Source organism: Magnolia sinica, chromosome 5 (genome assembly GCF_029962835.1).
Source record: "Magnolia sinica isolate HGM2019 chromosome 5, MsV1, whole genome shotgun sequence".
In the NCBI taxonomy this organism is placed as follows: Eukaryota; Viridiplantae; Streptophyta; class Magnoliopsida; order Magnoliales; family Magnoliaceae; genus Magnolia; species Magnolia sinica.
In genome coordinates, this window is record NC_080577.1 from 10,577,491 (window position 1) to 10,649,579 (window position 72,089).

Consider the following 72,089-nt stretch of genomic DNA (forward strand, 5'->3'; position numbering starts at 1 on the left):
GTTTGTTGTGAATGGGTATGGATTTCTTGAAGAGACACCTTAACATCTCTTCAGGAAGAAATTCATAACCTTTCAATTAATATAAATCCTGAATACTATAATCAAGAAAAATATACTCTTAATTCTTAAAATTATATCATCTGTGCAATTACTCTCGATCTGACTTCTTGCTAAAAAAAATTTCTAAACGTCTTAAAGACATATCGGTGTCAAAACTAGAGATCTATTCAATACTTAAATGTGCAAATTTTCGTGTTGAAATTTGGATTGTGAGTTCATTGTATCCTGAAGATAATTTGTAGATTACCTTCATTTGTACTTGCTGGAACTTGCAGAAAAAAAGGCAGCAAATCTATCTTGAGAAATTGACTATTCAAGTCAAGCCTTGAACCCGATAGATCTGATCATCTCGTTATTTTTTTTCTATCCTCCATTGTGTACAAGAATCACTTACATTTTTAATAAAAATATCCCTGCATTAATGGGCTCCAAATATATTTCATGCATAAGCAAACTACAATCACACATTTTTTTTGCAAACATTTTATCCTTGAAACTTTCCTGTAAATTTGTAAATAAAATAAAGAAAATTATTGAGGAACTTCCTGTTTGATACCTATCATTTACTTTTAGGCCAAGGCTGGTTTATCTAATCCATTGATCTGATGGCCCCCATGAAGGATGAACCACTCCCCAAAAATCTCTGAAATTGGAAGCCCAAAAATCTCCCATATTGTAAGATGAACTTTTCTCTTTTCTTTATTGAATTTTGCATAGTTGTTGCATTTATTTTTAACCATTTAATTGCATGCCAACAATGAAAAAGGTTAGAGTTAACCAATTAAAAAGATTTTGTTGGTAGGCTATCAAATCAATGGATTAGACAAAAATCCTCTAATCTGAGTGCTTTTTGGGGGGTGGCTGGCTCATCCATGGTCGCTTTTTCAGGAGTGGTCCATTCATGATCAGACAGCACATATCAACGGTCTGGATTACTAAATCATCTATAGTATTCACTTAATTTTCTGTTATTGCATGTAGGTGTGACCACACCTGCAAACTCGTGCATCTGTTGACCTATATAAACCATGCATCAGGTGGTGTAATTATGGCAGCTTGACAGAAAATAGACCAATCAAACTCATTGGCTAGGCCTTAGACAAATGAAAACAACGGATATATAGCTTATAACACTTGTCAATGGTTTAGGTCCTTTCACTTACTCCGGTGGTGGACTCCCGGGAGTTAGGGTTCGAGTACCCATAGGTAGTGAAATCCCACTATGTCATGAGTGTGTGGGGGTGTGTAAAAAATAATAACAATAATAACACTTGTCAATTGGTCAGTCCCCAGCTGCGATATAAATAAATTATTATAAACTCAAGTAAATTTTGAATTTGAATCAAATAAGAGAAAGATAAATGCAAATAAGCGCCACAGATAACACATGAATTTCTGTAGAAAATACTTGTAGAAAAAAAAAAAAAAAACATGGCACAAAAGATGTATACACTAACGCAAATGAGAACCCTTAAAAACCCTCTCCAAAATTCTAGCTTTTTCTTTAGAACACTTTAGAAATCTCTTCGAATACCCTCATCCCACATTCCACCCATATTTATAGTGTTGCACCCAGAATAGGAAACATCCTTGCAATTCCGCAAAATTATGTGCGCCGCCGATATAAGCATTAATCAATCGACAACGATCACCTTTAGTATTCAAGCAATCAAACATGCTCAAAACCGTTTGAAAAGTTTACATGAATTTTTCAAATTATGGTTGATCAATTGACTCGAAAGTTCGATTGATGGAGACTATCCAAAATTGTCGAGCAACCAATCTGTAAAATCTGAGGCTCACTTGATTAATCGATCAGGTTGGTCAATTGATTGAGCTCATGTTTCTTACATAGGTTGAAGACATCTAATAATAATCTCCACCTTGACTTCAATCTCAATTCATGAACCACAACTCCATCTATAATTACCTCCATCAACGCTTCTCCATCATTGTCATTTTTTGTACACACTCCGTCTTCATTAAACCTTTACCAAGCCTAGAGAAGTAGCATATAACTTGAACTTTTTTGTAGGAACTCCCTTTTAAACTTGTCCACCGGATTGAAGCTTGTGTGAATCTTTTATAAATTCACATTGCATTCCTCAAGCACATGTCAGATAAAATGATGACGACCATCAATATGCTTAATACGAGAGTAATAAACCAAGTTCTTTACTAAATTGATCACGCTTTTAGTGTCACAATTAATTGGCACGGCTTCTTGCTGAAGCCCAAGCTCGTTTATCATTTCTCTCAACCACACATCTTCCTTGAAAGCCTATGTCACTACCATATATTCAGCTTTAGTTGTGTAAAAAGCAATCATAGACTGAAGCTTCAACATCTAACTGATTGCTTCACCTGCTAGTATAAACGAGTAACTGGAAGTCGACTTTTGTTATCCATATTTACTGCGTAATTGACATCCACATAACCTACAAATTTATCGTCTGATTTCTCAAATGTCAAAACATAGTCCATTATACCTCGTATATACCGAAGTAGTCATTTCACTGCCTCCCAATGTTGCCTGTTAGGTTTTGACATGTATCTGCTTACGACACTGACTACATGTGAAATATTCAGTCTTGTAGAAACAATGACATGCATCAAACTGTCAACTATGCTCGAATATGGCACATGAGGCATAACCTACTTTTCTTCATCTGTAGTAGGACATTGCTTTGAAAAAATCCAAAAGTGAGCAGCAAGGAGTGTGCAAATCGGTTTCGCATTGTCCATCCGATCTAACATTAGATCAAGTATATTTTTAATTTTCTTAAATTTGATCCCTTAATTGGTTTATTAAACCTTCGATCAATGGTTGGATTGGACCCAATCGTCAATTTAACAGTTCATATCATTATTATGATCTTTTTCCTAATTTTAACAATCTGAATCTAGATTTTACCAGTTGTTAGTCTATCAAATGGTCTCAATTTGGACAATTTTGTAGTCCATTCAAATGGTACAGGTTTAGTCAAGTTTCAAGGCCATCTAAGGTCTTTAATTCCATTAGATTTGGTGGTTGTTACATGTTTTAGAATTAATCAAATTTGGAGTCAATAAAATGTCTAATAAATTGATAGATTTGAACATCCCCATGTTAGTACACATGTGCATAAGTTAGACCTCAAATCAATTATCTAGATTTGACCGATTGGAACGTCCAAACGGCCTATTCAAAAATCAAAACATGTGGACCTTGAAAAATACAATATAGATGTTACTTACTTGATGTACAGTGAAAATCAATGATTCTTTAACTTGTGTGTCCTGGATCGCGTACGTTACACTCTCTCTATGTTTAAAGCGTGAATGCTTATGAGTGGTTTGGCACGTCTTATATATGAAAGACAAACCCCTCTTACATAAATGTATATGCACATGTAACATGTGATAAACAAATGCTAAGTGCATATAACTCTATCTTTAGGATGAGAGGTTTTAGGGTGGATGAGGGTGCAGACGATATGTGCATTCGTGCCATTGAGATGTAGGTCTCACAAGTACAATTTTATTGATCTAAGCGCATGATTAGATTATTTATATCTTATGTCATCTTGTAAAAATGATTTCTTAATCAAAATGACGATGGTTAATTGTAGGAAAATCACAAGTGTTCGTAGAAGCGGCATTACACTAAAAATTGTACACATGTGTTCATGTGAAGTATAGTGTATAAATCAAGTGCACATGTCATGATCATATGGGTTATACTAAACATTTCTATGTACAATATATCATTATATCAAAATGAAAGTTTTATTATAAAGACTATAGAAAAAAATAAATTTCAAGGTTGAAAAATAAGTATATAATATTATAGGCTATTTTCAAATGTATGGTTATAATATATATAGATAATTTTTATGATTTTACATATGCTAAAATAATTTAAAATCATGGTTTTGAAGATCTACTGGAGTTATGAAATAAGAAGCCAGTATACCCTGCTATGATTCACAAAATACTAAAATTAATGGTTCAAGAATACTTGGCCTTAGATCTCAGCTTGTTATTCTTGTTCAAGTCAAGACTTTTATATTGCATTGTTGATATTATGTCAAAGAACATATTAAATGGTGTTTTATAGAAAGATCAAGTGGTCCAATAAAAAAAAATCTCAAGATCTTGATGATAAATCTATCATATGATAATTTTAACAATAGATTTGAAATTTAATCAGTTACTATTCAATTTACATGATTTAGATTAATGATTCATGGTTTGAATTGGTGATATAACAGACAATGTCACAGCTCTTGGTTTAAATTATTAAAATTACTCACTTGATGATCAATTATGATTAAATAATCAAAAGAAAATAAATTACTCCTTGAAATTGCTAGTATGTTACATAATCCCTGGTTCCAATTTTCATGTATAAAGTTTTTAGCCTCTCGCTCCAGTTGTCTAAGTTCCACAAGAGGCAGAACATTTCACGTCTCCTAAATTGGGACCAGTGTTGGATTCCTTTATAGAGGCGCCATGGATGGAAGGGGAATTGCATTGCCGATAAAACTTCCATTGGCATTGTATTACATTACTAATGGCGTTTGATCAACAATCATTGTCATTAGCCAATGCATGACCTCAATTTGGCTGGCCATGTATCGGTTAGTTTTCAGCTTGAATACAAAATTGCTCTCCTCGGGCCTTCCGTATTCTTATACAAGATAAATACTTAGTTATATATACATCTCAAAGTCTGAGAATAGTCCGAGAAGTCGATGCTCCTTCTTAATCTCTAGTATCAGATGTCAAACTATTGTTTAGATTCAACACTTCATGGGACACTTGAATCGGCACGTCATCAACTGGAGGTGCTGTGGTTGGCGTAAGGGATCGATCCAAGCAATCCGAATACTTCTTCTATTCATAGTTGACAATATTACATTGGCAAATTAGAAATAGGGTCCCACCGGGCTTGCTAAAAACTATTGGTGGTTGGTTTTCAACTGTACGTGTGCGAGCATGCCAGAATTGGAATTGTAACTCAATTCAAACCGAATAGCTATAACCCTAAGCACCGAGATAGGAAGATACGTAGTGTATGACCGATATCTAATGAGATTGGCCGCCTATTTAGTCACTCGCTCAATATGTAAACAAGATCAAGTGATATTTAGAGGGCGAGGTTTGTCCTCTGATGATGGGTCACACATTTGCCTTCCATATGAAAGGAATTTTCAATACGTATAAAGTGATATTAGAAATGGATTATTACCGTCGATCATGAAGAATAGCTCCAAAAACACATTTCCGAGTGAATAACTGAATCTAGCATGTAAGCGTAGACTCAAATTACATCTAATATTACCAGTTACTTGATTAACGCTACAGATTATACTATGCAATGTAAATAACACGCTAAAAGTAAAATATTACACTAAGAAATGTAATTCACTTGGCAAGAAAAGTAAAGAATTACACTATGGAATGTAAATTGACAGGAAATTGAAAGGATAATCAAAATGTAATGTTTGATTTGTTTGGGCTTGTATGAGACAAATTATTCATGCTGAATTCCTTTGCCATTTATAGCCTTGATCAAGTCAATTAGATTCTTTCCACCGACAATTGCTATAACCATTCACCACTACTTGGTTTCATCTGTTTCTTCTTCTGCCAACAGTCCTATAACTGCTCATTCACAATTGCTCATCTATCCGCTGTTTTTTTTTTTTTTTTTTTGTGGGGGGGGGGGGGTGGTTAGCTTGTTAGTACACACACTCCATTTTAGCCACCCCCGCTGCTTGAACAATGACGTAGAATTGTTTGATACGTTCCGGATGTTTTTACCAAGAAATCTTCTTGGTACATCTTCACAAATCTTCTAATACACCATGCGAATCCATATAGATCACATGTAAACCGGAATAATTTCACGAGGAATGACGATAATGGAGATGAATAAGCGGATTTTTATATTTTCCATTCATCCATGTCTGTGTGACTTATGAATAGTTTGTAGGGTAAATAAACATTGTTTTGCCTAAGAAGGCTTTAACGGTGAGCATCTTTGTCCCCATAGCTTTCTGTGATATGGACCACATGAGATTCGTTCGAATCGTAGCATTTATGCGGAGCGAATTAGGCAATGTTGGTTGGCAACGCCACCTGTTCCACGCACCTTAAATGCTACGATTCGAATTGGCATGTTGTAATTAGGCTTTAAAACAGCTGTTCAAATTAGCCTTTAAAATACCCAAGCTGTGTGTGGAGTGTGGGGCCACCATGTTGTATATGTAAAATCCATTCCATCCATCAAGTTAGAAACCTTATGTACGTCCTATACACAAGTGTTCAACCCATTAAAAAACTCATATGAGTCTCACCAACGTAATATAAAAAAAATGTAGCATTGTGCCTAAAACCTCTAATCTCACAGGCCGTGGCCTCCTAATCTTTATAAAAGGCTGAACTTTTTTTCTATCTTACCTCATCCTTACAAGGTACACATGATAAATGGGCTTCATGAAAGATATACATCATAGTGAACTCATACAAAAACCAACGGTTGGCATACCATCACCATTGTTGTTACCTTTGATGTGGCCCATCTAAGTTAATTTTTCCATTCAAGTGATTAATACTAAGAAGCGCACCTGATGGATAGAGTAGATGTGATAAAGAAAACATGGTGGACACAGAACTTGGGAGTGTTATACGCTGCAGGTCTAGCCCTCGTATCGTTTTCCCATCGAAACCCATCTACATGTTCCATGGGAGATTATCCAATCTCGATTTTACAGGGGCTTATGTGGCAGCTATATCAGGTGGTTAATTATCCAATCTCAGTTTTACCAGGGCTTATCTTCAACTGTAAATAAGAAAACAAATACCCCATTACATGAAATTGTAAATATTGCAATAAATGCACACGCAAGAGAGTAGTTGTAGATTGGGTTTATCCCATATTTTCTAATGATGTTTACAATATACACACACACACACACACACACACACACACACACACCTTTTTGTGAGTTTTGGGAATAGTCCCACATTGGAAAAAGAGAAGAAGTTTTTTTGGGTTTAAATGAAAGTGGTGCAGTATTATAATACTTACCCACATGGTCCTAAGGAGAATGAATCTTGCGTGTTGGAACACTCGTGAGCTCGGGCACGATCTTGGTCTCAGTCTCGGGCACGGGTTCGATGTGAGGGCATGGGCATGTGAGGTAGTGTGGCTGTAGAGGCGCTAGTGGCGCACTTCGCACTTAGCTAGTTTTTCAACAGCTAAAAATGGCTTAATGGAATTTATGTCTCTGGATCATAACCCCCAGCCACTATAACCTAATAATAGAGAGTCTGGATGGGTTTCCAAACCATCTCAACATAATCCAGCAATACCAATACGAATCAAAGCCTCTCCTCTCCTATAGACCAAAAATCAGTAATACAGCAAGGTTGATCAAAGTCATTGCTTGAAAAACATACCAGCGGTGTGGTCTAGAACGGTTCAACTAAACAAGTAGCTTAAGAATAGACCGGTGCAGTGGTCTAAATCACAAAACACAAACTTCTCTTCTCTTTTCTTTCTGGGATTTTTCTTTTACTGTATTTCTGCCAGACTATGTGTAATAGAGTTCTAATAGTGGGCCTTCGTATTTGCTGAACGCAGACCCACATCAGGCTCATCGTATCCTAGAAGCGGATTGCCTGTAACCTATCAACATACTCAAGTCACTTGAGTAGGGGCAAATAACGCTTTAAGAATAGCGTTTCAGACGTGCTTCAGCTTGTCCTTATTTCGTATCAATTTGCATTTTTTGGATTCCATATTTTACATACAAATATTATTCTGTAAATATATCAACATTCTTAAAGCTTTATTTAGATGGAAGCCGATAGTGTATCATCCATCAAGTTGATGAATCAGGACTTGATTCGTTTTGACCAATTCGATGGAACCAATTTTACGAGATGGCAAAACAAGTTGAAATTTCTTCTGACAGCGCTGAAGATTTACTATATTTTAGATCCTAGTCTTCAGCCATTGCCTGAAGCAACTAAAGTTGACACACCTGAACAAATAGTTGTCCGCACCAAACGAGCTGAAGATGAACTCTTTTGTCGATGACACATTCTGAACGCGCTCTCCGACCGCCTGTACGATCTGTACCAATAGACATCATCAGCAAAGGAGATCTAGGCCGCTTTGGAGTTCACATACAAGGCTGAAAAAGAAGGTACCAACAAATTTCTCATCGCCAGGTATTTTGACTTCAATATGGTAGATAACAAACCGCTGCTGTCCCAAATCCAAAAACCGCAGCTAATAGTAAACAAAATCAAAGCCATCAAAATAGATTTTCTTGAATCATTCCAAGTAGGGGTTATAATCGTTAAACTACCACCGATGAGGAAAGACTATAGAAAGAAGTTACTGCATAAGAATGAGGACTATACACTAGAACAAATCCAGAAACATTTCAGAATTGAGGAAGAATCCCACAATCGCGATAAAAAGAATGACAATGGGAATGCCTCGTCCAAGGGACATGCAGTAGAGAACACTAATAACAAGAATTCCGAGAAGGACGATTTCCTGAAACCCAATAAAGAAAATTTTAAGAAAAACACCCAAAAGAAGAACAAAAAGTTCAAAGGCCCACGCCATGTCTGTGGAAAAATCGGGCACTATGCTCGAGTATGCCGATATTGCAAATCTAAAAAAGAGGCAAGTGCAGTAGAAGAAAGTGATATTGTGGCTATGATCACTGAGGTGAATACCATCCAAGGAAATGTTACTGGTTGGTGGTATGATATTGCTGCAATCGTACATGTGTGCTACGACAGATCAGTCTTCAAAACCTATGAGGAATTGACCAATGGTCAAGAAGTCCAAATGGATAATGAAATCCGATCAAAGGTCGTTGGCAAAGGAACCGTAGAACTAATATTCACCTCTGGAAAGAAAGTAATTCTGACAAATGTTCTACATGTCCTAGACATGATGCGAAACTTAGTTTAACTTAGTTTCTGGTGACCTTCTGGGTAAACCAAGTATAAAGGTGGTGTACGAATCAAGAAAACTGATTCTATCAAAGAATGAAAATTTTGTCGGAAAAGGATCTTCTTGTAATGGGATGGTCAAGTTTTCTCTGAATGAAAGTAGCACTTCTGCGTATATGGTTGAATCCGTTGAACTGTGGCATGATAGACTAGCACATATAGGGTATAGTACCTTGAAGTTCATGGCTAAGAATAGTTTAATCTCATACATAGATAATAAAACTGATAAATATGAAGTGTTTATACGATCCAAAATGAAGAAAAAAAAACCTTTTTCAAGTGTTGAAAGATCGTCTCAAGTATTGGATCTTATGCACAGTGATATCTGTGAGTTAAACGGCATTTTTACTCGTGGAGGTAAACGGTACTTTGTAACCTTTATTGATGATTGTTCTAGATATGTGTATGTTTATCTGTTAAAGAGCAAAGATAAAGCATTGAACATGTTTAAAATATATAAAGCAGAAGTAAAGAATCAACTAAATAAGAAAATAAAAATTCTCCGTAGCGATAGAGGAGTATAATACTTCTCAAATGAATTCGATAACTTCTATGAAGAACATAGACTAATACATCAATGTACTGCATCATACACACCTCAACAAAACGGAATAGCTGAAAGAAAGAATGGAACATTAGTTGAGATGGTCAACTTAATGCTAATAAGAGCAAAATTACCACTAAGTTTATGGGGTGAGGCACTGCTTGCAGCATGTCATATACTAAACAGAATTTCGTCTAAAAAATATAAAATATCTCCATATGAAATATGGAAAGGTAGAAAACTTAACCTAGGATATTTTAAAGTGTGAGGGTGTCTTGCATATTGCAAAACCCTTGACCCAAAAAGAACTAAGTTAGGACCCAGAGCTATTAAGTGCGCCTTCGTAAGGTATACATAAAATAGTAAAACTTATAGACTTCTAAATCTACAGTCTAATACAATAATAGAATCAAGAGACGTTGAGTTCTTTGATAACTCACTATTCTTGTAGTCAAGGGATAATGAAGTCCAAACTCCTGATAGAGAACCAAATAGCACAGCTCCACAAATAGTAGAAACTCTTGTTGAACCTCGTAGGAGTCAAATGATAAGAATAGAGAAGAGTCGAGGAGATGACTATATAGACTCACAACGTGTCATTTTCCATCTTGTAGAAGGAGATAGAGAAAACGTTATAAGAAAATTACCTATAGTAATGACTATAGAAGATGATCCTAAAACATATAAAGAGGCTGTATCCTCTAGAGACTCAACTTTCTGGAAAGAAGCTATAAACAATGAAATGAAATCTATAATATCAAATCAAACATGGAAACTAGTAAACTTATCTTCAGGTTTTAGACCCATAGGTTGCAAGTGGGCATTTAGAAAGAAATATCACACTAATGGGACTATCCAAACCTATAAAGCTCGACTAGTAGCTAAAAGTTTTAGGCAAAAAGAAAGGATAGATTATTTTGACACATTCTCTTGTAGCTAGGATAACATCCATTAGGATACTATTTGCGCTAGCTTGCATATATCATCTTCACATCCACCAAATGGATGTAAAGATCACATTCCTGAATGGTGACATCAATGAGGAAATATACATAGAATACCCTGAAGGATTCGTTCTACCAGGAAATGAAAATAAAGTATGTAGATTAATCAAATCTCTGTATGTATTAAAATAAGCACTAAAACAATAGCATGAGAAGTTTGATTCCAAAATACTATCTCATGTTTCATTCATAATGTAGTTGATAAATGCATATATTCTAAAGTAGATGGTAGCTGCATGATTATTATTTGTCTGTATGTTGATGATATGTTAATATATAATAAGTAATAAAATGGAATGTGTGACTGAAACAAAGAGGTTTTTATCTTCCGTATTCAAAATGAAAGATCTTGGACAAGTTGATATCATCCTAGGTATCAAAGTTAAAAAACATTATGAGAATTATGCTTTATTTCAGTCTCATTATATTGAGAAAATACTTAACAAGTTTAACCATTTAAATGTAAAAAAAGCAAAAACCTCATTTGATCCAAGTATCAAGCTAAAAGAGAATACCGGAAGAACAGTTATACAATTAGAATATACGAGTGTTATACGGAATCTTATGTATGCTATGCAATGTACTAGACCTGATATAACATATGCTGTGAGTAAACTTAGTAGGTTTACTAGTAACCACAGTACTGAACACTGGAATGTAATCAGTAGAGTCATTGGTTACTTAAAAGCAACCAAAGACTTAGGACTATTTTATTCAGAGTTTCCTGCCATATTGAAAGGATATACCGATGTAAGCTAGATATCGAGTGCAAGGGACAACAAGTCTACTACAGGGTGGGTATTCACCCTAAGAGGTGTAGCTGTATCTTGGGGATACAAGAAACAGACTTACATAACGCACTTGATTATGGAGTCTGAATTTATAGCCCGGGCTGCAACAGGCAAAGAGGCTGAGTGGCTAAGGAATCTTTTATTAGAAATCTCTTTCTGTGTAAAGCTCATATCGGTTGTGTCACTAAATTGTGATAGTGAAACCACATTAGCTAGAGCCTATAGCGGCACATATAGTGGTAAGTGTAGACATATCAATCTTCGACATGATTATGTCAGACAATTGATTCAAGATGGAATCATTGCTATTTCCTATGTGAAATCGAGCAATAACTTGGCAGACCCTTTTACTAAACCTCTACCGAGAGAGGTAGTAAAGGCTACATCTAGAGGGATGGGGCTGAAACTCCTAAACCAAAGTTCCACCAGTGATGGAAACTCAACCTAAAGTCAGAAAATCCTTAATTTCTAGTTTAATAGGTAAGAACAAGTCAATGATATGGGAAAAGTTTTCAGTACTAAATTATAAAACCTCATCCATAATAGATAAATGTTGAGCGTTACGAAAGAGGGTTGAGTCTTAGAAATCTTAATAAAATTCAGTTTAAAGGACAAGTGTCTTATAGTAACAAAAACATTGGAAGGATTTCACCTATATGAACGTAAAAATGGTGTCGTCTCTCATGAAAATTAGGAGTTTTCTCTCGGGATCGTTCACGAATTAGGATAAGCACATGACCATTAATTGTGTTGAGCAAGATTGTGGAAACTCTAAATAACACAGAGCGAATATGTATATGGTTTCTCTGACTATATTATCTAGGAATAACTGGTTCAACGCTTTGGCTACTAGTCATTTCAATAGAGTTTTGAGATACTTATACTAAGGGAAGATTAAAATCGAAAGATATTTTTCTTTATGCATATAAGCTGATTATTCTGGTAGAAATATTTTTTCGAGATATATATTTTTAAAAAATCAAGTGGGGGATTGTTGTAAAATATTAATTTTTTAATATATATTTTAATAAAATAGTTCAGCTCAAGCCCGGTCTAAAATGCTTATGTTAGAGCTGAGCCCAAGCCTGAAGGTTGGTCCTCTTTAAAACCAATGGTCCTATATATACATGACTCAAAGTCATTTTAATTGAGAAATGGGCCTAAATTTTAAGCACGAGCTTAACTATCAAACCTGATACTCCAGCCCAAGCCTAAGTTAATCCAGTCTCAAAAGTCCCAATGGGCAAGATCGGTCTGTGAACCATAGATCAGATGCGTAGGCACTCAGATTGATCATAGCTTCAACAACAGAATGGTTGAGCAAGCTGTGTTAACAACCGTTTGTTGAAAAAAGAACCACTGGATTCTTTGAACTGTTCATTGACTGCCCACCAATCTACTAATATGATTATCAAATAACCTAAAGCAGGAAGGACATGATGAGGTCAATCACCATCTTCCTTGGAAACACCAAATCCATGGAGCGTCTCTGGAAAATAAAAATAAATTCTAATAAATTTGAAATAAGTTGATTGATGATATAAATAATTTTAAAAAAAAAAAAAACAAAAAAAAATTACAATCCTTTAAATAATGAACTCAAACCTAGGACAGAGTTTTAGACTCAAACTCCCTAAAGTCATGATTCCTACTCCGCTTTATGGTTTCCGACCAAAAATAGTAAGACTTTTGACCGTCGATCTGATATAATCTCGCAAATCCAACTTCGGTAACCTGGTAAAGCAAGGTTGGTTAGCTAAAATAGTTTCTCCTACTCCAAAATCATATATGATATGTCGAAAAACTCATTCTAATTTACAAGATATGATTATTTTAATATTCTGACCGTCCCGTTCATTTCTGCGTCTTATCAGGCCTTCTCTGATCCATTTTTGTCACGCCCTAAATTCGATTTCCGACACTCATTTGCCGTAAACCGAATCTGGTGCTAATAGCCTCCGTGGCACCCCCAACAAGGATGACAAGGCGACTGGTCAAAGAGTCCATAGTCAGTGGCGTGGCTCACTCGAACTACTATTTCGTCTCATTTTGGGTCCAAGCTCTAAAATGAGCTGACAAAATAAATAGGCACCTTACATATTCAATACATTCATTAAAGTGCCACACATTAGCCCACACCCACCAGATGGTATGGCTAAGCACATACAGAGCAACATGCCCTATGAATAAGTTGAGTAGATGGATGGTGTATATAAAACCCATGTGTCACAATGGACTATAATAAGGTCCTCAATAGTGAGAGATATTGTCACCACTTACAGTTGCTAAAGTAAGGTCCACCACTAGATTGATTAAGCCGATGTATGTGATTTCCTTTCTTCCAGTCTCTCTGATCTTATCGACAGGTTTGATGGAAAATAAACACTAAGGTGGCCCCAAAGAAGGTTTCAATGGTTGGCAATATTGACACCACTGTTTCCCATCGCATGACCCACCTCAACGATGAGTAAGCCTAATTTGTGGGTCCATGGCCTAAAATGATCAAACCAAGTACATGAATGGTGTGGATTAAATAGATACATTATGGTGGGTCCAGCTGCGGAATGTACAACATAGATAAAGTACAATATGACGGTCAGGCAGGAAAGTTTCTGACAGTGGTTAACCCCAATTCCTCCCTACTTGTGGTGGGACCGACTGTACTTTGGATCTATGGTCCCTTAACTCAGGTCGGTGTGACCTTATCAACAAGTTGGTGGTAAATAAGCATCATGTTGGGACCTCACATGCTACAACTACGGTGCGCCCAACTGATTCCAATGGTAGCCGTTCAATCTCTGTTGTTTTGTGGTGGTGGTGGTCCACCTAAGATTGGGATCTACCTCGATCTGGTGATTGAGACCATGCCTAGAAATGACTTGGCAGAATGGATGAATGGCTGGATGAGACACATGTAGGAAACTGGTTCTTGAAAAGATTTCGACAGTGGACGTCACTATCCCCACTGTTTTCGTTGCTGGGGTCCACTTGTGATCTGGATTTTCTTCATTTTTAGGTCGTAGCCCTAAAATTATCTGGAGAAATGGAGGGACGGTGTGGATCTGATACATCGGTCACGGTGGGGTCCACCACTGCTCCTGGCGGTGGGGCTCATGAGGTTTGGACGCTAACAAGCTCCAGAAAGTTACAACGGTAAGTGGTCCATCACCACCATTGTTGCCTATGGTACAGCTCATCTAAGGTTAGATCTGGATGGAAAGATAGGTGAAATGTGTAGAGTTCACACACGTGGGATGGGCCCCACTAATCACCTCAAACAAGCTCGAAAGATAGATGGATAGAGCGGGTAAAACACCTGCAGGTTTTACGTACGGTGGCTCATGCAACTCCACCATTTTCAAAGCTAAGGCCCTCAAGCTTGAAAAATAAGCTCATATCGGTGGTTTACCTTCAGCCAGGTCAGCGTGACCTTATGCATAGATTGGATGGAATAAACATCATGGGCGGGCCTAGGGAGTATTTAACAGTGGATATCTTGTCCCAACTGCATCCTACGATGTGGCCTATCTAAAGGCTTGGATTTGTACCAACATTGGGTCCAAGGCATAAAAGGATGTAGAAAAATGGATGGACGGTTTAGAGAGTATTTAACAGTGGATATCTTGTCCCAACTGCATCCTACGATGTGGCCTATCTAAAGGCTTGGATTTGTACCAACATTGGGTCCAAGGCATAAAAGGATGTAGAAAAATGGATGGACGGTTTGAATCGTACACATACAACAGGGTGGGTCCCATGGGTGGACCACCTGTTGTCTGGGATGTTACTAGTCGAGGGTTGTATCACCTTATGAAAAGTCAATTGCAATGAATGGCATAATAATTAGTACTTGTTGTTTTTAATGGTGGGCATCTTGTCCTAGAGTGTGGCACATCCGAGATCCACGTCAGGTTGATTATTGAAACCAAAGACTAAATGAGATAGGACATCTGATGGATGGTGTGGATATCACTTAAACACCGTAGTGCTGTCCATGGTGGCCCCACGGTCTTCTTAAGAAAACACCACGGTCTTCTTAAGAAAACACCGTGCAAAAGAAAAGGTTAAACATCATTTCCCAACTATTATCTGTGGTTTGGCCTACCCGAGATCTCATCCTTGGGCCTTAGGCCTAAGATGACCCGTACAAAATGAATGGACAGCCTACATATACATCATGGTAGGTCCCACAAGTAGACCGATTATTATTTGAGATGTCACCATCAAGCTTGTATCTTCTTTTGAAAAAGTCATGTGGAAATAAATGACACAATAGGTAGTTTTCAATGGTAGACATTCTTAAATATCTCATTTGTTTTCTATAGTGTGGCCCACCCATATATGGGTCAAGCCAATATTTGGAACCAATGGCTAAAATGGCCTAGCAAAATGGATGGATGGATTGGATGCCATGCTTACAACATGTGGGTCATATGAGTGGGGGCCACCTCTTTTGTTATATTTTCACCATGTACATGTCAATATTATGACTTTACGAGCATAGCAATAAATGCATTGATAAATCTTAGGATGGTTTCAATGGTGAGCATTATTGTTACCACTATTCCCTATAGTGTGACCCATCTATAATCAAACTTAGACTAAATTTTGGGCCCTAGCCATAAATGATCTGGCATAATAGATAGACGGTTTGGATTTAACACAAACCTCAAGGTGGGTCCCACAAGTTAAAACTTCACTCAGTCTGTTGTTAACATAGACAATCTCTCTGCATGCACAGTGAATATTTATATTGGTTTTATTTTTGTAAATACATAAGTAGGGTTCAGGTAAGTGATCAACTCCGTCTATAAGGTTGGCCAGTTCATGGTCAACCTACTGAGCTTTGCATATCCATTAAAACCTAAGAACATGGAAATGAAGAGGAAAAAGGAAACATGAAATTCCAGCCATCGAATGAACTTCCACCACTATGGAACCCATATAGACGAATAATATGCACATTTAAGTAAACCATACGTTGGTCACGCTAGGTAGTATGGACAGATGGGTCTCGCTTTATAGAAAAATGAAAAAATGACTTAAATATCAACAGATACGTTAAGATGGAATCCATTTGATAGGCCCGACATCAAGACAATAGTTAAACAACCCATGTACTTACCTCAATGGTTGATTTGGACACTGAATATATATGAACGGTTGAGATCACATTTCCTTCTTCTTAATCTCCTATAATCTCTCGTTTAACTATATATTTTCTTTCTCGTATCATTTCTTTTTCCTTTCGATTTCAGTCGTTGAGATGGATGGGAGATAATTTTATACACGCAAACAGCATGGTCATCGTTGAATATAGAGGCGATAAGACGTAAGATAGGCATAGCGCGGTAAGGGTGAGGCATAAATTCATTAAATATTTTTTTTTTATATTTGATAGTGACTTTTTACTATTTCAAATATTTTATACTAAGTGAGCCCCACGTCACGTATGCACACATGTACAGTGCATGCCATGCATTGATTCTAATGGGGCATATATTTTTCGATCTAGCCGTCAAAATGGAACGTGTCGCGCGGCGTTGGAATCACAGTGTTAGTGTGATCGCTAAGGTATAGATCTCGGGTCATTACGACACTAAAACATGGCAACCGATTAGAACTCATCAATCTGGTCCATTCAAACGTAGGACGGCACCGAAAATCGAGCTTACAGAAGGTTAATCAGGATTCAAGTCGCAATTTTAGCCATGAAAGTGTCCCCAACCCGCTCTAACCATAACTTTTGTTCATGATATGTACAAAGGGGGGCACATAATTTGGCCAGTTTAGTTTGAATTACTTGCACGCCATGTACATAATTCTAAGTGACTGAATATCGTTTGTCACACTCTAGTAGAGCATCAAAGTTTTCTCTCCATAATTATATGCAGTGACCATTGAGAGACATTGCGTGATAACTTACAGTGCTTTCGTCCTGTGTTCCAGATCCTCCGATGGGCCCACATAATAAATAAAACGGTTACCTAATTAATAAATTTCGGTTAGGTGGCTAAGAAAAATATATAAATAATCAATTTTCTTTACCCCCATATCATTACCCACACCCATAAGTGGATTCCTCTCTCTCTCTCTCCCTCTCCATCTCTCTCTGAAACATGTCTACTGAAGGAGGATCAGGAGAAGTTGTAGGCGATAAGTACCGATCTCACATACATGGAGAGGGAGAAGAGAAAACCCAATGGAGGCACGGTGGCCCACCTACCTATGATCTCGTTAACAAACTTTTTGAAGAAGGACGTACCCAGGTATAACGCTTCATTGACTCTTCGCTATAGTTCTGTTGTTTTTGTTGGTGGTGGTGGTGGTGGTGGTGGTGGTGGTTGTGGTGGTGGTGGCGGTGAAAACCAAAATTGTTTGTCACACGTATCAGTGACTCTCTTTAAGGACACATGGCCTATTGTATGGTTACTGAGCCCTTCATCAGAATATGTCTACCTCGGAGGGAGCCATGTCCAAAAACTCATACTGATAGGACAATCTCAGTGATTGCCTGATTGGGTTAGGAGAAGAAACGGACGGCCAAGGAACGTTGGGTTGACACTTTAATTTATAACCATCCATTTTCTTTTTCCGAAGAGTCCTCCAACAGAATGGTTAGGATTGTGAGATGGTTGAAATTTTTGGGTGCAGCTTCCGTGGATCCTGACTGTGGGGCCCACCATGAAATATGTGCCTTACATCCACGCTGTCCATCAGTTTTTACAGCTCATTTTAGAGAACGATTCCAAAAATGAAGCAGATCCAAGTCTTAGATAGACCACACTATAAGGAACAGTAGTGATTGGATATCCACTGTTAAAAACTTCTTGGGGCCACTTGAATGTTTATTTTCTATCCAACCTGTTGATAAGGTCGCAAAGACCTAGACGAAAGGACCACACAAATATCAGCTTCATCCAAAACTTGTGTGGCCCATGAGAAGTCCCATGAGAAGTTTTTAATGGTTAATCACCACTTTTTGATGTGGCGTGGTTTTCCTGAGAACTAGATCTACTTCAATTTTGGGATAATGACTGAAAATGAGCTGTCAAAATAAATGGATGGCGTGGATGTAAGGCACGTATATCACAGTGGGCCCCAAAATTAGGGATCCACCGATCTCGCTGTATCCCGAAGCCATGCCCGAAATTTACGAGCATGTGGCCCATCTGAGGGGACGCAGATTGCTTCCTACCCCAATCCGTCCAGGCAGGGCTCTGTGGGGCCCAAAGTGATGTAAGTGTTTTATCCACGCCTTTCATCATTTGTATCAGATCATTTTAATATATGTTACAAAAAATGAGGTAGGTCCAGTGCTTAAGTGGACCACAAAGTGGGGATTTAACTTTCACCATTAAAAACTTCTTGGGAGCTGGAGAAGTTTCCGATCAAGCTGATATTTGTGTTTTCACTTCATCCACGTCTGCATGACCTTATTAATAGGTTGGATGGTAAAAAAAAAACATCATGGTGGCCCTTAGAAAGGTTTCAACGGTGAGAGTCATTATCACTGCAGCTTTCTTTGATGTGGTCCATTAAGCCCTGGACCTGCCTCATTTTTTATAACATACATTAAAATGATCTGATAAAAATAATGAACGGCGTGGATAAAACACTTACATCAATTATCACTTTTTCTGGTGATGTGATACACCTGAGATTCCTAAGATGGGCGTGGATTCAATCTGGTCGCGACCTGACCGAGTTCTTGCAGGTTGTGCTCGTGGGGCCCTCTTGATCTATGTGATGTATATCCGGTCCGTCTGTTTTCCCAGCTTATTTTAGGATGTGGGCCCAAAACTGAAGCAGATACACATCCCAGGTGGACCACAGTGCAGGAAACAGCGATTGATTCAACACCTAGCGTTAAAAAATTCCTAGGGCCACTGTAGTGTTTATTTACATTCCAACCTATTGATTAGGTTAAACACACCTGGATGAAGAGAAAATACAAATATCAGATTGATCCAAAACTTTTGTGGCCCACAAGAAGTTTTTAACGGTCAATCACAGATATTTCCTATGGTGTGGTCCATATGAAATTTGGATCTAATTCATTTTTGGGCCCACATTATAAAATATCAGGAAAAACGGATGGACTACGTGGATATACAACACATACATCAAGGTGGGCCCCACGGTCTTGACCTGAGCGAACTCGGTAAGATCCCACGTGACTGAATCCGCGCCCGATGTTGTTGCACTTTCTTATAATGCCTACTTCTGCAGTTGTTGATTTATGATGATTTAGGCCTGTAAAGTAGCTTTTACATAGCTCTATATTAAGGAACAAAAAATTGAATTTTTCTCCTTAAATTATAGTAACTGTTTTTACAGGAATGGCCAAAAGGATCGTTAGAAGAAGTCGTCCAAAATGCTATTAAGACATGGGAAATGGAACTCTCTCACAAGACACACTTACATGACTTCAAAACCATAAATCCTGAAAAATTCAAGTTCTTCGTTAACGGTAATCCCATACAAATTTTATCTTCTTCTTTTTTCCATCTTATTTTCCCATGAAGATCATGTGAATTCACATATTGAACATGAGTCTTTTGGTCATTATTTTATATATATATATATATATATATATATATATATATATATATATATATATATGTGGGAAAAGAAGAAGCTTTGTCTCTGTGTCTTGTAACTAGTTAACGGTGGATTTAACAGGAAGAAAAGGTTTATCAGCAGAAGAAACGCTAAAGCTTGGGAGCTACAATGCGTTGTTGCAGAATTCTCTGCCGGAGGAGTTCCAATACTACAAAGTTGACGAAGAGAGCTTTGAGTCGTCTCACGACATATTCCGCATGGCTTTGCCTCGAGGTTTCGCATGGGAAGTGTTGAGTGTTTACTCTGGCCCACCTGTGATAGTTTTCAAGTTCAGGCACTGGGGTTTCATGGAAGGGCCTTACAAAGGACATGGTCCTACTGGTGAGAAGGTTGAGTTCTCTGGCGTGGCTGTTCTCAAGGTACACCCACGTCCAATGTGTCTACTGTTGTTTCTTCGTAAATTACTACCCATCTTTACTTGTGTGTGTGTGTGTGTGTGTGTGTATAAGAGAGAGAGTTTATACCAAGTAATTGTCTATGCCTACGTGTCCTTTACATGGCATCCAACCCACCCAAAAGATCCCCACCATGAAGAACAGCCGATGCAAAAATTAAGCCAGTCCAGTACTCAGGTGGGCTGCGCATGTGCTTTGGACCAGATGGGCCGTTGTCCTTTTCTTTTTTTTTTGTTCTAAAGATGAATTTCTGCATGCTGAACCCGTCTGATACTCAAATGCTTGTTGAACTATGACAATATCGTCCAAATAGTTGTTTGTGAGACCTCACGGGAATGGAGACAACTCTTAAATAGCAGGCAAACTTAGCTTTTCATTTTCTTTATCAATGACTTGCTCTTCTTGCACATGGCAAACATGTATGGGACGTGAACCGACCATAAGGTTGGCCCTACCCTTGGATGGGCAATATCTTAATACACATAATGTTGGATTTCTGTAATAGATTGTCCAAAGAGCTTTTTTGGTTTTTTCTTACGAGTTCCATATGGCCCATTTAAGATGGATGCAAATTGCGTCCAGCACGGTATGCGTGCATCATGAATGGAGCTTCATAAAGTAAAAAATTCATAATTATGCCCCACGCCGGATGGGTTGCGTCCAGCGCAGCACCCTGCTGGATGCAATCCGGTTCATGTATGAGGTTCCATCAGGTTGGCCCTACCTCGGATGGGCCATATCTTAACACCCATAATGTTAGATTTTCTTTAACGGATCGTCCTATGATCTTTGGTTTCTCTCTTCTTCTTCTTCTTCTTTTATTTCTTTTTATGATTTCGATATGGCTCATTTTAAGACGGATGCAGATTGCGTCCAGCAAGGGTATACGTGCATCATGCGTAGAACTCCAAAAAGTAAAAACTCTCTGATGATTTTTCCCTTTCAACATGGGGTCTTGCGCACACTATGCTTTTTATTGGCGCTAGATGGAGGGCGTCCTGCGCAGCGCCCTGGTGGATGCAATCCGGTTCATGTGTGAGATATGAATCGATTATTAGCTTTGCCCTACCTTGGACGGGCAACATCTTAACACTAGTTGTATTGGATTTTTTCTATTAGGGCTGTCGGATAAGGCTTTGGTTGAATTTTTTTCTTTTTTTTTTTTCACACAGCGTTTTTTCATTGGTGCCAAATGGAGTGCATCCAACGCAATTCGGTTCATGTGTGAGATTTGAACCGACTATCAGGCTAGCCCTTACTTTGGATGGGCAATATCCTAACATCGGTTGTACTGGATTTTCCTGAATGCACTGTAGGATGAGTATTGGTTTTTTTTATTTTCCTGTCCTGATTCCGCATGGTTAGAATTTTCATTTGGCTCATTCAGGATCAACGGCAGTGCCAATGAAAAAGAATTCAAAAGTTAAAAAAAGTAAAGGCCCTGTCATCATTTTCCCACATGCACAGGGCACTTTTTCGTGACACTAGGTCACTTTTTCGTGACACTGGATGAAATGAGTCACTTTCCATACCAGATCTACCGCATGAATGCCACATATATGAAAGCAAATCCGGGTCAGCGAATTCTAACAAGAATGATAATGACAGGTGGACGAGTCGCTGAGAGCAGAAGAGGTAGAGATATACTACGATCCTGGAGAGCTGTTCAGTGGACTTCTAAAGGGGCCTCCGATCTCTTCGGACCACTCGGCTTTTGCCTCCCTTCAAGCCTGTCCTTTCTTCAAGGGAGATTGATTGATTTACATCCTCTCCTCTTTTCCTTATAAGAATAGCTAATATGGCTTCTTCGTAAAGACTTTTCTTTTAGCTGTTGTTACATCACGTGTGTTATTTTCCGTCTGGGGAATCCCCAACCCATCTATGGTTTGCGTCCTTTTTCTTTCTTTTTTCGCCTTTTCATCCTATCAATAAAATAGTTCGTTATAAATTCACGTGCTTATGAAACTTGTAAATGTACTGATTTTTGGAAAATCCATTAATCCTGATGTGTAACGTCAGCTGAGCGGATCGAATGGCATATACACAACTTGGTGGAGCCCACAGGCAATTGGGACAATTTTAATGGTGAGACTTCCATCTCAACTGTTTCCCATGATGTAGTCCCACTGAGTGTTGAATCGGCCTAATCTATAGGCCCCGATCCAAACAGACACCTGACGGATGGAGTGGATCTCATCTACATCAGCAAAAGTAAGGCCCCTGTAAAGTCACACAAGCGTTTTTTATGGAGACAAAATTGGCAAGGGAGAAAAAGCAATCGAGTGGAGAGGTTGCCTGTGGGTAAAACGTAAACGCCTATGTAACCTTTTGCTGGTGAAATCAGAGCCATTGTTTGGCATTTGCAGGTGAAATCAGAGTTCGCCCTTGAGCAGCAGCCACATTTTCACTTTCCTAATATACCCCTAACCATAATTTAAAAGGGATTCCCCCACATCCTTTGAATATAAGAACCCCAAAACCTAATTGTGGGGGCTAAAATATCTAACCCCAACTAGAGTCTTTTATAGATCTAGATGCTGGTGGTTTTTCTATACTTCTCTACCTAGGTGTTTCCTTGTTCTGTGTGCCTCCAAATGTCAACAGAACACACACCTCCAACGTTCACCCTAATCCAAAACTCTGGTGGGCCACGGCAAAAGGAAATAGTTTCCATTGCTCTATACATTTCCAATGCTACAGTGACATGAACATGCCACCATCACTCTACACAATGCTACGGTGACATATTTTGGGTGTTTCCATTACTCTATACATTGCCAACAGATATTAATGTGCTAAATTCTATTAAATTAATGAGTAAAATATTGAGTCAAGTCACTAAAGACTTGGCTAAGTATTCAAGTTGACCTGACCAAGCAAGACATCAAGTCAAGCCGAGTTTCCAACTTTTTGAACTATGCTGCTGACACCTATCATGGATGGTTCCAGCATCATCATCTAAGCCTTAACCCAACTAATAGGGATCGGCTACACAAATCCTATTCTGCCAGTGCCAGTTGATTCTATCAAGGGCCATAGGTTAGACCATAGGTCAACAAGTCCTTTCTTATACCTTCATCCATACTCTTTTGGGCCTTCCCCTTGCCCTTTTGAGCCTTCCATTGGCACCCGCTCCTCACTGGTGTAGCTCTTGGTATCCATTGAATATGACCAAAACATTTGAGTATACTTTCCCTCATCTTATTAACTACTGTTGCTACTCTTAAGTTTCCTCAAATGTATTCATTTCCAATTATATCCTTCCTTATCTTGCCACTCATCCATCTCATCTCATCATTCTCGTTCCAATTATCGTGGATGGCCTATGTTTTCAATATCACAGTATGGTATGCCGTAAAGGCCGTTACGTAAAGGTAACGGTGACAACCGTTACACGTTACGGGGTCGTAACAGCCGTAACACCCGTTATGGAAAAAAATGACCTGTAATTGTCGTTAACAGCACATTACATCCCATATAAGGGCCATAATAGCCCCATAATGGTATATTACGGGACATATACAGGTTTTTCATACTTTTTAATCAACATTATGGGGCAGATATAGGTTTTTCGAAGTTTTTTCAATAAATTAAAAAATAAAATAAAAAAGAGAGACTATAATGGCCATTACGGGGCCGTGACAGCCGTTATGTCCCGTATCGTAAAGGTAACGGTGGTGGCCGTCACGGCCACCATTACCGTTATGGAACACCTTAATCACACATATTAGACAATCCTATCTTTCACTTGACTTCATTTTACCGCACTCAATGTTGACCTTTATCTGTTACTACCACCAATTTGCAGGCCACTCATCACATGGCCAAGATTGCTGGACAGGTGCCTTGAATAACCATTTCCAATACACACTACAGAAAACTAGATGGGTGATCCCTATCACCACCCTGCCATGTTGTTCTGTAGAGAGACAGCACTACCATATTCTGGTCATACCCACTACCACAAAACATCTGCTAAAGCATGCAACATCCGCATAATTCCAACCCTAGAAATCTTCAGCAAAGAGACGGCTCTACCATATTCTGGCAATAGATGGCCTTGCTGTAATTATCACGATTGTTTAAATCATTAGGTTTTCTCGAGATGAGTTGGAAAAGAAGAGAATAATTCCTCAATTTCCGAACATTAGAAATGTTTGGACTCAGGAATTCTTTTACACAAATAGATATCACATAGACATGGCTACATGATCAGCTCAACACCTCAAAAAAGGATTTACAGTTCTAGGAGGGAAATATCCTAATACAGATTGCTACAGACACAGGATATGGATGCTGATAAGAAGATGGACAGACGAACAGGATACGACTTTCTGTCTCTCACAAGTCCATGATATGGATAGCCCATCTAACACGTTTCTCATATTTAGTTGCGACTTTTGCTTGAAACTTTAGGCACATTCTATCAATCCTTAGTTTTGCAAGATGGGGTATTAGTTCCTTTTATCTTTCTAGCATGCTAAATTTAATAGAACCAAGAGAATGCAGTAGCTGATGTCCTGGCAGATATAAAACACTTATCTCCACAAACTTGGGTATCTGACCGGCCACCTATATTAAACAATTTCTGTGCAGGATGCTTTGCCGAGTGTTTCTTGCATTTCTAGTCAAGGCATTCTTTCTATTCCAGCAAGCACACGTACACGCGCATGCGCACATAATGAGAAATTTTCCAGGATTTTAGAAATAATGAAATCTAATAAAGAAGGATTCAGTTAAAACAAAATGGTATCCTAGAATATCATGTCCATGCTTAACAAAATTTGCGGAGCATATATACAAGTATCTAGTAGAGTTATGCATGCATCGCAAAGACAAACGCCAATCTTACATTCCATTTATTTAATAAACTTGTACATTAAATTACACTTTCCTTGTTCAGATATTACAAAGGAGAAAATGTTGAGTAATCAAGGCTTCATAGACGTTAGACATCTATTGTATGCAATATATAAGTGACTTCAAAAATTCTAATACAAACTAGACTTACTATTGTGGGTTAGCTACGCCGGATTTCATTTTTCTGATCAGTGCCACGGCGGCATTCATCCACAAGCGCCAAAGTTAGCATCTCTGTGCAAAACTGATCATCGGGTTTCAACCACAAAGCCTGATTGCAAAACCAACAAAGCTTTTAAATATTGCTCAATTGTGAAGTGCAAAACAAAATCGGGCAAAAAAATTCAAAGTTGCATTGACTTAATTATTTTATTTTCTGCCAAATGAAAAAAAAAAAAAAAAAAAACTAAATAATAACTTGCAGTTCAAGATGATGATGATGATGATAAAAGGAACAAATACTATTAGCTCAAATGATAGAATGTGTAAATTGGAGTTCCCCTATAACACAGGAAGGAAATTTGATCATATTCTGTTTGATTCCATGGATTATACAATTTAAACTAACATGCAAATTTCAAGCAATGCAATAGCAACAAAAATGGCTAGTAGTATCTGACCTTATGGTAATATGTAATTGCAGAATTGAAATTATCCTGAAAAGGGAAACAGCAATCATCAAGACATTGGAATTATTGGACTGAAATGGAATTCATCTACACTTGAGAGATAATTGCTTTCTAGGTACAAAGGCAAGAGTAAGAAGCCCTTCAGAATTTGGATTTATCCAGAGAGAAAAGGGCATGACACATTGCATCCACCACAAAAGGCGTAAATACCCAAAATGCACTACAAAGAATATATAGATTGGTGTTGCTGATATCCAGCTCTCAATATTGCAAAACCAGCTTAAGCACAAAAGCAGGGAACAACAAAACGGAAACACCTCCCTCCAGGAGTGAGGCTTGATCAGTTGGATGGCACTCGCATAAGCTCTTAGAAGAAGGTTATGAAAGTCTCTTCTGCTCAATCCGGTTGGCATAACATCAGGATTATCAAACCACGCACACTCGTTGACCTATTTGATGCTTAAACACTAAAGAGATATATGCCAACAATACTATTATAATTTGGAGACTGCAAAAGGTACCAAATGCATACGGGCTGCATTAACCCCAAGTGCATTCCTCAGAACCAGTTTTGTAGTTTTTCACTAAGTAGATGCTTCAAACATTGTTTCTACAATGCTACTAAAAGAACAATAAAAAACTTTTGCTTTATACAAAGGAAATAATTGGAAAGACCAAAAAAAATTCCAAGGCGTAAAGAGTATTACCTGCAAATGATAAGTGTACGCCAGACCTGCATAGGTGCTCAAACTTCTGGTCGAAAGGGCAAGTGCCTTCTCATAATACGAGATCGCCTCATTGTACATCCTGACAGACAACAGATTTTTTTCCTTTTCAGTTTTTGGCATCAAGGCTAATGAAATATGAACTTCATTCGAATTCCACAATTAGTCATGCTGCATGGTAACCAATAGTTTCCTACAAGGAGCATCCATTATATGAATAACACCGGAACAAAAATGAAAAAAGCCCCCAGTCAACTTCAACTCATTCTGTAATAATTCAATAGCTTTAACGCAAAGCAGTAGCTGCCACTGAAGTTTTTAAGCTGAGAGTCCATACAATGAAACTGGCAATTAATGCTATTAGCTTACTCATTCTGTAATAATTCAATAGCTTTAATACAAAGCAGTAGCCACCACTTAAGTTTTTAAGCTGAGAGTCCATAGAATGAAAATGGCGATTAATGCTATTAGCTAACTCATTCTGTACAGATACATACTTTAACTTCCTGTACGCATGTGCAAGATTCACCAATGTTGGTTCCCACATTTCACTTAATGATGACGGAATGTTACCCAAAGTTTTCTCAAACCACCGCACAGCCTTTTGATACCTAGAACCATAACGAGCATACAAACAAATACGTTAGATAAATTTTTCTTTAACAGTAAGGTAATAAGCAATGCAACAAAGCAATACATCTGTTAAGATAATTAACTAAGCAATCGGTTACCAAGAACAGTAGTTCAGTTTTGCAAAAGAAAACAAAACAAAATAAAGAAAAATCAACTGCTAATTATCCATCAACAGATTCTTCAATGGAGGGCAATCAGTAATGGGAAAGCAGTGTAGACAAAAAGAGGAGTCGAAAAAAAAAAATATTGCAAATTGTCTGTGGAAAAAATAAAGAAAAATCAACTGCTAATTATCCATCAACTGCTAATCTATGCATGATGTTCCTGATTCATCTGTTTCTGGCTATTCTGTGTATATCAATAATGCATAAGGAAAAGAAGATTGAGATGAATATTCTCAAAGGTACAAACTTCCTTACTCCTTGGATTGATAAGCAACAACGCCAAGTTCATTATATACAAGTGGATCAGTAGGGCAAATTGCTTTTGCCTGCATGAAAAACTGAAGACAAAAGGCAGATTCAGGATCTCAACATAGATGACTTTTTGCTTAAGCTACTTTTTTATGGACAACTACATTTACCATAAAATAAAGAGCAGTGGATTACAGAATAGGACTCGAATGATCAACACATAACAATGGACACAAAGACTAGTTGTCACAATGGGATCAACTGATTTCGATGGTTGAGCTAAAAACATGTTTAGTCTCAAAAGCACCTCTCTAAGCTCACACAAATGAAGGACAGTCTCCATGGTTCCACATCATCTCCCTGTAACGAAGATTGCATGGTCTTCAATCTTCCATCAACAAGAAGATTTTCTGTGAAAGACTCCAAGAACAACCTGAGCCCCCACTTTACCTTTGCTTGTGCCTAAATATTATTCGGTGCCACAATCAGCCTGTGGAAAACATGACCCTCATTGTGCCACTCCCATCCCATAATACCCCTCCAATACCAACGCACCCTATTGGGCTTGCGTGATGACCCTCAAATCTCAATTTCCTTGAGCTCACATAAGATGCAGTGTTCCAAGTTGCCTCCATCTGGGCCACCTGCAACATCATATTTCCGGCAAGCTCTGCTGCTTTTAGTTCTTTGATTGTGTATAGATCTAACATCCTTCGAGAGGCTAGAAACTATCCCTAATAGCCTACAATTAGAGTGGATCTTCCCATCTTAGATAACTCCTTTTAGATGCCATCATTGCTTAGTACAAGTTGCAGCTTCTATCAATGGGTTTCTAGGCTCCGTCTATGCTTGGAATGAAGAGATTAGGAATAAATAATTTAAAAAATATATTAAAAAGAAAGAACAAAAAGGGGGGCATTTTAGGCATCTCGGCCAGTATCGGCCAAATATAGACCCTGACTTTTTAAGGTAGTCATTTCACCCCTATTTTGGGTATCAGGCCAGTGCACTACATTTACGAAGTGGCCATATCAGATCTGTACCGATTGATTATCAGAACCATGACTCTAACAAAGAAGCTTAGGTGTTTCTTTTGGACTCCAAAGATGCAACTTTGCTATCAAGGATTCTCCCATCTCTCCTTCCATAGCCCCCACATGATGGCGAAAGGAAGCATTTTCAACACTCAACATGGAAGGCATTACCTCAAACTCTTGAGAGCTTTATCATCAGTCCTAACACATCAGTATAAATAATAATAAAAAAATTAAAACATCTAGAAGGAGACATTGGCGGCCAACATCCACTACTTCAGGTCCAACTCATGAACATCAACCCTCACTTCATTTAGAAATTAGAACACACAAACAGCTCACCAAAGCTACTTATTTCTTGTCCTTCAAATACATGAAAGAACATAATATGCACCAGGCAATCCCCTGATTCACCTTACTCAAATGAAACTAGCATTTGACATGCATTTCATGAGCCTGGGACAGGTTGACTCAGCACATATGTCAACTCATTGTGTACCAAAGATTTTAACACATATTAGGGCCTAATTGCATCTGCCTTCCACATCAACTTGTACAAGGACCACAATCCACTAAATAAGTGAACAGTGAATTAACTAAACAAATTTATGAATCTGTTACCATTATAAAATCCCAACTGCATGATGTCAAGAAGCATGAATTTCACCTGTCCAGCAAGTTTAAAACTGTGTGTCCGCATGTATTCCATTCCAATATATAAATTTGGTAAATGGCACCTGGAACAAGAAAATGTCAAGATTCAACCTGTAAAGAGACCACACTCTCAAGAGATAAGAAAATTTCAGTTGCTGATAATATGTGCCCCAACAATAGATGAATCCATGACACCACACTCTTAACATGATGAGAAATAAAAGAACTAAGCCTTGTCCGCTGATGATCACAAAGAAATAGAGGTCTCTGGAACTAAATTATCGGTTTACAGGCAAAAAGGACCAGCTGCTTTCTAAACCAATAAATTATACATCGAATACGATTAGCTTATTAACCACTTCATTAGCCAAGCTAGATTCGATTAACCCATCATACTCAAATTTCACAACAGACACTGGAATCACACGCCGCCCTATCAGTGTACAAACCACCATGGGCTTGCTCACCAACTTCAAAGTTGTCGTAGCTATGAGCAAGCTGCATATCTCATAACACAATCCAAAAAAAACAAGGACTTCTCACAACCAGTGTCTTCAGTATCGTGCAATACCACTGATATATACCACAATATATCTGTTATCCCAGCTGGGCAATCCGAAACCCAACTTTAATATCCATTTTTCATGGTATCATGCAATATATCACACGATATCACGATATTTCGTGAATACCGTGATATTATACAATATATCCACACTCCCCCTCTATAAATTCCTAATGTATCGTGCCATCTATCGATATCGAGTGCGATATTGAAAAGGATAAAAGGAAATCGGCGCCATTTGGTCTGGAAAATCCTTTGAAAAAAAAAAAACCTTCCTAGTACATTGTAAGGTGATTTCGACCAGTCCAATTTAGTTTGTTAGAAAAAGTAAAATTCAAAATTTCTCCGAATTTGTTATCGGAAGCTTGTTGGGGCCAGTCAGATTCTAAAAGGTGCGTATTTTTAGTTTTGATTTTTACATATTGTAAATAATGTCAGATGGTAAGAAATCCATCATTCTACATGTTTTGCATGAAAAATTATAAATTTGGTTCTCCAATTTGGGGAGATGGACGGAGTTGCAGAAATTTTGGGAAATTTTAAAATTTTTACATTTTTTTTCCCAAATCAGTTGCAATCTTAGTATCCAAAATCTACACATTCTTGAGAATTTGGGAAATTTCAAAAAATAAATAAATGTTAAAAATAATATTTTTAGTTTTCTACTTCTTCTTTTGCTTTTTGAATGTAATGCTTGTATTTCCATATATGTCTTCTTACATTTATAAATTTTATGAATTAACGTTGAATATAGTTGCATCAGTTCAGTTAGACAGCACAAAGATTATGACCCTATACAAAGGAAACTTATTTTGTGCACTTGCTTTTTGTGATTTCTAAGTGTGTATTGATGTCTTTTTTAACAATCCCTTAATTTTCATTGAAAAATTCGACCAATTTCCCAATGTTTCCCCATGTTTCCCAACAACAACGATAAATATATCCCGTGCAATAACCGATGTGCATCTACATCCCAAAGGTGCGATACATTACGCAATAATGATACGGAAAACATTGCTCGCAACCACATATCTGAGCAAGTTAAAGACAGTAACATGTGTGTTTGCACGTAGGTATATATGTGGGAATACATATATATGTAGAGATATGGTCAAGCACAAATTATTCATGTCTTTCTAGCCTGTGAATTCATGTGGGCCAAACAGGCACTGAGAGTACTTTTCAAATTCAAATCTCAACCATAAACCTAGGATTTTGTTGATGACAGATTTAAAATCAAGAAAACCCTTCAACAATGATCAACAATATGAGAACAATCACATTCTTTACAACATTCATCAATACAGAAAATTATAGCACTGGAAAGAAAACATTGGCACAATCAGTTTGGATTTGTAGAAATTATATTTACATTTATCTTAATTGAAAATGCACCGCATAATTAGGTTTCAAAATCAGATAATCTACATTTTGGATAATTTAAAAAGCTCCAAATTCTGAAGTTTCTCAATCAAGATAATTCTAGAATTTGGGGATATTTCCGCCATCAAGACAAGAATTTCATTGCCGATAGTGAAAAAATAAAAGGAGATGATAAGGCTGTAGGGATTAATTTTCAAATTCTTTATGAAAGGGGAGAGAGAGAGAGAGAGAGAGAGAGAGAGAGAGAGAGAGAGAGAGAGAGAGAGAGAGAGAGAGAGAATGAGAATGAGAATGAATGAATGAAAAAAGGAGAAAAGGTGGGGAAAAAAAAACTATTTTGCTTTCTTCTTCTAAAATTTTCCCTTTTTGTGTGTGTGTGTGGGCGTGTGCATTTAAAAATTATGAGTCACCCAAGTCAGCAAGTCAACTCAGCCAAATCAAAATTTTGCAGTCAACCAAGTCAAGTTCAACTCTGAGGGTTTTCCATCCTTGCTTTTAACACCATCTTCATAGCTTAAAATGTTCGATATCCTGGTGTGCTTTTTCACAGATTTGGATGGGTTCACTGAAAAGAATTTGTTCTGCAATTGATCATATAACGAGATCAAACAAACTAAGGCACAGAACACAAGTGATACATGGTAGAAATCAAGATATGTGTAAATTATCTTCCTCAAAAAACCAAAAAAAAAAAAAAAAAAAAAAACAAAGAGAGAGAGAGAGAGAGAGAGAGAGAAGATATGAAGAAAAAAACAAGTACATGAAATAACCATTATAAATAGCAAAGCAGGTAATTAAAGTACACTATCAATGCTATATCCATTGTTACTGTCACTCTACCACTAGATCAATAGTTAAAAAGTAATTCGCACGTTTTCTCATGACAGAGAGTATAAGTTCATGGCATCATTAAAATTCGAAGAACTTTTGCATAGTAACTTACCCAGGAAACAAACGAGCTGCAGTGCGGAAGGCAGCCATTGCTTGATCACCCTCTTCTTGGGCAGCATAAGCATTTCCAAAACCTATCCAAGCAGGTGCAAATGTAGCATCCAGATTTGTAGCCTTGCTGCGTGAAAAAATCTTAGCGGAAGTCACAATATTTTTATTCATTTATTGCATAATAAGCTTACACACAATGCACTGGATAAGAACTACAACACAATCTTAAGTCGTTGATTTTATCTCACAAAGTGGGAGGTGTAGTTAAGAAAGTTGAAATGAGTGAATAACTGAAAAACTGAGGAAGGATGAAAGCTAGGAATCATCCACACAACCTTGATAATCAAAACCCAAGATAAGACAGGCCAAGCAAGCTAGAATGGGTAGAACTCAACCTACTCAGTGAATCTTCTTGCAAAGATCTTTTAGAAGAAATCTCCCCATTTCCATGAAACTCGTAGAAGAAGAACCATGAAGCAGTGTGGTCTGCCTTTAAGAAGCTTAAGCCTTTGTCCAGAAAGGTTGCTCACTGTAGACATGCACCAACTACCTCTCTGGTATGACTTATAAACACCCACAGCTCGAACAAAAAGCAGGAGTGCTGTATGCATAATTTTAGCCATATTACCTGCTATCAATTTGATGCATTGGCACAAATGACAACCTCAAATGAGGAATTGAGTGAGGGGTACAAATTGAATGCCTAGCCGACAATTCCTTGACAGAGAGCAAAGCTCCCACTACAAATACAAGCTTGAGATAGTGCCATCATTTTTAATCTGTTCCCTATTTCTGTCTTGTACCATCAAACTGCTAAATATCCAATATTTGTGTGCATTTGTTTACATTCCAAAAAAAAAAGGATCGTTCAAAGGAATAACCATTTGAACCAAAAGAACATTCAGTGTTGGCCTAGGCAAACTATACAACGAGATGAAATGACCATAAGGGCCTGTTTCTTTCACCAATTCCCCCAGTAATGAAAAGTAAATGTGTCATCATTACAATTTTACCACCACCAAACCAAACACGGGAATTGTCGGTCAAATGCAGATGTATTCAAGAGACAAGGAATTTATAATCATTGCACTTTTTCATGGCACTACCTTGAAAATCTCAAATCCAAACAGCGACATCAATGTATTTTGGTGATGATTTGACATTAAAGTAATGTAAAAATGTCATCATTACGATCTTACCACCGATAAAACAAATGGGGGAATTGGCAGTCAAATGCAAATGTCGTCAAGAGACGGTTAAAGTAATTTGTAATCATTGCACAGTTCCTTTACATTACCATGGTAGCACAGTTCCTTTACATTACCATGGTAATTGTTGAAACAAACAAACAGGCCCTAAGTTTTAAGAATCTACAAAACAAGCAATACAAGATTTGGTATATTTGAACATTATCAAGCAATTTCCACAAGATAGAGATATCAAAAAGGCAGCAAGTGCATTGAGCACCAACAAATGAATACATGATCAGAATACCACGAGAAAAAAATTAACATAACCAAAATAAAATAGCATCCTTTATCAAAATACATATCAAATAGCATCATTTGACAAATTAACAATAATTACATCCTTCATACATATGATCATTACCAGAAATGACGCCGTGATTGGTCATACTTCTTGATGCAATAGTAGTAGCAACCAACAGCAAACCATGACAACGCTCTGGTAAACAACAGTGACAAATCATTGTCAGTAAATGGTTTCATATATTAACAAGTGAAACAAAAAGCAGCTAGTATACTAAAAGAACATCCAAAAGCCATGCATTGAGATTACTTTTATGACGGACAATCCAAGCAATCAATCCTTGTTGCAACATGCCTTTTGTTTGTGTGTGTGTGTGTTGTGGGGGGGTGGTGGGATGGTAATGGAGATTTTATTAACCAACCCGCAAGCAAAAGAAAAGTGGGAAAAGAATACAAGAGGAAAACCCTCAGAAATTACATCCCCAGAAAAGAAAAGAGATCACAATCACCCACTTCTTTCGAAAGAGACGCCCATTCTAAAATAAACACCTTGACCATAGCCACCGTTGACTCCTCCGAACTGGACCTATTCCAAAATCATCAACTATTTCTCTCACCCCAAGTAGCCCACCACACAGCCAGCAGAATAAGGTGCTAGATAACCCTGACTTTCTTCCGAACTCCTCCACTGCAGGCCCCTAGAAGCTCTCTCACATTGCACAACATAACATAGAGCAAGTTGAAAATAGCAAGAAGGTGTGCCCATACCTTATGAGTAAAAGGGCAATGGATAAAGAGGTGATCAACAGACTCCATCATTTGCATACATAAGAAGCAAATATTGGGGATCATCGTAGACCTCTTTTGGGGATTATAGATCATCACACCTTGTTCCTACCCCACTAACCAAGTGAAGGCAGCGACCGTTTGGGAGGCACCATAGAACCAAAAATGGAAGGCATGATCCCGACCATCGAACGTCTACTTGACCAAAGCATCCTATAAAAGGACCTGACTAAGAAACAGCCCCAACTGTGAGCACACCACACCATCAATGAGAGCCTTCAGTTCAAGTTTAGTGTTTCTCACAAACTTTGGCTTTCCTTGAGCTAATCCCTCAACATTTTGGTAAAATATTGAAAAGATTCCTGTCCTCCATAAACGGAAAGTGTTAATGTTGATGAATGTGGAGAAAATGATCGTATGGCCTACCGAGATTACCATAGACCCCTTGGCATATTTGCTACAACAAGCAAAATGAGCATCAAGGTTCTTAATCCTCAACCCTAGCAAGGAAGCTCTTGAGGATCTAGGTCATAGAAAACTTCACTATGCAAGGAATGGATTTAATTTCTCAAAGTGTTGCGTCAACTCATGAAGAAAACATATTCCCTTATTAAATTTGCTGAAGTTTGGGATGCATTCTCATGATATGAAATTTAAGAAGGATTTGGATGTGGTTCTTCAAGCTGTTCATGGATATCTAGACACTAGTAAGGAGATGCCTGTATAATGAATGTAGGTCTTGAAATTGAACCCTCAGACAACAGAATTTACTTAAGTTGCTTAATGGGCTCAGCCCTTAACATCCATCTGGAACCTGCAAATACTGACAAAATTTCTCAAGTAGATTGATGAAGACCAATGGTACATCTACACAAGGAGATCCAAGTTATGCATGCATTTTGATGACCACACGAGAACCACTAGAAGGGTTGGCATGGGCTCACTTAATGGATCCATATCCTTCTATGCAACATGATACTAGAGAACCTACTATGCAGCCAACCTATAGTTCATGAAGCATGAGGCGAAGTGGCAACAGATTGAGGTGTGGGAGCATAGACAAGTCTATTTTAAAATTTTATCAAGTATGAACAGCTAAGAAGAGGGAGCGGGAGCAAAAACACAAGTGTGAAGGCCAAAGAGTGATTCAAAGCAGTAGCAGCACCTAGTTAAAACGACTGTGCAACTACACGCCACTGTTGGCACCACTTGTTAGACCTTCCAAGGACATGAAGAAACAGGGTATATGTCATTAGAAGAAGCCACTCTTGGTCTACAACAGAAGCTGGAGCATGACTAATTAGCTGGACCAGCTAGAGAGATTCAAGCTTGCATCCACCAAATTCAATGATGTCTCAAGTCTAGACAGATTCACAAACTGCACTAGTAGTCTTGAACAACTTCAAGACCAAATAAGGTAACAACAAATGAAAAATTCAATATTATGTGATAGTTTCAATGATCAATCATGATAACTGAATCTTGACACAATTGCCACTATATTGTTCTGTTTCAGAATGAACTGAATTGAGAGAAATCAAGGTTCCTCGATGATAAAATCATGACCTAATGTATGAAAGTGCCAAATGTAGATTTCATGCTTCCCTTCCATCCACCACTGCATATTTCCACATTGAATTAAATATGGATAGATACATATAGATACGCATGCTTTATGCTCAGCAGGCTCATTTGGCAGTGCATGCTCTAGACAACAATTAATCACAAATTCGCACTTCTGGGCAGTGCAAAGTAGCTATATTAAGGTGTGATGTGCCTGACCATGCTGGCATGTGAGTCATGTCAGCAATCATGTATCAATTGGTTTCTTGCTATTTTGAGCTGCCAACTGCTTGAGAATGACCTTTAATGTGTGTAGTGCTCCATGCTTACAGCTCACCTAGCAACTACCCCTCTATGATCTTACATTGCTTGCTCGTCACATGGGATGTGCATGCAACAACTTGGGTAGGGACAAATACTGGGCGGGACTGTGTTGGCAATATGGTGTCCATGTAAGCCACTGCCGTGGCTAGTTCCATGAGCCAAGATAAGTAGGAATGTTGGCATTCGGTGGGCAGCCGATGATAGAACTTTTGCCAAACTATAGTTTAAAAGCCAACCCAAAATTTATGGGAGAACGTCTGAGGTGATGATAATGATGTATAGATACACATGTTTGGAGAATCTGCCAGGGAAGAATACAAGATTTTGACTGATGGGTGCATTGGGTGGAGAGATGCCACCAAAGATGTTAACCTTGAAGTTTCTGAGAGGGCTCTTTAATTTGATCAATGACTATAGCTAGGAATGAACAGCCTACCATTACAATGTACACACCACACATGTGCCAGCATGGCATATATGTGCAAGACCTAATCAATTCATCAGGCAGGTCAGACCTTGTACATGTTTTCTCAAAAATAAAATCTGGTCCAATCAGCATGTGGGTCCCAATATTAGAAACAGGTGGATTGGTTAGAAAACTTCAGCCAAGTTTTTCAGAGCCATATGTTTGTTCTGTAAACAGTGGCCCACTGGCCCATGGATCAACCTGGTTCTTGGGCCAATGGATCAACCTGATTCTTGGGCCAGGGCATATAGTAGGGTGGTTCTGATGGATGGATTGGATCCCGGACCTATCATGCCATGCTGGCACATGTGTGGCATGTACAGGAGCTTTATTCTGCAGACACGTGGGCTTCACAAAGCTCATTATTTAAAATACAGTAATTATTTCACAAGCTTATCCAAATAAAACCACACAATGACAAAAACTAGACATTCACCTTTGAGGATAATCCTTCACCAAACTAGATGCCATAAGATAGAGTTCATTTGAATGGCCCAACTCCATAGCAGCTGCTAAATGCACTAAAGTAGATTTCAAATGGAATGGATCTCTTTCAAGAAGCCTGAAACAAGTGTGGTAGACCACAAATACCAGGACTCAGTAAACAATCATAGCATGTGTGAATCATAATCTAACTCGAAATTGTTACTGACTTACACAGAAGTCAACTCAAAGCATTTCTGATATTCACCGCATTGATGGTAGTATTCAGCTTTGCAAGCCAACAGGTCAGTGTTATTTTTCAAGGTGTGTGTAAAAGAAGAATCTGGAGAGCTAATACCACCATTTTCCTTTTCTAGCTCTGTGAATTTTGCTTCTATGACACTTTCTTTGTCATACTGAAAAATGAAATGAGACAAGTTTGTGCAGAAACTTCAAGAAGCAAATAAAAAAGAAAAAGAAAAGTCCAAAGATAACACAGTGAACGGCACGAGTCCGCACTACCCATGCATTAGATCACTCCCAGTCTACACACTTCAATGTGAACCACTGAAGGCACCAAAGTGCTCACCTTCTTTGTCAGACATGAATAAAATGCAGATAACCATCCATCCTCTGGAGTAAATTGCAATGATGAGAGGAGACACTTTTCTGGAACATGAAATTAAACTCATTAAGTTGAGTTGAATCTTCAGAAAGCAGCTAACAGTTTCTAGTATTACAAATGCACACCATTATGCATTCTGCAGAAAAAACCCAAAAACCAAGACCATACATACACAGCACTCTCGTTAAAGTCTAAACCATTCAGAAGAAGCAATGTAAACAGATACCAAAATACAAATCCTTAAGAATCCTTTTTGGTTATCCTCTGACAAGCAATAGTTATATAAAGTCCAAGAGAGGTCTGAGGGCGATCTTACTACCTTCTTCACATGTAAGCATGTGATTGTCAATCAGACACTCCAAAGCCTGAAACATATAGTACAAGATACAACCATGAGATGTAATTACAAAATAAAAGTTTCCCAGAAAAGTAAACAGAGACTCTCAGTCAAAATGACCAGGGAAAATGACATGAAAATGAATAGTCCCCAAAAAAAGTAAATAATAGGTTTTGAAAACAAAATGTTAAAAACTCAATGGAAGTTTCGTCTTCAAGTGCACTGTATTGGTTTTAGAAAGTTGAGATAGTTGCAGCTGTTTTGCCAACCCCAAAAAAAAAAAAAAAATAGACCCAAAAGTTCTTGCTTCTGCAAAAATTTAAGCAGTTTTAAGACCGGGCATGATAGATATATCGTGGCAAAAGCTATCTACTTCTAGACAGATGTACAAAACATTTACCAAGCATGGTCAACAGAATATGACAATCAATAATTCAGGATAGTTTAAAAACTCTAACAATACCTCGTAACATAAAGGATCAGCCCTGATAGCAGCTTTGTACCTTGAAGCATCAAAACCAACATGAACATGAGCTCTTTAGAGGTGCAAGCATTATCCAGCATTTCAGCATAAAAACAGAATGAAAGACCAAGAAGTATGAACTAGTATCTGCAAGTAAACAAGACAAAAGCAGTCCTGTCCAGTCTTCAATAAATTTGACTATGGCCTTTCAAAACCTCCAGATCAAAGTAAAAAAAAAAATTAGGTCTTCCAAAGTGAATGTAAATGGTCCTTCTTCACAAATCCAACAAGCTTGACTTTGACATGGTAATTCAGAATCAGTTGAAAAGCAGAACAGACAACCATGAATAGAAAAACCAAGTATGCAAGTAAAATGGTTCTTTTTTTCCTAAGAAAAGACAAACTTTATTAAGAAAAGAATAAGAAAAAAAACTAAGTGCCCATTCAGGTAGGGGATCTCACAAAGTCGGGGATTAAGCCCAATACCTATTTCAAGCCCCAATCCCACCATGCCAAATTCACCATACTAAAGTGGCACTTTCCTCTACTTAATTGCAAGTATGGGCAGGTTTGTTAGTGCATTAATTTATGCACATTGTTTGTTAATCACGTGAGTTCATGTGTCATGTAGTCGGTTGAGCCTCTGGAAGCTGAAGACCCAAGACACAAAAGGATCAGAGCATCAAGGAGCAAAGAACAGGTAAATGAGGTGCCTTGGTGACCCTAACCCTTGACCCAAAACAACCCTTTAACCTCTAGATTATCTTGGCTTAATAGGTAAACCTTGTTTATCATCCCTCAACCTTAGAAACCTAACGGAAACAAGATAAGGCTAAAAGAGGTACGAAGCTGCTATGAAATCATACACCCAAAACAACAAATTTCGAATCGAACAGACCTCGAGGGGTCACCTCTCGATGGAATCGAGTAAGTAACTCAGATATGTCTAGCAAGTTGTTTGAGTTTCTCGATGAAATCGATGAACCCTTGATGACATCGAAGAATATCCTCGATGGCATCGAAGACTACTCGATGGCATCGGATAGCAGTGTGTAAACTGTCCAGCAACAATTCGTTAGGAAATTTGATTTTTTCAATACCATCGAAGCCCTGCTCAATCCCCTCGAAAGAGCCGTTATCTGCCCATTTTTTTACCGTTGGAACTCGAACTTCTTATAAATGGCATTCGGTTCTTGGGCAAATAGATGGGTTTTTGGTTCAATAGAAGCTTAGAATATTCCATGATATATCCATCATCCTAAGCCTCTAAACCATGAGTTCTAAGTCATCTTCCTTTATATTAACACTCAAATGAGGATTCCAACCTCCACCTTGAAGATGAGCTTGAACTCCACTATTTTCTAGAGATTAGACTTAACCTCTATAAGTAAACCATTGTCTAAATCCTCTAGAAGACCCATCTAAGTGAATCCCTTATGAATTACAACTTCTCATTAGTTGTAAGAGATTCTATCAACCTCTCATGACCTTGATCACCTCAAAAGAGCATCACATGCAAGGTGTTTGATATTGGAGCTGAGGCCTTAGTAAACACTGGCATCATGATCGGGGAAGCAAAGGGAAGCTGATTGAGCACAGGAGAGCATCGATCAAACAACCTGATAAGACGCTACAAAAGGGGCTCAATCCAATAAGTTGTCAACAGTGTATCAAATAGCGTTCGTAGCGTAGCGGTAGCGTACGCTACGTAGCGTAGCGTAGCGATTTCGCTACGTAGCGTCAGAAATAGCGTTTTTCCCCTGTAGCGTACGCTACGGGTATGTAGCGTGTAGCGCAGGTAGCGTACGCTACCCGTTTTGTATTTTTTTTTTTGGTTTTTCCAGTGCAAGAAACAGTGGTGAACTCACACCACAAGCAAACTTAAGTTAAAAAACCTAATTCTAAAGGGCTTCCACCCCCAAACCGCAGCAGCCGACGCAGCTGCTCTCCCCAACCTTGCATTTGGAGACCCAAAATCTTCTCACAGAGCAGATCCGACGCTGCCGACATTGATTCTCCCCCCACCCTTCAATGTTGTGGTCGAAAGTCAGCTGCCAGGCGCAAACCGACGCTGCTGACGTTGCTCATCCCCACTTTTCAATCGTGAGTTGGAAAAACTACTTCCAGAGGCAAACCGATCGCTGTGGAGCTTCAATATTTACAGTTTTCAGCGATTCAATCTCATCTTGAGACAAAAATAGGTACGCTCCTTCCTTTTTTTCTTTTTCTTTTTTTCTTCTTCTCCTCTTCCTTCTTCTCCTTCTTCCTCTTCTTCTTCTTCTTCTTCTTCTTCTTCTCGGACTGCTGCGGTTGCGGTCGCAGCTGCGGATTCTTCTTCTTCTTCTTCTTCTTCTTCTTCTTCGTCTCTCTCTCTCTCTCTCTCTCTCTCTCTCTCTCTCTCTCTCTTCTTTCGGTTTCACCCTCCTTTTTCATTTCCGGCATCGAAAATGGAATAGACTGACAGCCACGCACTTATTATTATTATTATTATTATTATTTTTGTGTTCTGCGGTGCACGTTGAACAGTGCACTTGCACTATTTTGTTACACGGTTCCCTGTAATGTTTACTTTCCATCTAACCTGTTAATTAGGTCACACTGACATGGATGAAGGGAAAACACACATGTCAGCTTGATCTAATACTTTTGTAGCCCCTAATAAATTTTTAATGGTGGATGTTTAATTATTGTTGTTTCTTATGGTGTGGTCCACCCGAGCTTTGGATTTGCCTCATTTTCGGGCTCATGCCCTAAAATTATTTGGCAAAATGGATGGACGGTGTGGATATAACACATTTATCACGGTGGGGCCCAAAAAACTTTGACACTTGTGTGCTACACTTCACATTCCGAGTCCCGCCTAATTCGGGCCCTTGAAAAATTGTACACGAGACATGTATTAACTTAAAAATAATAAGACCTTATCCATCAACTTCTTACTATTTAATATTTATCATATATATATATATATATATATATATATATATATATATATATATAAATTAAAAAATAGAAGTATTGTGTAGCTTACGCTACACGCTACGCTATTTCGCTACACGCTACGGAGGGTTGAACGGTACGCAACACACTACCGCTATTTAAAACACTGGTTGTCAATTGTAAGAGTCCGTGTGCACTACTTCCTTGTGTAGGATTAAGTGTAGGGTTTGAATTGCCAAACTCGACTAGGTTTCTCTATAGTATCTTAGCCTTGTGTAGGAACTTGATTCTTGCGTAGGGCCTAAATCAATTCCTTATGTAAGCCATCGGGTACAAGTGTTTGTGTGTCAGTCTCCATGGGAGCCTCCGGCGGGAGTAAACATGGGTACTTGGATTAGGATTGGGGTTATTCGTTAACCGAAGGAAAATCAACTAAAGTCTCTTGCGAAAGCCTCCGACGTAAGTGTACGTCAGTAGGTTCTTGTGTAGGACCGAAGTTCATGGTGAGCCTATAGAAAACCACACAAAGTCTCTTGCAAGAGCAGGTCCTTGTGTAGGATTGTAAAGGTTAGAGGTCCACCTGATTTAAAATCTCCTATAGTGAAATTCGGTATACTCATGGGTTGAGTGCGTCCGCCGGGAGTAGAGTAAAGAAACCGAACAACTATATGTACTTGTGTTTGGGATTATATTTGAGAACTTATTTAATTATGCTTATATGATGAATGTTTAATTATATGTATGCATGATTAGATGAATGCTATGAGTTGATAATTAGCACATCTCACACACACATATACACTATCATGTTTATAAACTAGTTACTTAATTGGCATATCATTTGTAGTCTATATGATTAGACCCTCTATTGGCTTGGAATCCTTAAAGTAAATTGTCTTGCTTAGCTTAATTTCCATATTAACCTAAGGAAGCAATTGGGTTTAAAAGATGAAAATTTTATTAGGTCCTAATTACCCCCCCTCTAGTACTTAGCCTTCATTCCACAGCCTCGCATAAGCTTCCGCAGTGCAACCGTGGTAACCATTACACCACGTGTTGAACTTTCAAGGTTTACTTTTCTAAGACTTCCAAAATTCAATAATAAGGAAGGCACTTCTTTAGCACAATGAATCTGATGTGGAGGGCTTGGGGCCTGCCAAAGCTGCGATTAGGATTACCAAGTTTTCAAGATCCTCTATCCAAACGGACCCAAAGGTAAGGGCAAAGGTTGCATAATACATAAAAAGTAGGGTGACTAGCCCATTTCTATAATATATCCATAAATCATTCATTTCACGAGGAACATGGTTAACGGTGTGTTTGGTTGCACACAATATCATGATATCACATGATATTGTGTGCAACCAAACACCCCCAAAAGTAAATGCTAAACTCAATGTTCATAGTGAAAAAGCCATGCCAAGGTGACCTATATCAAAATTTGAATACTTCAAGTTCAAAGTCGGAGATCGCAATTTGATACATTTAAAATTTCCTCAATACGATAAGGTAGGCTCATTTAGATCGTTTTTCAGTTCATCTTATTCACAATTTGGATTCGCCTAGTTCAATATACTAGCCCCATACTCAAGCTCAACAAAGATGGATCTATTTGTAAATCAACAGTCCTGTTTCAACAAACAAGTGTCCACAAATCAGAAGTTAGAATCATTCAATCAATCTGGATTTGGGACTACGACTGAGTAACTGTGAGCTTCACGATTTAGTTGGTTTAACTTGAGTTAACGTTTGCTACTTGAACAATTTCTGAGTGTCTGCATATCAAGTGTCATATGCTGACCGTATATCATACAACTCCTTATTCTTTTAATGTGGGGTTGCTGCCATAGGCTATACTCCCACAAAGTAGCGGTGACTCATGTTCCTCACATGTGGTACTCATGCATGGATATGTAGACCATTCGGATTATGAGCACATTGTGGATGGGGAATGTCTCTAAAATTCAATTGATCTATGAATCCTGACCATCCAATAGATGGCAATCAAATGGATGGTTGTGGTAAAAGTAAAAGTGGGAGATCTGAATTCCAAATCATCTAGTAACTATCTTCTTCTCAGCATAATATTTGGATTATGCTCCATCCACACTTGGGTCAGCAATTTGGACGGTCATTATTTCTTTACAACTAAGTTATGTGTACGGTTGAACACTTATGGTGAATCACCCTAGCTACGCTGCCCATATAAACTGCCACAGGATGAAACCCATAGACTAGGTCAATGTAACTCCCTGTTTTGCAGCAAGCACATGACAAACCACTAACTAAACCAGAGCTTTCTAATTCGACTTTAACCACCAAACTTTGGTAAATCGAATTGCAATTTTGGTTGCTCGACCTAAATCATAGCTCAAGGATACACAGTGATTTACGTAATTATCAGCTATCCCTATGTCCTTTTTTTAAAGGTAGCTATCCCTATTCCCTACGTCAATAATGCAAGCAATGTGTCATGGTCCCAGACTCTTCTTCATCACCCATAGTATAGTGCTTGTATTTGTCAAATCTTGCTCCACAATTAAAAAGACACCCAAGGACACCTTGAACTTGAAGGGTATTCAGGTTGCATGCAGTGCACTTGTCTGTAAGGGTTTCCTAACATTTTACAATAATAAGAATCATGTAATATTACCATCAAAATGTGCTATTTAATTTCAAAATAGGAAAAAAAATGTCAATCACATGATTCATCAGAATAACTCAAAAAACACGAATCATATGATTCTAATAGATAACGAGGATCATTTGATTTTCCACAATAATGATGAGATCATGGAAGTTGCAAAAGAGTATATAACCATTCATGTGAGAATGCAAAAAGAATAAAAGAAGTTCACCATTGGCGAGCTTGGGCGCGGTTTTCCAAAGCTTCATATGCCTTACCACGTAAAAAGCATATCGCAGAAGAGATCTAGCACAAGATGGAGACACATCATTTATAAGCCAAAAATGTCAAATTGGGGGTAAACTATAAGATTAAAAATATATAAACAATTTAGAGAGATGCTTAATCATCATCATCATCAATAAGCCTTCTCCAACTAATTGAGGCCAGCTACATGAACCATATTCTGTCATTCCACTCTATCAAGGACCATATCCTCAATTAAACCAAAGGTCATCCAATCTTTTCTTACTACCTCCACCCACGTCCTTTTGGGCCTTCCCCTTGCCATTTAGAGCCTTCAACTTGAACCAACTCACTCCTAATTGGTGCAGTCCTTGGTCTCCGTTGCGCATGGCTAAACCATCTAAGTCTATTTTCCCTCATCTAATGATCTATTGGTAGTTTGGTACTACTCCTAAGTTCCCCAAAATCATTCATATCTAAGGCTATTCTTCCTCATCTTGCCACTCACCCATCTCAACTCAACATCCTCATTTCAGCAACGCTCATCCTATGAATATGTTGTTCCTTAAACTGCCCAACATTTGTCGCCATAAAGTAAGGCAGATCTTATAGCTATCCTATAAAATTCCCCCTTCAATTTGATTAGTGACCCCAAACAATATAAATTATGTTGAACAAGAAAATCCAAATGGCAAAATCCCGTTTCTCCAAGTTACACAAATTCATGCAACCAGAAAACCCAAATAAAACCAAATAAGGAGTAGGACAATGTTGCATTTAAATATAAAAGAAATTATGTTGCTAGTGACTATGAATTTTACAATGATTATAAGAAACAAAAAAATAAACAGCTTTCTAAAAACTTAAAAGATAGCGAAACTGAATTTTTTATTTTAAAAAATAAAAAAAAAATCTTCAACTACAGCAATAATGATGACAGTATGTTCCTCAATAGTAGTTGGTAAATGGGGAAGGATAACAAATGCTGTTGAACAGACAATATTGCCCACTTGGGCACATTCCTTTACCCATGCCCATCCATGGTGGTGCCAGTAGACGAATGATTTCAAACAGCATACAGGAGCCCCATGCATGAGGGGAGATTGGAGACAGCCATTGGGATTGAGTTGGGCCCTTTCCCCATTGTAAAAAATTTGTTGTTTACCAAACATGTCTTAATGCACAGCTCATTTACAGAACATTTTCCTAACCTATTGTTCAACATCTTCTACTTAAACTATGTCGTGGAGTTCAAGATAAAGTAGCAAATCCTGTCACATGACAAGAATAGTGAAAAGGCTTATGGCTGCGACAAAGAATAATACCTTAAAGAATTTCAAGCAATCCAGCCTTTCTGGATTATGATGAAAATGGAAATATCTAATAGAAGAAAAGCATGTTATCCAAATAAATGCAGAATGCAGTACTTGTACATGACATAATCATACACAGACAGCTTACATTGATTTCACGGTCTTCCCCCTCCTTATCCAAGTACATAACATTACAATCATCAAGGGCATGAACATTTCCATGCTCATCAACTTTAGCCTCACCCAGCATTGATAGACATTGATGCCACTCCTTCAATTCCTCCTATAGGGAAAAAAGAACATAATAAGAGAAATCCTATGAAGTTAGTATCAGTTGATTGAGGAAAGCAGGCATCAATATTGCACATAAATAATAATTTGATGGTGTTATGATGAGATGAAGATGCATCAATTAGTAGAATCCAAACAACAACTTTGAGAAATTTTAATAGAATGAGCCCATCATGTGACACCAATAGACCAAAAATAACAATGTCATTTGAATGCGTAAGAGCCAGGTAGTCCCCAGACCGCTAAAGTGAAATCACTGTTCGCCAGCTGGGTCATGTGGATCACGTAAGACGGACTCTGATTCAGTAGTGACCCCTCCAATACCCAGCTCGGTATTGGTCGGTGATGGAAAAAGTTCTGTGGGCCCCACTGTGATGTATGTGTTTTATGAACACCCTCCATCCATTTTTCCATATCGTTTTAGGGCATGAGCCCAAAAATGAGGCAGAGCCAAATATCAGGTGGACCACACCACGGGAAACAGTGGTTTCCTGTGGTGATTGAATACCTGCTGTTAAAAACTTCCTAGGGCCCACTGTAATGTTTATTTTCCATCCAGCCTGTTGATCAGGTCACACAGACCTGGATCAAGCTGATATTTGTGTTTTCCCTTCATCCAGGTCTGTGTGACCTGATCAACAGGCTGGATGGCAAATAAACATTACAGTAGGCCCTACGAAGTTTTTAACAGTGGGCATGCAATCACCACTGTTTCCTGTGGTGTGGTCCACCTGAGATTTGGATCTACCTCATTTTTGGGGCCATATCATAAAATGAGCTGGAAAAAATGGATGGACGGTGTGGATAAGACACACGCATCATGGCGTAGTCCACAGAGCTTTCCAGCACCGACCACTACGAGCTGGGTACTGGAGGGGTCACTACTGAAGCCGAGTCCATGTAAGACCCACTTCAGAGGGTATGCCCCAGCACAAGATAGGCCATGGACAGTCCCCATTTCTGAAAAGATGATCACAACCATTGAAAATTGGACTTGAACGCAAACCACTGACCATTCCATGATATTATCTCTACGTAGATCAAAGGTCTGCAATCGTCTGTGGCAATTCATACTTTGTCCACTGCCTCTCCATGGTGGGTCATTGCTCTTAAATGGTTCCGATCATATATGACCCAGCCCAAGTAGCGGGCTCCATTTGAATACCTCAAAAAGAAGCCAAGAAAAAAAAGGTTAAAACCTAGAAACAAACATTCGATCAGAAGCCCAAGAGAAGAGAATCAAAGATTCCATGGAAAATCAAGAACCCTAGGAATAGAGGAAGATGGGGAGTGAAGAGAAGTAGAATTACGAGGCATTTGGCAGCTAGGTAGCGGAAACGGAAGTCGCGAGGGATGATCTGGGAAGCGTTGAGGATGTGGAGGGCGCGACGGTATTGGCGGCCAAGGAAGAGGGTCTGGGCCTGCATATAGATGTCGGCGGGGTCCGATGTCAGCGCGGCCACCTTGTCCGCAAAGAAGATGGCCGATGAGTAGAGATGCTTGCTCACGCAATCTCTCACCACTCCTCGGAGCTTCTCCACATTCTCCTCCCTCATTCTCTCACTCACTCTCTCTCTCTCTCTCTCGCCTAAAAGTGAAATGGGGCTGAGAGGGAAATACGAATGAGCGGGAGTAGGGCTGGAATGGGCCGGGTCTAGGCCTAACAAATCATTATTTTGGATCGGTGCGAACCATATCGATTTTGATTTCGCCAAGTCCATACACTTCAAAAACAGGGCTCGCATCGATTTTGATTAGGCACAGCCCATACACTTAAATCAGAGCCTGAAGCCACTGAACCAGCACCAGGCTGGCCCTTTGCCGGGCCTAACCGGGAGGTTTACAGTTAGGTAGCAATGGGCTGGTTTGGGCAGGACACGCTAGGATGGGTGTGGCCGAAGAGTGATGATACAAGGCCTGAGCCCAAAAATAGGTTGCATTGGGCCCAATCCGACCCAAATAAGAGCCGGTCCATTCATTGTGTAGGCTAGACTTGTATTTTCAAACTACTGCTGTTGTAGATATCGATTCTTGTTTTGCATCGGTGGCCTATTTTACAGAGTGCATTTGGTCCCAATGTTCTATTTCTCGGGCCGCATGCAACGCGTAATCAATAATAAATAGAAATTTTCGACTAATATCCCCGTGTAATCTGAAATTTACCAGAACTCAGTATAAAATATAAAACTATCCACAACTACTTTATGTTCTGAACTCCCTGTAGTTAAACTTCAATATTACTTCTCCTTTAGGCATCCTCTTATAATGACTACTTTTGTTTGGCAGTCCAAAATTACCCATTCTCTCCCCCACCGTGACAAATATTACTCAGACTTTGAAAATCTCACGATAATTTTTTAAAGAAAATTAAACTAAATGATTTTGTTTACAAATCATATTGACAAATATCATATTTTTAACACCATATTAATGGAAAAATAGTAAAAACTTTAAGGATTTTGTTATTTAAATATATTTTTTAATTTTGAATATATTTGTTCATTTATAATAAATAATTTTAAATATTTACATTTTTGGCAATATTTTTCCAATAATATCTCAGGAAAAGCCTCAAATTTTGACAATCTCCCGGGATATTTCTAGCTGAGAAATTCCCACGAACGAGATTTTTCACTATGCTCTCTCACCCTCTACAATTAGGCAGCAGTCTTGGGGATAGATGGACTGGGAAGGCCGGCCCAAACGGTTCAAAACCTATTGACAGCCCAACAGTGGTCATATTGAAACAATAAAAATTCCTTCATGGATGTTGATTATTGTATGATGGAGGGCATTCATGCACTCTGAAATTGCGGACGTGGTTAACTCAAACAAACCGTCCAGATAGCATGCTAGACTCTAGATGTTTTGTAAAGAAACAAGAATTACGGATCAATAAATGATTCCAATTCGGGAAAAAAAAACCCTCATAAATGAAAGGCCATAATCATTAAAATTTAGGCAGCAGCGGGATGATTGGAATTAGGGTTGTACACGAGCTAAGCTAACTTGAAAAGCTCGCCCAACTTGGCTCAGTCTAGCTTGACTTGACTCAACTCAATCAATAATTGGAAGCAAGCCAAGCTTCGTATGACTCAACTTATTTTGGAAACAAGCTAAATTTGAACATAGTAGAGTTTAACTCGAGTCAACTCAAACCTGGCTTGACTCAACTCCAATATATATTATATTATATTATATATTATTATATTTAAAATTTTAGAAATTAAAACTTAAATCATACCTTACATGTACGTCTCTTTTTTACTAGTTCCCTTTCTTACCAAATTCGTCACACACACACATACTCTCTCTCTCTCTCTCTCTCTCTCTCTCTCTCTCTCTCTCTCTGCCACTCGATTGATCTTGAATCATCGTCTACCCAACTTGTCTACTAACTTGTCTTTGTCATACGGCCTGCACTCACCTTAGCACCCCTCTCTCCCTCAACACTAAAAACAATATACCCACTATGGCTCTATTTAATATTATATATATGAGAAAAGGTTCTATGTGGCCCACCGTGATGTGTTTCGAACATCTACCCCATCAGTCAGATACACCATTCCATGGTGGTCCTAGGGCTTAAAAATCAAGTCAATCCATGACTTGTATGGGCCACACCACGTTAAAAAGTTGAGAGGGGTTACCCTCCATTAAAGCATTCATAATCATTTGTTGGGCCCACTGAGATGTGGTTCACAAATCCAGCCCATCCATTATGTGTGTCCCACTTGGATGAGGGGTCAGACCAAGTTTCAGATGCATACAAATTTCAGATGGGCCCCACAAAGTACTTTTATATGTTTTAGGGATGTATTTACATGATTTTAGATGGTATGGCCCACCTGAGTTTTGTATATGGTTGATTTTTGGGATATCCCATAATTTAAAGGGGACCCATCAAATACACGGTGTTGATGTTCGATATACATCATGGTGATGCCCGCACAGCTCGACCTCATGAGAAGTTCCCATGAGCTCGACTGTATAGAACATTTTCCTCTCATATATTACTAATTGAATATTTGATTTGGGAGTTAGATCAATTAAGTCAAGTTGCTGGGTTGAGTTGGGTATGGATTGAGTGCTGGGTTGGGTCAAGTCAGGTTGAGAGTATACTAGACTCAACTTAGGATAAGCTCGACTTGAAAGGTTTGACAAACAAGCTAATCTCTAATAATAAATTTGAGGTTGAGCTCGAACTCAAGGAAAGCACGGACAAGCTAAGCCAAGCTTGGCCCACCTCAACTTGGCTTGGCTCGATGTAAACCCTAACCAGAATTGTCCAATAATTGAGGTTTTAAGGTATGGCATGTGCAATAAGTGGCCCACTAGATCATGGGTCATCCTACTCTTCAAATAATATTGCAGTTGATCATCTTAGGAAAAAATCAGGCCTATAAGCTTATCAGACGAAGGAACAAATGCCAAATCAGCACTAAATGTGCACCTCTCCGCATGGACGGCCTGATTTTAAGCTACCGTGGGGCCTGCTTGTTGAATGGCTTGAATTTCTGGCCACAAATTATATCAAAATTTAGAAAAACAAAAAATAAAAATTCCATTGCCGGGACTTGAACCCGGGTCTCTCGGGTGAGAGCCGAGTATCCTAACCAACTAGACTACAATGGAAGATGTTGAGAGGGTTACAATAAATATATTTAATATTATAAATTTCCATGCTACATTTTACACTACTTTGCATTTATGCCTCACCTACAAAACAAATGTACCATGGACCCAATCTGCCACAGCATATAATAATTCCACTTTTCAAATTATTTCCTCCGTAAGTTTGCTGTTATTATTTCATCTTTTAAGTTACCTGTTCACACAAATATCGCTTGATCCACAACTTTCGTGGCCCATAAGATGTTTGTAATAATCACCACTGTTTCCTGTGGTATGGTCCACTTGAGATTTGGGTCTGCTTAAGTTTTTGGGTAATGCCCTAAAATGAGCTGTCAAAACTGATGAACAGCGTGGATTTAAGAAAGATACCTCGTGGTGGACTCCACAGTCAGGGATCCACCCATCTCAGGTTTGGGTGGGCACGTCTTCGGTGGATCCCTGTGGGGCCTACCGTGATGTATGTGTCTTACATCCACGCCGTCCATCCATTTTGACAGATCATTTTAGGATATTATGCCTAGAATGAAGCAGATTAATGTCTTAGGCGGACCACACAACAGGAACAGTGGTGGTTCAATATCCAACATTAAAAACTTCTTGAGGGCCACTGGAATGTTTATTTGCCATCCAACCTGTTGTTAAGGTCACAGATACCTGGATGAAGGGACGTGGCAAATATCATTTTGATCCAAAATCTTCGTGGGCCATAAGAAGTTTTTAATGGTCAATCACCACTGTTTCTCATGGCGTAGTCCACCTGGATCTGCTTCATTTTTGGCGTCAGGCCCTAAAATGAGATTTCAAAATGGATGGACGGCGTGGATGTAATCCACATACATCCCAGTGCTCCCCACGGTCAGGGATCCACCGAAGCCGCGTCCCATATAATCCTTTCATCTACGGCAGTTCCCCAAACCGCCAATATCATGGCAGCAGCGGTTACTACAATCTCCAAAGCCCACCTCTCCTTACTTCCCACCAAACAAAAGCAGCAAAAAAATCCTACCCGCAGGAATCAAAATCATGGGTTTTTCTTCTTCAGATCCTCTTCTAAAAGCCCTCCTTATTTTTCTCTTCCCTTCAATCTTCCTACCTCTGTCAGAGCATCTCCATTGCTTGACCAAACCCCGCCTCAAAAGTTGAAGAACCCCAACACAGAAATCTGCCGATTCTGCGATTTGGGCGATCTAAAATCGGCCATGATCATGTTTTCCAGCTCCGACCCAAGAAAATCCCAGCTCGATTCGAGCACCTATTGCTCCATCTTGCAGCTATGTGCCGATCTTAAATCGCTACCCGATGGCAGAAAAGTTCATGCAATGTTGTCTTCTTCCGGCGTCAAAATCGACAGTGTTTTGGGTTCAAAACTGGTGTTTATGTACGTTAAATGCGGCGATTTGAAAGAGGGGAGACGGGTTTTTGATAGGATTGAGAAAGCGAATGTTTTCACCTGGAATCTTGCCATGAATGAGTATATGAAGAATGGGGAGTTTAGAGAAAGCATTTCTCTTTTCAGACAGATGCAAGAGTCAGGAATTGAACCGAATTCTTATACTTTTTCGTGTGTTTTGAAATGTTTTGCTGTTTTGGGGAATGCCAGAGAAGGTGAAAGGATTCACGGTTATTTGCTGAAATTGGGATATGGTTCTTATAATACAGTTGGGAATGCTCTTGTGGCGTTTTATTCAAAGAGCAAGAGAATTGAAGCTGCGTACAAAGCATTTGATGAAATGACTGACAAAGATGTTATATCATGGAACTCAATGATAAGTGGATACGTTTTGAATGGCCTTGCTGAAAAGGGTGTTGGAGTTTTCAGGCTGATGCGGTTTTGGGGGATTGATGTGGATTTAGCTACAATTGTTAGCGTCATGCCCGCCTGTACAGAAATGGGAATGCTTGAGCAGGGCAGGGCAATTCATGCTCACATGATAAAATCTAATTTTGGCGAGGAGATTAAACTCAGTAACTCTTTATTGGACATGTATGCGAAATGTGGCAATTTGGATAATGCGGTTCGAGTTTTTGAGAGGATGAATAAGAGGAGTGTGGTGTCGTGGACTTCGATGATATCAGGATATGCTCGAGATGGGAAGTTCAATAAGGCAATCAAATTGTTTCGAGAAATGGAAGCAGAAGGTATTAATCTGGATGTGTTTGCAGTTACGAGTATCCTTCATGCATGTGCTTGTAATGGTTCGATAGAGCATGGTAAGGACATCCATGATTATGTTGTGAGAAATGACTTGGGATCAAATCTTTTTGTTGCCAATGCCCTTTTGGACATGTATGGAAAATGTGGAAGCATGGCAGATGCTAGACTGGTTTTTGATGATATGCCCATCAGGGACATTGTTTCATGGAATACCATGATTGGAGGTTACTCAAAGAACTGTCTTCCCAACGAAGCATTTGGTTTGTTTATTGAAATGCAGCTTGAATTGAAGCCGAATGGTGTGACCATCGCCTGCATCCTTCCCGCTTGTGGCAGTCTGTCAGCTCTAGAGAGAGGTAGAGAGATCCATGGTCATATTCTTAGAAATGGGTTTTCCTCCGATGGTTATGTATCCAATGCTCTCATTGACATGTATGCGAAATGTGGAGCACTAGTGCTTGCACGTTTGCTCTTTGATAGGATTGCTAAAAAGGATCTTGTCTCATGGACCGTGATGGTCGCCGGATATGGCATGCACGGGCATGGGCAACATGCCATTGTAGTCTTCAATCAGATGCAAGAAATGGGCATCAAGCCAGATGAAGTTTCTTTTATTGCCATACTATATGCTTGTAGCCATTCAGGCTTAGTCAATGAAGGGTGGAGATTCTTCAATGTCATGAGAAATGACTGCAAAATTGAGCCCAAATTGGAGCATTACGCTTGCATGGTGGATCTTCTAAGTCGTGCTGGGCATCTAAGCAACGCATATAAGTTCATCGAATCGATGCCAATCAAGCCAGATTCGACTGTTTGGGGTGCATTGCTTTGTGGTTGCCGAACCCACCAAAATGTGAAACTGGCAGAGAAAGTAGCAGAGCACGTTTTCAAATTGGAACCAGAGAATACGGGGTATTACGTGCTCCTAGCCAATATATATGCAGAGGCAGAAAAATGGGATGCCGTGAAGAAATTGAGAGACAGGATTGGCAGCCGCAGGTTGCGAAAGAACCCCGGCTGCAGTTGGATAGAAATCAAGAACAAAGTCCATGTCTTTGTAGCGGGGGACTGTTCACACCCACAGTCAAAGAAAATACAATCATTGTTAGAAAGGGTGAGAGTGAGGATGAAAGACGAAGGGTACGTTCCAAAGAAGAGGTACGCATTGATTGATGTGGACGATGCGGGGAAGGAGGAGGCTCTTTGTGGGCACAGTGAGAAGCTGGCCATTGCTTTTGGTATCTTGAATTCGTCATCTGGAAAGCCAATACGGGTCACGAAGAATCTAAGAGTGTGTGGTGACTGTCACGAAGTAGCCAAATTTGTTTCCAAGATGGTCGGGCGGGAGATCATCTTGAGAGATTCTAATCGGTTTCACAATTTTGAGGATGGGCGGTGTTCATGCAGAGGATATTGGTGAACCAAGTGTAGGATTCAAAATCTGTCCAACTGTTGTCGTTGGAGCTTCAAATGATGAGAGTGACTGGCACATGCGGCAGCATGGTGCATGACTAGTGATTAAGAACAACAAGGTATGCAGTTCGCGTGGAATAGCAATGCATACAGTTCAAGCAGTAAGTTGTATAGATTGGTGAGCGTATGTTGCAAAATGGCAACCATGTTTTGATTAAGGGTTGCTTTTGATTATCAACATCATTTTTAGCACAAATGTCTGAACAAAAATTGAATCCAACTTAGTGCCTAGTGTAAATCTCACACATGTGTGCCATGTTCTCACTCACATGCTCGTTAGTCATCCTCTTCAATATATGCTCTCCTGTGGTGTGTTTTGGATTTCTCAATCATGAACATGACTTCATGCGACTGTTATCCAAACACAATTTCAACATCCATGGAGCTCTAAATGCAGGCACATAAACGAAAAATGTCAACTTTCATTCAATCACTTCTTCAGTATCTAAAGGTCCACTTGCGTCTCTTTGTAAACCCTCTACCATGCATCGTAGTGGCCCCTTACCATACCCTCTTCAACACATCCTAACAACCCTTTTACCATTTCATTGGTTTCATTGGCGGATGGAGGTCGATGATCTTCTCTTCCATTGTGCACCATCATCAGATCATCCTACTGTCCTATTGGAGGCCTGGAATTGCTGGGCTCAGCCATAGCTTGAAAATCTCACAGATGGGATCTGTAACCACCAATCATCAATGGACAATTTGTTCGTTGAACTTGAACAGTAGTCCCATCTCTCAAACCATCAATTTTCATGGCCACTGATCAAAGGGTAACCTTTGAAGCACGTGGGATCCATTGTGGGGCCTGTATTTGGAGGGTCTTGATTGATTTGCATGTCTGCCACATGCATACTGGATGCCGGAATAGTTTATATTTGGACGAGTGCTCACGTGCAATCAGTTGCAGTTTGCCCAGGCATTTTGCTCTTGAAGGTGTCATATATTTTCAAGGGAGTTGATCACCTACTACCAGCTGTATGTTAACATCATCATCATCATCTACACTGACTTATCCTAATTAATTGGGGTTGGCTGTCCGTTTACTTAACATACAACCCATTATTGCTTGCATTTCACCCTTGGAATTATCATATATTTTTAGATGCAAATGTGGAAATAAAAGTTCAAAATGCTATAAGAAGCAAGAAAGTTTTTCAAGAGTATGCTGATGCAAGGTACTATTGTTTTGAAGCCCTTCATCCACACCAGTTTTGCATCAGTGGGGGATAATCACTGGCACAAAGTGGCAATGGAAGAAGCATATGGTTCCATGAAGAACATGCCTCCAGATAGTGCCCCTGGTGCGGCTATCTAGAGTAGCATGCAACCGGTTGTAGGTGGTCAGTTTTCTTTTTTCAAAGGAGAAATTGGAAATGGAAATTTGAACGACACAAGAACGAAGGGCCGTATCATGGTAGCAGACAGCGAGATGTTGGTAATCAGGCCTGCTCAACTGTTGGATGATTCTTCAAAACTTATTTGTTAGAAATCATGTTAAAGAACAAATGAATGAAATAAAGAAAATGATGCTTTTCTGACTGGGGAAGTACAAAGACTACTCTCCAAAGCCCGTTGACTGATGAAGTCCATCCAACCAGTGCTTTTCTCAAGCGCAAGTAATTTGTTTGGTGGCTAAGTTCAGCCAATGGTCTTTGAGCTCATTGCAGATGCATTAATATTGTATGCTGTGGAAGGATGCTTTGGCCTTCAAAACTTATCAATGGGTTACCTCATGCTTGAACAAGTAACAGAAATGCAACTTTCGGCTGTGGTAGGACTGTCCATCTTGCTTAAGAACGGATCAGCTTTCACCCTAAGAAGTGAGAAGATGGACACCAACAGCACTGACCAGAGGACAACAATGTCGGTGTTTGGTTCTGCGTCCCCACAATACCCTTAAGAAAGGGGTATAGATGAAGAATCACCAAGAATGCAATCAAGACCTTCCTGAAAAAAGGCCCCCGAGCTTCACAGCCACTGTTCAATGCATCAGAAAACCCACTAACAATGCCCATGAGTTTGACAAGAAGGAGAATTGGAGGAATCAGAAGCGGTGTCCATTTGAAAATAACCAAAGTATCTTTGTATCAATGAAATTTCTTGCTGAGCATGTGAATGTGATCACTGGAAGCTAGAATAATAGAAAGAGACCATAGAAAGTTTGAAAATGTCAATATCAGAGCCCCTTGTCCAACAATGCAACCAGCAGCATACGAAAGAAAAAAGATCAACTGACTTCATAAGTGCAGTATATAATCGGGAAGTCATGATATACTACCATGAATCAACGCCAGCTCTAAGACACTATTTGCCCATGCATCACAGCAAGTAAATCCCCATTGCATTACAATTCTGAGAAAAAGATGTTGGTCAGAAGCATTTTTCATTAGCCGATAGGACCAAAACATGGTTGGTCGAAATTGGAGTTTCTTTTTTCTTTTTCTTTTTTGAAAGTTACAGGTTTATTAAGGGCCTGTTTGGATGCCTGTAAGTTGGGTAAGTGGGAAGTGACTTACAGGGAAGTCACTTACAAGTGGTGTTTGGGGGACAAAAATCACCCGTAAGAAACTTACAACCTGTAAGTCACTTACAGGCCAATCTACCAAAAAACTGCAGGGGGATGGGGGTGGGAAGTCACTTCCCTGTAAGTCACTTACAGGCTCAACGGTCAGATTTTTAAAAAGAGGAGAAGAGGGAGAAACGCACCAACCCACCAAATCTCTCTCCATCTTTGCAATCTCTCGCTGCAGTTACTGCCTTCCGCCTCTTCTCCTCCTAAAACGGTAGGGTTTCATCTACCCTTTTTTTCTCCTTTGAAAACGGGAGTGGTTTGACGTTACTCTATAAGGCACGCTGGCATCCAAACAGTCACTTATACGCACCTACGTATTTTTTCACACGTGTGATGGGCCTCTAATCCGAACAGACCATGTGATGCAGCATCCCATGAAACCGTCAGGGACTGTGCCCTGTGGTTGGTGATCCTGTAGATCATTTATCTGGTTGGTCTCACTGTGGCCTGTGGTTGATGATCCTGTGATGTACTCGTAGTGTTGGTGAATCTCTTAGATTGCACAGTTAGAATGCAAGTAATTTAACGATCTACATCAGTGTTGGTGAATCTCTTAGATCCTGAGCATCAAACTCCTCATTAGAGAATGAGAAAAACTTTGATGATAGAGTGGGATTGATGATGCGCTGGCCCTTGGAAATTACATCAGATTGCACAGTTGGAATGCAAGTAATTTAATTATTAGATTTTCTATTAATGTTTTTAAGTTTATTCTCAATGCTTAAATTTAGTTATTACTCCATATTATAGATTTTTTGAATTCGTGGGCCCACTTTTATAGCCCACTTGATGATTGGTTTAGCTTAATAATTATCTCAAATATTCATCTTGATGGGCTTAACAAAATAACATATTTGATCCCATGTTTTTTTATATGATTATAACAATTTAGAACGATTCTCCAATCTAAGCTATGCTCAATGTGAATATATAGCTTTCTACCTGTAAGTAACTTACAGGTTATCCAAACAAAAAAAGTAACTTACCTGTAAGTGATTTACATCTTACATCCAAACAGGTTACTTGTAAGTAACTTTCACCTGTAAGTCACTTCCAGGTAAGTCACTTACAACTTAAAAGAACTTACAAGCATCCAAACAGGCCCTAAGAGAGCAAAACTACAAGCATAGCCATGCCAAGCCGCTGAGAAAGTGACCCAGCTACAACCCAAGAAAGATAAGATTACAGTCCTTAGATTTATTGCTAATGGAGGCCCACTCGATGATCAGCATCCAGGCCCTTTGGGAGATAATATCTGACATCTTGCCCTCATTGCGAAAGCATCTACAATCTCTTTCTTCCCACGCGGCCCACCAAACACCAAGCCGCAAGTATGGCCATTCTCCGTAATAAAGTCCTCTGCTTGCCTAGATTTACTCCATGCCACGCCACAGCCTTTAAAAGCTTGCTTGCTGAACAGGGGGCAAGTCCAAAAGACAAAAAAACAAGATGAAATATATATCCAAATTAGATTGATGAGCCGACAGTGGACAAATGCAATCAAAATGTTACCATCATCCACATCCTTAATCGACTCTGTTGTGTTGGCCTCCTTCGATATATTATCATATTTCTCTTTCTTATGAGCTTTAGGATTCTTATAATCCTTCATCATGTGCCATATCATCTCATAATTCCAGCATTTCATCTTGTCTTTCTCTTTCATTTTAGATCTCGATTGAGAATTTCTCTTTTTTCCATTTAAATTCATTCCCCTTGCTACCAAGGCATATGTAGAGGAACTCTCACCACTGTCTTTCTTTCACAACTGCTTCTCATAAAAGGATGAGATGACGATGTCCACATCTATGATATCCCTACCGTAGACTATCATGTTTACGAGATTCTCGTAAGACGGTGGAAGAGTATTCAATAGAATTAAGGCTTGATCTTTCTCTTTGATCTTCACCTGTACATTCATCAGTGTGTAAAGAGAAGAAAAGTTGAAAAACAATGGAGATGTTTAAAAACGTGAACACTCGGCAATGGTGATTGTATTCAAGCAATGGTGATACAAATTTCTAATACAAAGGACTGATATTTGAATGTACAAAAAACAGACTGTATGAAATCAGCAATGGGAATTTTCATGAAATCTGTTGATAGCAAGAAATCCGGTGCTGCATCTCTTCAAATTTCAAATTTCAAGAAGTCTGGGTGTTGATTGCATGAAGTCTGGGCGCAGCATCTGGATTGCATGAAATCAGGGGATTTGATTGCATGAAGTCTGGGCGTTGAATGCATGAAGTCTGGGCGCAACATCTGGATTGCATGAAATCAGGAGATTTTTGAAATTTGTTGATTGCAAGAAATCCATTGATTACAAGAAATCAGGGGATTTCAAATTTCAAACACCACCGTTGATGCTTGTAAGAAATCAGGGGACTTCAAATTTCAAACACCACCGTTAACACCATCCAACGTATTGTCCTGCTGAGTTGTGCTAATACCCTCCCTCAAACGGTGCCAGGGTTGGAGGCAGAGTTTGGTTAGAAAGTAACTGAGACATCCCTTGGACATTGGTTTAGTGAAGAGGTCTGCTATTTGATCATTAGTGGATATGTGTTAAGTGATGAGAAAGCCAAGTGCAACTCGTTCGCGCATAGAATGATAATCCAACTCAATATGTTTACTATGAGCATGAAACATTGTATTAATTGTCATATGAAGAGCACTAAGACTGTCGCAGTAGAGGATCGGAGGAGAGGCAAGTGGAATGTGAAGATCTTTTAGAATAAATGTCATCCAAGTGAGTTCAGCTGCAGTGTTGGCCATGGCACGATATTCCGCTTCGGTGCTGGATCGAGATATGGTATGCTGTTTTTTTACACACCAGGAGATGAGATTTCCTCTAAGAAATGTGCAATATCCAGTGGTGGAGCGCCTTGTGATGGGACAACCCGCCCAATCTGCATCTGAGAAAGCACATATATCAAGTGTAGTATTGGAAGTAAAGTGTAAGCCTATGTCAATAGTCCCTTTAACGTATCTTAAGATACGGTGAACCATTTTTAAGTGCACGATAGTAGGAGCATGCATGAATTGAGATACATAGTTAATACTGTATGAAAGATCTGGATGTGTGAGAGTTAGATACTGTAAAGCATCGACAAGTCCTCGAAATAACTTGGATCTTCCGATATGATGTCATTAGATGAGGTCTTGGTCTTTGCTTCAAGTGGTGTGCTCATGGGCTTACAATCCACCATGCTAGCTCGTTCAAGGATGGTAAGGGCATAATGTGACTGGGACAGGTGGATGCCAGCAAGTGTTTGAGAGATCTCGATCTCAAGAAAGTGAAGAATTGGTCTCAAGTCCTTCATCACAAATTCGGAACTCAGAAGCTGAATGAAGGTTGTAACAAGGGCAGTAGAGGATCCTATGAGAAGTATATCATCTACATAAAGAAGAAAAATTAGTGAACCAAAATCAGAATAAAGAATAAATAAGGATGGGTCTGCTAGGCTGCAAAAGAAACCATATTTAAAAAGAAAAGCACTAAATCGATCAAACCAAGCACGAGGTGCTTGTTTGAGACCATAGAGAGCCTTTTGAAGCTTGCAAACATGTGTTGGATATTGAGAGTCAATCATTCCTGGAGGTTGTTCCATGTAGATATCTTCCGAAAGTAGACCATGCAGGAAAGCATTTTTTACGTCAAGTTGACGTATGAACCATTTCTGAACGACCAAGCGGATAGTTCCAGGTTTTATTACTGGAGAAAAGGTCTCGGTATAGTCCAACCCATCAACTTGATGATACCCCTTTGCTATAACACGAGCTTTGAGACGATCTAGTGAGCCATCTGGTTTGAGTTTTGGCTTGAGCACCCATTTAGAGCCAATAACATGCATGTCAGGAGTGCGAGGAACTAGTTGCCAAGTCTGATTTTTATGAAGAGCCTCAAGTTCCTCATCCATTACAACCTTCCAGGCAGGGTGAGCTAAGGCAGATCGAATATTACGAGGTTCACAAGGGATATTGGCTGAGGATGTGGAGGAAGTCAAGGCATATTTTGGATTGGGTTTAACAATTCCTCTATGTGAGTGAGTAACCATGGAATGTGAGAGGGGTGCTTGTGCTTGTGGAGGTTGAATTATTTCAATTTGGGGCTGTGAGACTATTTGAGAGGGCTCAGACTCAGGCTGTGAAGAATGTGTGGGTTGCTCATGCATCTCAGACTCGAGTTAGAGTGACTCGTGCTCAAGGGATGTCAACTGCATCTTGGATTCAGGTTCAAACCTGAGCTGATGGGTCCCATGTTGACTTGTATTTTCATTTAGAGAGAGAGAACGTGCAGATGATTTTGAATCTGGAGGGGATATTGACACTACTGGTAAAGGACTCAAACATGGTGGTGTAAGGGTTGGCAACTGAGTCTTCACAACAGGATTAGAGTCAGTAAGAGGTAACCATGAATCAAAGAGCTAATAACATGTGATGTAGGAAGAGTAATGCTTTGATTCTAAGTACGTTTATAAGGAAAAAATAACTCATCAAAAACCACATGGCAGGAGATTAAAAAAAATTTACTAGAAGGATGAAAACACTTGTATCATTTATGTTTATCACTATAGCCGACAAAGATGCAAAGTACGGTTTTTGGATCAAACTTGTGTCGCCGTGTATCTCAGGTGTAAGGAAAACATTTAGACTCAAAGACACGAAGTGAAGAATAATCAGGATAAGTGTCATGTAGTGCAAAGTATGGAGTTTCAAAATTAAGAGCAGACGAAGGCAACCGATTAATAAGGTAGATAGCGGTAGTGAAAGCTTCAACTCATAAAAATAAAGGGCCACCACTATGAAATAACATAGTCATACCTAGTTCCCGTATTATCATATGCCGCCTTGCAACCACACCTATTTGCTCTGGAGTATATGGGCATGATACTTGATGAATGATACCTGTGGAAAGAAAATGAGATGATGCTTGGAGTTATGAATTCTCCTCCTCCATCAGAGTGAAAAATCTTAATTTGTTTGTTGAATTGTTCGGTAACATATTGTTCAAAGACTAAATAAGCATTAGTAAAATCAGATTTATATTGTAAGAGAATGATCCAAGTATACTCAGAAAAGTCATCTACCAAACATGCATAATATCTGAATTTTCCAATTGATAAAATGGGAGCAGGTCCCCACAAGTCACAATGAATTTTTTCAAAAATACCAGAACTAAAATGTTCAGAACAGGAAAACGGTAATCTACTAAGCTTTCCTAATTGACAACTATCACAAATGTGTTCAGATTTTACCGCGCCTATAACATTAATCAATCCTTTATTCTTTAATAACTGTAAAGCAGAAAACTGAGCATGTCCTAAGCGTTGATGTCAAACGTCAGTTGAGCCGGATTTGAATCGATGAGAAAAATAGAGCTCTGGCGAAGTGGGAAGAACATTGAGATCACCCTTGCGCCTGTCTGTGATTACCGGTTGTCTGGTTTATCGTTCCTTAACACAAAAGTCAATATTAGAGAATTCACAATTAACAGGAAACTGAGTTGTTAGCTGACTTACAGAGAGCAAATTTTTTTTTTAAAGTCAGGAACTAGTAGGACATCGTGAAGAGGTAAGGTATTATTTTTTTGCTTAATGCTAGAATCTCCAATACCAAGAATTGGTAGAAAAGATCCATCACCAATAAGAATTGAATCTGCACCAAAGTAGTTGTGAATATTGGTTAACATGCTTGGCTTACCTGTCATGTGGTTAGACGCTCCTATGTCTGAGGTCCACTCTGTTTCAGTGATGATGTTATCCAAGGTGAGAGTTGCAAGAGCTTGTGGTATGTCATCTTGTTGAGTTGGTTTTTTGAGCACCCACCAACATATTTTTGCAATATGTCCCACCGTGCCATAGTACTGGCATTTTTCTTCACGGTAAAGCTCTCGTTCTGTAGGAGTCATACGGCGTTCTCCAGGTGGTGGAGGACGTCTTTGTCGAGAGCCGAAGTGGGGCTAGCAGAATAAGCATGGTTTTCTTCTTTTGGTTGTTGTGCCTGAAATCCTCTCCCAGTTGATATGAATTTTTGTTTGTTGCCATGATATCCTGATGAGGATTGCTAGAAGCGCTGTTGTTGTTGCCCATAAAATGCTATTTGAGGAGTGAACGAGTTTGGGACATTTGTATGATTAGAGAACCAACTGCGTCGCTGATCAAAACTTTGGAGTTGTGAGACCAGCTCAGCATATGAAGGCCTTGGTGGCTTTAGCATGGTAGTGGTGAAAGTTTCATATTGAGGGCCAAGGCTAGTGAGAAGGGAGAAAACTTTTTCTTTGTCTGGGACAGGTTTCCCGATAGCTGCAAGACTATCGCATAAACCCTTGAAGGTGCGAATATGTTCTCCAATGGGTTTGTCATCTTCTTTGCGAAGATATGTTACCTGTTGTCTGAGTGTGAATTCACGTTCTTGTGAATCTCTCGGATATGCATTCATGAGTGCATCCCAGACAACATGGGCTGTGTCTAAGCCAACAACGAGGCCAAGCGTTTCTTCAGAGAGTGTTCCAATTATCCACCCACGAAGAAGACGATCTGCCTTTCGCCAGGCAATGTATGCTTCGGTTAATCTTGGTGCAGAACTTTCTGTATCTGTGATGTTATTTGAATCTGATATGATGTATTTGGTGGGGGCAGGATCTTCATTGGTAAGGTGGCTGACCAGTTCTTGGCTTTCTGCAAGAGCCAAGGCTTGTTCACGCCATAAGGGATAATTTGTAGGACTGAGTTTGAGGGTAATGAAGTTACCAACATTGAGAGATAGTGAAGTCATGGTTGCAAGGAGCTGCTAGGTTGTGCCGTGTGGTCACACAAGGCTTTGATACCAAGAAGAAAAGTTGAAAAACAATGGAGATGTTTAAAAACATGAACACTCGGCAATGGTGATTGTATTCAAGCAATGGTGATACAAATTTCTAATACAAAGGACTGATATTTAAATGTACAAAAAACAGACTGTATGAAATCAGCAATGGGAATTTTCATGAAATCTGTTGATAGCAAGAAATCTGGCGCTGCATCTCTTCAAATTTCAAATTTCAAGAAGTCAGGGTGTTGATTGCATGACGTCTGGGCGCAGTATCTGGATTGCGTGAAATCAGGGGATTTGATTGCATGAAGTCTGGGCGTTGAATGCATGAAGTCTGGGCGCAACATCTGGATTGCATGAAATCAGGGGATTTTTGAAATTTGTTGATTGCAAGAAATCCGTTGATTGCATGAAAACTGATTGCAAGAAATCAAGAGATTTGAAATTTCAAACACAACCGTTGACAATTGCAAGAAATCAGGGGATTTCAAATTTCAAACACCACCGTTGACGCCATCCAATGTATTGTCTTGTTGAGTTGTGCTAATATAAAGTAATTTACTAAATGTGTTCATTGAGATCAGACATCTCTGTCATATTAAGATTGTAGAATTGTTTCTTGAGATACAACCAATTGTCTAAGGATTTTTTCTTATACAAACTATCAAATTTCGTTTATACCCCTGTGGCAGTCTTTTGATATAGAACATTGTAGGAAACGTTCTCCACTAGATATAATTGAATCGAGGTTATAGCCATCTCAAATAATTCATCCCATTATCCATTGCTCATGGACAAAGGATTCTTCCCTTTATTAAAGAGAGCTTGTTGCAATCTTTATAGAACTAAAAGCCCTTTCATTTTCACATTCAATGGTTCAAAATTATTAATATTGATGAACTTTTCTATTTCATACTTTATGTTTGATCCCTTCGACAACATGCTTTAGATTCAAACTTAAAATCTAACGTAAGCCCTAATACCATTTGTTGAGGAATCGTGGAAGCAAATACTGAATTTGAATCAAACAAGAAAAGGATAAATGCAAACAAGCACCACACATAACACAAATTCATGTGAAAAACTTTTATGGAAAAAAAAAAACCACGGTACAAAGTGAGGAATCTACTATGATAAACCAATTATAATAGCTGAATACACTTACATAGATGAAAACCCTTGAAAACTCTCTCTAAAACCCTAGTCTCCCTAAAACACCTTAGGAACCTTTTAGAACGCTTAAAATACCCTAATTCCACCTTTTATCCAAATTTATATTGTTATCTTAGAAATATGAAATAATTTGCACAATTCTGTAAAATCGTGTGCATCGTCAATATAAGCATCCATCAATCACGCTCCCATGTTCGAGCAATCAAACATGTTCAAACTATCAAAAAATTACTTTAGTGCTTTGTCCCAAAAGTTAAGTAGATCCAAGGCTCAGATGAACCACACCACTCGAAACAATGGTAGTTGACCATTAAGAACTACATATGGGCGATAGTAGTTTTGGATTAAGTTGATCTTTATATCTTCCCTTCAGCCATGTCCGTGTGACCACATGAACAGGGTGACCTCACCTCATGAACAGGTTGTATGGTAAAAAAAAACATCATGGTGAGCCACAAGAGGGCTTCAACGGTAGCTTTACGTGATCTTGGACGTGGACCCCGCCTGTACCGTAATCTGTTCGGGCAGGGCTATGTGGGGCCCTCCGTGATGTAAGTGTTTTACCCATGCCGTTAGTCGTTTTTCTCGTATCATTTTAAGGTATAAAACAAAACATGAGTCAGGTACAGGGATTAGATAGACCACAAAGTAGGGATTTAACTTCTACCGTTAAAAACTTCTTGGGAGCTGGAGAAGTTTTGGATCAAGCTGATATTTGTTTTTCACTTGTCTACATGACCTTATTAATAGGTTGGATGGTAAAAAAACATCACGGTGGCCCTTAGAAAGGTTTCAACGGTCGGTGTCATTATCACTGTAGCTTCCTTTGGTGTGGTCCACTGGAGCTGTGGACCTGCCTCATTTTTTGGTTCAAATCTTAAAATGATTTGAGAAAAACGATGAACGCAGTCGATAAAACGCTTACATCACGGTGGGCCCCACATAACCCTGCCCAGACGGATTACGTCGGGGCGGCGGTGGGACGTAATCCGCGTCCACGTGATATTGACCCCTTGAGAGTCGTTTCGAATCGTTGCGGTTCAGTCGTTATTGGCGACGCCGCCCAGTCCGCGCGCGTATAAATGCTAGGATTCGGAATGACATCTTGTAAAGCACCTGTTCTACTCAGCGGTTAAAGCACCCAAGTTGTGAGTTGAGTGTGGGGGCCACCATGTTATATATTTAAAATCCATTCCATCCATCAGGTTAGAAACCTTATGTATGTCCTATGATCAAGTGATCAATCTACTAAAAAACTCATATGAGTCTCACGAACATTAAAAAATAAAATAAAATGTAGCATTGTTTCTAAAACCGCTAAGGTCACAGGCTGTAGTCTCCTACTTTTTATAAAAGGCTAAACTTTTTTATATCTTCCCTCATCCTTGTGAGGTACACATGATGAATGGGCTTGATGAAAGATATACATCATAGTGGACCCATTCAAAAACCAACGGTTGGCATCCCATCCCCATTGTTGTTGCCTTCGATGTGGCCCATCTGAGTTAATTTCTCCAATCAAGGAATAAATATTAAGGAGCGCACCTGATGAAGAGAGTGGATTTGGCAAAGATAACATGGTGGGCGAACAGAACTTGGGAGTGTTATGCGCTGCAGGTCCATCCCCTCGTTCATCGTGTCGTTTCCCCTCTAAAACCGTCGACGTATTCCACGCGAGATTATCCAATCTCGATTTTATCAGATCGTGGGAGGCTATATTAGGTGGGGTTAAGGCTGCTGAAATTATTAAAGTTACAATAATGCACAGGTAAGGTAGTGGTTGTGAATTAGGTTTATTCCATATTTTTAAATATTATATCTGAAATGTAGCCATATTAAAAAAAAAGTAAAATTTGAGATTTTCTTTCAAATTGCCTTTGAATTGAGCGTGGATGTAGGCGACACGTGGTTTGAAAATGAAATCAATCATCCATGGAGACACGTGCTTTCAAAATTTGAAAAGCAACCGACGTAACATAGGGTAGATATTAATAAGTTTTGTGGACCCCACCATAATGTAATGTATGTGTTATATTTGTGCCACCCATGATGAAACTTTCCTGAAGCTTACTGTGCCGTTTATTTACCATCTAACTTCTTCGCGGGGTCAAACAGAAATGGATAATGGGAAAACAAAAATACCATGTTGACTCAAAACTGGTAGCCACCGAGAAGTTTTCTATGGTACGTGTTCTATCTCCATTACTTTCTATCGTGTGGTCCATTTGTGCTTTGGATCTGACTGAATTTTAGGCACATGCCTTAAAATAATGTCGGAAAATGGATGGATGAATGGTCTGGATATATCCGATACGTCATGGTGGGACTCATATAACTTGTTGATGTGGATTCCGTGGGATGGACGGGATGGACTTGGTATGTTTCAAATTTCAGATGAGCTTGCTGACGTGGATTCACACTTGTTTGTCCCACTCGCACAATGCAATGCATGGTAGACGGACGCTGGTTAGATACTGACAAGGTCAGTAGCCAAAACGCTACTGAAGTGACGTCACCAAGCTATGTGGACCCCTCCAGGATGCATGTGTTGTATCTATACCGTCGAACCATTTGTAGAGATCGTTTTATGGCATGGAGAAGAGAATCGGATAGATGTAAAGTTTAAGTGGACCCACCACTGTAAACAGTGGTATCAGTCACACCCACCGTTGAAACATATATAGGGCCCACCATGATGTATTTTTTAGATCCAACCTATTCATAAGTTAAAATAGAGATGGATGAAGAGAAAACAAAATAATAAGCTTGATTGGAAACTTATGTGGCTCCTAAGAAGTTTTGAACGGTGGATGTCACTGTCCCCACTGTTTTCTATAGTGGGGTTCACTTGAACTTTAGATCTATCTCATTCTTTTTCTCTCTCCAAATGGATGGACGTTCTAAATGGATGGACGGCACATGCACCATGGTGGGGCTCACAAAGTTTGGTGACGTCACTTCAGTAGCCATTTGGCTTATGACCTTGTCAGTATCCGCGCCCGTGGTGGACGAGATGGATTTGGCATGCTTTGAATTTGAGATGAATTTGGAAAGTGGCATAGAATTTTGAGGAGCACTCCTCCTAACCATTTCCAATGCAAATATCATTTTCCAAAGCCTATAAATTTAAAAGGCCCCGATTGGCCCATGAATTGCATTTGGTTCGTGGCAATTCCAGCTAACGTAATTAGATTAGACGGAATTATATTTGGTCCGGGCGCCGTAGCTTTTTGATTTCTGCTGCTGTTTTGAAAATTTTGAGAAGTGTTGTTGATGTTAGCAAGTTGTGTAGGTCCCACCATGATGTGTGGGCTATATCCACAGTGTCCACCCATTTTTTGAGATAATTTTAAAGCATGTGCCAACAAATCAAGTAGATTCAAAGATATGATATTTGCGTTTTCACTTCATCCAAGACTTTTTGATATTATGAATAGATTGTATGGCAAATAAACGTCATGATAAACCCTAGGAAGATTTCAATAGTGGGCATTACTGTTCCCACTACTTTCTATGTTGTGGTTCAAATAAGCTTTGGATCTACTTTATTTTTAGGCCCATGCCATAAAATGAGGTTGTAAAACAGATGAATGGTGTGGATATAACACATATATGTTATTCTCAATGGTTCCAAATGATGATGAGTATATCTATTCAATGGACAACAAATTAAAGACTGAATGCCCCGTGAAACAAATATAACATGCAATTAGGCTTGTCCCATGATATCCCATGGCTGTAGGGGCAATCCTGCCATATGTAATAATTACAACTTTTGAATCCCATCTCACCTGATCCTTTCAGATACCATGGGCCTCTTAATTTTAATCTAATTTGGCGCATTCCAAACCCATGCGGATTCGCTACTGACAAGTTTAGTAGCGAGAGTGGATACTGAAGTGTGAATCCCACTATGATGTATGGTTTGTATCCACACAGTCCATCCATTTCAAAAATTAGTATTGTTGGGGGAAAAATGGACAAGTCGATAAGTCGGCTTATGGAATGGACCAACTCTACTGAACCAACACGGGCCCCGTGAAACCCGAGCCTGATAAGGCTTCTATGTCCAAAAGCAGGTTGACCTTCAAGAGGGTGATGTAAATGCAAGGACACTCAAAGAATGAGAATACGAGTCTGCCCAAATGGCCAGATATCGACCTAACCCATAGGTCAGCCAGAGGTCAATCCCAGGCCAATTGTAACCCGGTTAAAGGGACCAGTGAAACCCAAGCCTCATAAGGAGTCTACGTCTAGAAACATGCTAACCTGCAAGGAGGTCGATACAACTATAGGGACACTCAAAGAGCACGACTACGAGCCCATTTGACTATATATCAACCATAGGTCAGCTATAGATTGACCACAAGTCAACCCCAGATCGATTACTGCTTGGCAATAGCTTAGTTATAGCTCAACCATTGGATAACCATAAATCGGCCTACGTTCAACTACAGGTCGACCCAACTATAGGTTAGCGCAACTACAGGTTGACTCGACCATAGGTCGGATATAACTCGGTTATAAGTCATCACTGTTTACAATGGAGTTAAATGATCATCGGGGTTCAACTAAGGCGAATGTTGATATACCAAGAGGCTCGGTATTACCTGCTTTCATTATATCTAACACCTTCGCCTCCCGAACTTTTCCCGAACAAACAGTCCGAAAATTTCTCCAATGGCCCGAAGATCTCTCCCAAGATCTTCGAAGGATAAAATCATATCCTAGGGATCTTGGACGACCATAATCTCAAGAAGATCTCTGGCATATTAGCAATCCTAAATAAGAAAGATTCCTTACGGTGTGATCTTCTGTAACGCTCTGAAAATCGGGGGTCGAGCATCGGCCCAACTCCCGAGTTCTAACGCATCACTTATGTAACATGGATAATGATGATTAAATGTTGTCTGTATTAGTGCATTTAACATGAATGTGATTATACCAAAACATCATATCATACTCCATAGATAGTTACATTATGCAAGCGGAAGACTGTGATAAGTATATAAAGTATGTAAGTGATTGTGAGTCTCCCAAGTATGATCATGTTACCAGGTCGAATAGTTACAAGTATTATTTCAAAATACAAAATGTCAAAATGTGGTGGTCCACTACAAAGTATCAACCCTGAAGCCCCGTCGATTCAAAACGGTCTACGTAAACTCGCCTAAATACTGAATGCCTCCTCATCATCCTCAAAGTCTAGCTCCACCTCGCAGGCTGCGCCATCACCTGAAACTACAACAGGGTCTGGTTGGTGTTTAAAACACCGTCCCGTAACGTGGGAGTGAGTGATCAACTCAGTGGAACAATAAAGTAAAGGTTAACATGTTATCAATTCAATCAAGCAGTAATAATAACGCAATACAACAATCAGGTCCTAAGTACTCTTATTAATGCAAGAATGATATGAAATAATGATGCATGCCCTCGCCTACACTCCCTCAGCGACTTCATCTCACGATCGCGGCATGCAACCCTTCCTCAGTGCTTGACTTGCTACGCCAAAGGCACATGTAATGCGGTGCATGCACGTGATTAGTCAGGTTCTTACTTAGGTTTATTCATACAGTAGGATTGAGAAGCTAAGGTACCTCTCTTATATCAATTCCCAAACAATAATCCATTTTAGGGTTGTCAGTCCTAGTAAATCTCGTATAATGTTGCGGTTCTAAGTCACTACAAAGAGCTCGTCACCTGATCAGTGTAGGCCTAGTTTATACTCTAGTTACTACGGAAAGGCTCGTTGCCTCAACGTAGTCTCAGAGCATGCTCGAGGTCACTACAAAAGGCTCGTCACCTGATCAGTGTAGGCTGACAGCTCGAATAGAGTGTCTCATACCACCGTATTCGACTCATGAGACGGTGTTGCTCACTGGTCACTACGGGTGGGCTCGTCACCCCGGCATAGGCTGACAGCTCGACCACGGTGTCCCATACCACCATGCCCAGCTCATGAGTCTTAACAGATCGAGGTACCAAGGTTAACGGGGTTTTCACTGGTGAGTTTGGTACCTTAGGTTCAAGCAATAATGTCCATACATGGTGAACATACATCGGGTCAATCGGGTTACTTGACAAGCTCAACTGGTACGAGTGTACGTTGAGCCGATCGACATGGAACGCGTAAGCACTCCGCGTGGCCTAACCACTGCCGACAAGCAGCGTACGACTCGGATTCATCGGGCGTGTCTGTCGTGGTTAAGCAGTTTAACTACCGTTCGCAGACAATTACCGATTGCCTGGACTACATCGTAGTCCCAATCACATTCCAAAGATAGCATTCACATATAGTAATCCAAAACAGTATGTGACAACAGAAATCAGATATAAATCGTACTTGAGCAATTTATCAAACACATACTACACATAGTATTATACATAGACATTTCATCCATACCACGCATAGTAGAAAGATAGGTTATATAAAGATTACTATAACCATAGCTAAAGGAATTGAGATTCCTATCCCAACACCCTCATTACATGCATTTAAATAAGCATTTTCACATTCAGACATTTTGTCAAACACTTAGACTACACATATTACATACCTGTAATAACTTAGTTAAAAACACATATAGTAGCGAATCCTATCACGAAGGAGTTGCCACGCATATAATGATCATGCATTAGCAACCAACAATCATGGCAAGCATAAATCATAGTTCCATATTCATTTGAACATTTTCACAAACACTTAGGCTACACGTTCCAATATACACGACGTATATTGGCCGTAATATGTATTAGGGCAAATCCTTTCGCCAATGAGCTGTCATATATACAATAATCATATATCCACGACAATTAATCATGGCAAGCACAAATCCAGATTCCATATGAATCCAGTCACTTCATCAAACACATGGAATACACTAAACTCAACATAATTCATATATATCTGAAAAGCGAAACAAACGTCGCATTTGGCATGTGAAATGGCACCCACGTTAGTTATAAATCATTAACCAACATTGAAAGCCTTGAAAACCATAACCTAAACGTTTATAGTCCGCACCTTTCGCCGGTAAACTCGTTTTGAACGCAGTTCGATCACTACGTCACTGTCTGCGGCACAA

The 72,089-nt window shown here is 39.2% G+C and overlaps 3 protein-coding genes and 1 non-coding gene across 6 annotated transcripts; 2 read left to right on the top strand and 2 right to left on the bottom strand.

Annotated features, from left to right (window-relative positions):
• The first annotated feature begins 17,482 nt into the window (after nucleotides 1–17,482).
• LOC131245418 (pathogen-related protein-like) lies at nucleotides 17,483–22,464 on the top strand. Its single transcript, XM_058244870.1, has 4 exons — nucleotides 17,483–17,695; nucleotides 19,767–19,899; nucleotides 20,112–20,410; nucleotides 22,055–22,464. Exons 1-4 carry the CDS (start codon nucleotides 17,546–17,548, stop codon nucleotides 22,199–22,201), a joined length of 729 nt encoding a protein of 242 aa, XP_058100853.1. The 5' UTR covers nucleotides 17,483–17,545; the 3' UTR covers nucleotides 22,202–22,464.
• Nucleotides 22,465–25,269: 2,805 nt separating this feature from the next.
• On the bottom strand, nucleotides 25,270–47,795 carry LOC131245419 (anaphase-promoting complex subunit 6). 3 transcript variants are annotated; one of them, XM_058244872.1, is made up of 16 exons: nucleotides 47,488–47,795; nucleotides 46,035–46,169; nucleotides 44,560–44,633; nucleotides 38,762–38,801; nucleotides 38,281–38,326; nucleotides 37,926–38,005; nucleotides 37,571–37,752; nucleotides 37,350–37,475; nucleotides 33,896–33,970; nucleotides 32,286–32,411; nucleotides 29,408–29,477; nucleotides 27,713–27,795; nucleotides 27,158–27,271; nucleotides 26,643–26,742; nucleotides 25,927–25,962; nucleotides 25,270–25,577 (listed from the first exon to the last, which is right to left on the bottom strand). In XM_058244872.1, exons 1-16 carry the CDS (start codon nucleotides 47,731–47,733, stop codon nucleotides 25,467–25,469), a joined length of 1,644 nt encoding a protein of 547 aa, XP_058100855.1. In that variant the 5' UTR covers nucleotides 47,734–47,795; the 3' UTR covers nucleotides 25,270–25,466. The 3 variants fall into 3 exon arrangements, with proteins under 3 accessions (XP_058100855.1, XP_058100856.1, XP_058100857.1); XM_058244873.1 differs by lacking the exon at nucleotides 47,488–47,795 and adding an exon at nucleotides 47,191–47,335; XM_058244874.1 differs by lacking the exon at nucleotides 47,488–47,795 and adding an exon at nucleotides 45,899–45,953 and having other exon boundaries at nucleotides 46,035–46,146.
• Nucleotides 47,796–50,739: 2,944 nt separating this feature from the next.
• Nucleotides 50,740–50,812, bottom strand: TRNAE-CUC (transfer RNA glutamic acid (anticodon CUC)). The gene has a single exon. It is a non-coding gene; the product is annotated as a tRNA-Glu (tRNA).
• An 897-nt stretch (nucleotides 50,813–51,709) lies between these two features.
• On the top strand, nucleotides 51,710–54,671 carry LOC131245420 (pentatricopeptide repeat-containing protein DOT4, chloroplastic-like). Its single transcript, XM_058244875.1, has one exon. The coding sequence runs from the start codon at nucleotides 51,739–51,741 to the stop codon at nucleotides 54,385–54,387; it is 2,649 nt and encodes an 882-aa protein (XP_058100858.1). The 5' UTR covers nucleotides 51,710–51,738; the 3' UTR covers nucleotides 54,388–54,671.
• Nucleotides 54,672–72,089: the final 17,418 nt, after the last annotated feature.

Coding starts and splice junctions, on each gene's coding strand:
- LOC131245418 (XM_058244870.1), top strand. CDS start 17,546: ATGTCTACTGAAGGAGGATCAGGAGAAGTTGTAGGCGATAAGTACCGA. Junction 19,900..20,111: donor ATTCAAGTTCTTCGTTAACG/GTAATCCCATAC, acceptor TGGATTTAACAG/GAAGAAAAGGTTTATCAGCA. Junction 20,411..22,054: donor CTGGCGTGGCTGTTCTCAAG/GTACACCCACGT, acceptor TGATAATGACAG/GTGGACGAGTCGCTGAGAGC.
- LOC131245419 (XM_058244872.1), bottom strand. CDS start 47,733: ATGAGGGAGGAGAATGTGGAGAAGCTCCGAGGAGTGGTGAGAGATTGC. Junction 37,753..37,925: donor ATTCATGTCTGACAAAGAAG/GTGAGCACTTTG, acceptor TTCATTTTTCAG/TATGACAAAGAAAGTGTCAT. Junction 25,963..26,642: donor CGTACACTTATCATTTGCAG/GTAATACTCTTT, acceptor TTCCCTTTTCAG/GATAATTTCAATTCTGCAAT.
- LOC131245420 (XM_058244875.1), top strand. CDS start 51,739: ATGGCAGCAGCGGTTACTACAATCTCCAAAGCCCACCTCTCCTTACTT.